The sequence below is a fragment of the Eriocheir sinensis genome, chromosome 51 (assembly GCF_024679095.1).
Source record: "Eriocheir sinensis breed Jianghai 21 chromosome 51, ASM2467909v1, whole genome shotgun sequence".
In the NCBI taxonomy this organism is placed as follows: domain Eukaryota; kingdom Metazoa; phylum Arthropoda; class Malacostraca; order Decapoda; family Varunidae; genus Eriocheir; species Eriocheir sinensis.
This window is the reverse complement of record NC_066559.1, coordinates 5,414,756-5,485,666: the sequence shown is the minus strand read 5'-3', so window position 1 is coordinate 5,485,666 and position 70,911 is coordinate 5,414,756. Positions and strand designations below refer to the sequence as shown.

At 41.3% G+C, this 70,911-nt stretch overlaps 1 protein-coding gene across 1 annotated transcript; it reads left to right on the top strand.

The window, feature by feature from the left end:
- Positions 1-23,402: 23,402 nt before the first annotated feature.
- On the top strand, positions 23,403-61,948 carry LOC126982416 (uncharacterized). Its single transcript, XM_050834463.1, has 3 exons — positions 23,403-23,415; positions 23,775-23,992; positions 61,087-61,948. Exons 1-3 carry the CDS (start codon positions 23,403-23,405, stop codon positions 61,333-61,335), a joined length of 480 nt encoding a protein of 159 aa, XP_050690420.1. The 3' UTR covers positions 61,336-61,948.
- The last annotated feature ends 8,963 nt before the right edge of the window (positions 61,949-70,911 follow it).

Here is a 70,911-nt window from a genome sequence, read left to right as displayed (position 1 = left end):
ATATATATATATATATATATATATATATATATATATATATATATATATATATATATATATATATATATATATATTTATATATATATATATATATATATATATATATATATATATATATATATATATATATATATATATATATATATAATTGGTCCAGTGGGTAAGAAAATATTTGAGAGGTAGAGAATTTACGTAACAGCTTCAAAATATAAAGAGAGGTTAAAAGAAGAGAATAGCGTTTTAGATAATTATAATAAATAAAAGGAGGTTGTATATAGTTAATCAGTTGCTAAGAAAATATTGCAGCGCCAGGAGAAAGTTTACAAGAAGAAAAAGCCTAATAAAATAAAATGAGGTTGAAAGAACAGGATAGCGTTAAGAATGGTTGTTCAGTTTGCTAAGAAGAATATACAGGGTTAGAAAAGTACAGAAGAAGAAGAGCCTACAGCGTTGATAGTTGTTCAGTTGCTAAGAGCTATTACAGCGTTAGAGAAATTTCAGTATAAAGAAAAGCCTATAAATAAAAAGTAGGTTATATATATATATATATATATATATATATATATATATATATAAGGTTAAAGAGGATATATATATATATATATATATGTATATATATATATATATATATATATATATATATATATATATATATATATATATATATATATATATATTAAAATGATGAATATATAGGTGTAAAATATATATATATATATATATATATATATATATATATATATATATATATATATATATATATATATACATATATATATATATATATATATATATATATATATATATATATATATATATATATATATATATATATATATATATCACTTTAATTACCGTGCGTAATGTACTGTAATGGGTATAACGAAGATCTATTTTGTTTTTCTCTTTAGTCCGGCCAAGAATTATTAACGTCGCCAACACTAAAAACCGTCAGATATGTTTTTTCTTAACTGTCTTTTAAAGAGGAAAACACGGAAATTAAAACAAGACGAAATATTGCAGCAGTGAGAAATTAGATGAAACAGCCAATAAATAAAAAGTAGGTTGAAGGAAGAGGATAGTAAATATATAAATAAATAAATAAATAAATAAATATATATATATATATATATATATATGTATATATATATATATATATATATATATATATATATATATATATTTCACACTTTATATATATATATATATATATATATATAGATATAGTATGTACTCCTTTATTTATATAGGGTTCTATCTGTAAATTTCTCAACTGCTGAAATATTTCTTAACTTATTTATATATATATATATATATATATATATATATATATTTATATATATATATATATATATATATATATATATATATATATATATATATATATATATATATATATATATATATATATATATATATATATAATTGGTCCAGTGGGTAAGAAAAATATTTGAGAGGTAGAGAAATTTACGGAAGAAGCCTAAAATATAAAGAGAGGTTGAGAGAAGAGAATAGCGTTTTAGATACTATAATAAATAAAAGGAGGTTGTAGATAGTTAATCAGTTTCTAAGAAAAATATTGCAGCGCTAGAGAAATTTATACGAGAAGAAAAAGCCTAATAAATAAAATGAGGTTGAAAGAAGAGGATAGTTAGTTAAGATAGTTGTTTCAGGTTGCTAAGAAGGCACTATTACAGCGTTAGAAATTTACAAAAGAAAAGCCTAATAAATAAAAGTAGGTTAAAAGAAGAGAGATTATATATATATATATATATATATATATATATATATATATATATATATATATATATATATATATATATATATATATATATATATATATATATATATATATATATATATATATATATATATATATATATATATATATATATATATATATATATATATATATATATATATATATATATATATATATATATATATATATATCACTTATATATTCATACGTATGTAATATAGCGAAGGATTTATTGTTTTCTTTAGTCTAAGACCAATTTACATATGTCGCCAACACCAAACCGTCAGATATATTTTTCTTAACTGTCCAATCTTTTAAGAGGGAAACGCAGGTAGTAAAATGAAAATATTGCAGCAGTGGAGAAATTTACAGATGAAACAGCCTTGGCAATAAATAAAAGTAGGCTGAAGGAAGAGGATAACGTAAATATATAAATAAAATACAAATAAATAAATAAATATATATATATGTATATATATATATATATATATATATATATATATATATATATATATATATATATATATATATATATATATATATATATATATATATATATATATATATATATATATATATATATATATATATATATATATATATATATATATATATATATATATATATATATATATATATATATATATATATATATATATATATATATATATATATATATATATATATATATATATATATATATATATATATATATATATATATATATAGTCAGTCATTAAGAAAAATATTTGAGAGGTAGAGAAATTTACGGAAGGCCTAAAAATATAAAGAGGTTGAAGAAGAAGATAGCGTTTTAGATACTATAATAAATAAAGGAGGTTGTATATAGTTAATCAGTTCTAAGAAAATATTGCAGCACTTCAGAGAAATTTACAGAAGAAAAGCCTAATAAATAAAATGAGGTTGAAAGAAGAGGATAGCGTTAAGATAGTTGTTCGGTGCTAAGAGCTATTACAGCGTTGAAATTTACAAAAGAAAAAGCCTAAATAAAAGTAGGTTAAGAGAGGATATATATATATATATATATATATATATATATATATATATATATATATATATATATATATATATATATATATATATATATATATATATATATATATATATATATATATATATATATATATATATATATATATATATATATATATATATATATATATATATATATATATATACTTTAATCTGTAATGTATAGCGAAGATTTATTCTGGCCAAGAATAATTTACGTCGCCAACAATTAAACCGTCAGATATATTTTTCTTAACTGTCTTTTAAGAGGAAAACGAGTAAAATAAAGAAAATATTGCAGCAGTGGAGAATTTACAGATGAAACAGCCTAATAAATAAAAGAGGCTGTAAAGATAGATATAAATATAAATAAATAATAAATAAATAAATAAATATATATATATATATATATATATATATATATATATATATATATATATATATATATATATATATATATATATATATATATATATATATATATATATATATATATATATATATATATATATATATATATATATATATATATATATATATATATATATATAGTCCAGTGGGTAAGAAAAATGTTGAGAGGTAAGAAATTTACGGAAGAAGCCTAGCTAAAAGGGGTTGAAAAAAGAGAAATAGCGTTTTAGATACTATAATAAATAAAAGTAGGTTGTATATAGTTAATCAGTTCTAAAAAATATTGCAGCGCTGAAATTTACAGAAGAAAAAGCCTAATAAATAAAATGAGGTTGAAGAAGTTAAGATAGTTGTTCAGGTGCTAAGAGAGCTATTACAGCGTTGAAATTTACCTAATAAATAAAGTAGGTTATATATATATATATATATATATATATATATATATATATATATATATATATATATATATATATATATATATATATATATATATATATATATATATATATATATATATATATATATATATATATATATATATATATATATATATATATATATATATATATATATATATATATATATATATATATATATATATATATATAATTGTAATGTAAATGCATTAAGAGGAAAATGTAAAATAAAATAAAGAAAATATTGCAGCAGTGGAGATTATAGATGTAAAATATATAAATAAAAAGAAGGAAGAAGCAAAATATATTAATAAATATATAAATATATATATATATATATATATATATATATATATATATATATATATATATATATATATATATATATATATATATATATATATATATATATATATATATATATATATATATATATATATATATATATATATATATATATATATATATATATATATATATATATATATATATATATATATATATATATATATATATATATATATATATATATATATAAAAGAGAAAACAGAGTAAAATAAAAGAAAATAAAGCAGCAGTGGAGAAATTTACAGATCAAACAGCCTAAAAAATAAAAAAATAAATATATATATATATATATATATATATATATATAAATATATATATATATATATATATATATATATATATATATATATATATATAGATATATATATATATATATATATATATATATATATATATATATATATATATATATATATATATATATATATATATATATATATATATATATATATATATATATATATATATATATATATATATATATAATGTAATCCAGTATAACGATGATTTATTTTTGTTTTTTTCTTTAGTGATCAAGAATTATTAACGTTCTCAACACCAAAACCGTCCGATATATATTGTTAATCCTGTTGCTAAGAAAATACTGCAGCAGTAGAGAAATTTACAGAAGAAGCCTAATAAATAAAAGTAGGTTGAAAAGAAAGAGGATAGCGTGTGTGTGTGTGTGTGTGTGTGTGTATATATATATATATATATATATATATATATATATATATATATATATATATATATATATATATATATATATATATATATATATATATATATATATATATATATATATATATATATATATAAATTGCTAAGAAAAATATTATAGCGTTAGAGGAATTTACAGAAAAAAGACTATCAAATAAAGGAGGTTGAAGGAGGGGATAGTGTGTGTGTGTGTGTGTGTGTGTGTGTGTGTGTGTGTGTGTGTGTATATATATATATATATATATATATATATATATATATATATATATATATATATATATATATATATATATATATATATATATATATTATTTTTCAGAAAATATGTTCGTCATGTGCATAAGGTATAAAGTAAATTGTATTCATATGCCTTACTATAGGCATTGTACTACAAAATATAATACAGTCTCATGTACAGGACTTTACAGAATATAAATATGTGGATGAAAAGAGTGTGCGGTGATGACGGGAAGGTCGGGAAAGGTTGTGGCGTGTGAAATGCGCGCACGAACGGCAGCTTGGCAGTGTAAGGGTTAAGTATCAATTTTACTGGAATTTTGTTTTGAACTTATATCGAGGCTTTGCAAGAAGAAACAAAGAAATAGTGGGGGAGAGAGAGCTCCTTACGTGTATGCGAGTTAAAAAGAAATATTCATAGTTATATTGATCGTCGGTGCCCCTCCTCTGTTACTTTGTGTCAGGGAAGGGGAGGGGACTAATGTTTGTTACCTTAGTCACTGACTCCGATGGGGAAGTCCAGGGTGTGTCCAATCGTTATAAATTTACACTGCCTGCAAACAGTTCCCCACAAAGCAACATTCCTGGACGTTTTCATGAATCATAGAGGTGATGCTTTAAATCAACCATCAGGAGTGGGATAACCCTCTTTAGTTTTGTCACCTGGCCTGATGGGCTGCTGGGGAGATCACGGGTGTGTCCAAACGTTGTAAGTGGACGCAGCCACTAGTCAAATCCATACAAAGCACCGAAAAGTTGAAAGAAAAAATCCTGTCGTCCATTATCCACTTACCGAACAAAAACGCGGAGGGTGTCAACACGGGCTCCGGGGCTCCAAAAAACTAGACTAATGCCGTGAACATGATGTCCGCCCCACCGATGACGGGCAGCGCTAAAGGCGATCTCCCGGGCCTCCTTGTTTCGGGGGCCGGCGTGACTCAGGGAGAAAAACAGCACGGCATCGAGTCCACTTGGGTCGATAAAGGGTTTTCCGCCACGAAAGAATGAAAGAAGACAGTTTGTAGACCGAGTAAACGTCACTCTCCCCCGGCATATCGACCTCCAGGCACGAGATCGCCAGACAAACACCCGCCTGTCACACCACCGCCGCCACCACCACCACCACCACCCCCGCCTCCACCACCACCACCACCACCACCGCCATCATCACCACCACCACCACCACCATAACCGCCGCCGCCGCCGCCATCACCACCACCACCACCACCACCACCATCTCCCTCACCACTACTACCAAGAATTACAAATATAGCAATAACAAGAACAACAAGAAATATCAACAACAACACATCAATAACATAGGAACTACCACCAGCATCACCATCCCAACCACCACCACCACCACCACCACCACCACCACCACCATTACCATTGCCACCGCCGCTACTGCTAAAATCACCAACATAAATTATAACTACAGCAACAACAACAACAATGACATCCTCACTATCCTCACCACCACCATCACCACCACAATCACCACCACCATATCCACCACCACCACCACCGCCACCGTGACTCACCAAAGTAAAGGGATTGTCTCTGTCTGTCTGTCTGTCTGTCTGTCTGTCTCTGTCTGTCTGCTTAATTTCCCTCTGTTTTTGGTTCAAAGGGAAGGAGTCCGGGATAGCACAATAAATACGACAGGAAACGTCCGCTAAATGCCGCTCTAAAAGACAAGAACGAGACTCCGGCAAAAGACAGAGACAGTCACGTTCATTGGCTGACTTGATAATCCACAACGAATGGACGAAGTCAGAAGTAAATGGAGGGACGGAAGACCATTTCGTAGCCAACACCTGAAGACAAGGGAAAATCACATCACTCCACCACCCACGACACAACACGCACAAACGTAAAGCAATGAAAGTGAAAGCTAGAGCGACAGTAAGGGGAGGGGTGGCCCAGTGGTCAGCGTGCGGGTGTAGTGAGCACGGGGACGTAGGTTCAAGCCCCACCGATGGACGCCGAAAATTTTCAACCATGGCCGAGTGGCGGAAGATTACCCACATGCTGCCCAGACCTTCAGTCAACCCTAACTTATGCGCTTCAATCAAGAGGAGCACCGTCGGACAGCATAGGCCACGTAAGAGTCACACATCACGGCAGCCACTATAAATAAAATTCGTCTGCACCACTAACGGGCTGGGGTCGTCCAAGAGACCCCTCAGGAAAGCCTACTGGTGCAATAGGCAGTACCTGAAAAAAAAAATAAAAGCACACAGCATGAAAGAAGGATGGTAAGCCAGAGGATCGTCTCATGGTCAACACAGGAAGCAAAGGATGATACACACACTTCCATCCCTTTACCCGACTCACACCAACTAGCACACTGAAAATAAAAGAAGAGAAAGCTAGAGATGCCCAGTACAAACATGAAACTAAAATAAACCGTTTCATAGCCAACACCTGAAGACGAAGGAAAATGCACATACCCCCATACCTTTGCGCATCTCACAGGAACACCCACAAACGTAAAGCATTGGAAGAGAGAGCTAGAGAAAGACCGGGCGGGCATGAAACTGAGAGCACAACATAAACTATAGGATGGGAAGACAGAAGACCATTTCATATCCAACACCACAAGACCACAAGACCACAAGACCGTCCATCCCTTTACGCAACACATACAAACGCAAAGTAATAGAAGAGAAAACCAGAAACAGACAGTATATAGATGTGAAGCTAAAAAGAGGGACAGAAGACTTTTTCATAACCAAGATGAACCCAAGGAGAAAACACATACTCCATCCCTTTACGCAACTCACAGTAACACAGCAACACACACAAACTTTAATTAATAGAAGAGATAGCAAGATACAGCCAGTACGGGGATGAAACTAAGAAGAGGAACAGAAGTTTTTTTCATAGCCAACACATGAACCCAAGGAGGAAACACATAATCCATCCCTTTACGTAACTCACAGTAACACAGCAACACGCACAAACTTAAATTAGTAGAAGAGATAGCAAGATACAGACAGTACGGGCAGGAAACTAAGAGCACAGGGAGAGATAAAGAAGCAAAAAACAACAACTCTACTCCTAATGGAACGGCGAACCAAGCAAGCGAGTCTGGTGTGCGATCTTGGGGAGGAAATATATATAAACAAGAGATATTTCCACGCTGACATACATCTTGGGGCTCGACGCTTACATTTAGAGGAGGAGCGGCGAGGAGGCGGGGGAGATAAACGGAAACGCGGGACGGAGCAAAAATGAGAAGTCCAGGAACGGAGAACAATGAACGTAGGAGGAAAATGTGTGTGTGTGTGTGTGTGTGTGTGTGTGTGTGTGTGTGTGTGTGTGTGTGACCAAAACAGAGGAGCCAAACGGACCCTAACTCGAGTCTTCTTCTGTAGGGTGAAAAAGGGACAAAAAAACAAGAGAACGAAAACATAACGCCCGATAAACATCAAACGAATCTATTTTAGGATGTTTGTGTGTTTGTGGGTTTCTTCTCCGTATATATTTTGTGTGTTTTGTGCGTACTCAGACATTACTCTTTCTCTTCATCTCTCTCTCTCTCTCTCTCTCTCTCTCTCTCTCTCTCCTTTATCATATTTTGCTGTCCAATCCGCTATTTCTCTTTATTTCTACTCTGTGCCATCCATTTTCTCCTCTCTCCTCTTCTCTCCTTCTTCCTTTCCTCCTCTCTTCTCCCTCTCTCTTTTCTTTCTCTCTTCTGGTTTACTCTCCTAACTCCTCCTTCTCCATTTCCTCCTCACTTACTGTCTTCTCTCTCTCTCTCTCTCTCTCTCTCTCTCTCTCTCTCTCTCTCTCTACCTATCTATTTATCTCTCATTCATGTTTTTTAATGGGATTAGTTTACTTCGGCGAGGTATCTTTTTTCATATACTTTTTTCCTGCTATATATTTGGCTTTACTTTCATGAATCCTCCTTCACCTGCTTACCCGTCATTTTACCTTCCCGTGTGAGTGTTGCCTTTCGTTAGCATAATCGATCACCTGAATAATCTACTTTGCTAGTCAGTGTTTATGTTGCCATATTTTTTGTCCGGCAGTTTTTGTTTGTCTTTGCATTAGAGAGACAGAGAGAGAGAGAGAGAGAGAGAGAGAGAGAGAGAGAGAGAGAGAGAGAGAGAGAGAGAGAGAGAGAGAGAGAGAGAGAGAGAGAGAGAGAGAGAGAGAGAGAGAGAGAGAGAGAGAGAGAGAGAGAGAGAGAGAGAGAGAGAGAGAGAGACAACACACACACACACACACACACACACACACACACACACACACACACACACACACACACACACACACACACACACACACACACACACACACGTACGTGCAAATACACATACATAAAGTTGATGTGAGAGAGAGAGAGAGAGAGAGAGAGAGAGAGAGAGAGAGAGAGAGAGAGAGAGAGAGAGAGAGAGAGAGAGAGAGAGAGAGAGAGAGAGAGAGAGAGAAACAAACCAGGAGAGAGAGGGGGCGAAAGGACAGAGATCATAGACACGCCTGGAATTCGGAGGAAGGGAAGAGAGGGAGGGAGAGGGAGGGGAAAGATGGTACGAGGGAAGGAGGGGAGCGGGTCCTGCCATTCTGTTATTGGTCCCACAGGCAGCGAAAGGGGAAGGGGTGTGTGGATTTCAGCGGGATAAGGGAGACGGGATGTAAGAGAGAGAGGGAGAGCGTGGGAGAGAGCGTGGGAGAAGGAGGGAAAGAGACGGAAGGGTAAGGGTGAAAGCGAGAAGGTAGGTTAGGAAAGGTAGATACAGAGATAAAAGGGAGAAAAGACAGAGATGAAAGGTAGATACAGGGAGAGAAGGGAGGAAAGAGAGAGACGGAATGGTAAGGGTGAGAGTGAGAAGGAAGATTAAAGAAGGTAGATAATAGGAATGAAAGAGAGAGAAGAGAGTGGAACATAAAATAGAATAAGATTATTTTTATATGAATCAGAGAGGGAGAACAAAACACAAAACAGAAATCATGGTAGAAAGAAGCGAGAGAAAGAAAGGGAATGGAAGAAGAGATGTGAAAAAAGAATAACTCGGGCAATACTCAATAAAGAAACCGACATAAAACGAGTACATTTAAAGAGGCACTTCAGAATAAAGGAAAGAACTGAAAATAATGAGCGGAAATTAGATAAAGGAAACGTACATTAGAAGGGGAAAAACGTCGAAACTAGGAAGGGGAAATAAAAGAGAAAGAGAGAATGAAAGAGAATATCAGCAACCAGAGAATAGGGGAATAAGAAATAAAGAGAAAACAGGTTAAAAGGGAATGGAACGAAAGGCATGAAGGATAAAGGAAGGAAAGAAGAGAGAGGGAGAGAATCATGGAAACAAATCGTAGAGGAAATAAAAAAAAATGAATATAGATATGAAAGGAAAAAATCAAAAGATGGAGCGGAAGAATGAATATAAGAAAAGAATCATAGATCGCTAGAGAGAGAGAGAGAGAGAGAGAGAGAGAGAGAGAGAGAGAGAGAGAGAGAGAGAGAGAGAGAGAGAGAGAGAGAGAGAGAGAGAGAGAGAGAGAGAGAGAGAGAGAGAGAGAGAGAGAGAGAGAGAGAGAGACGCTGGTAGAATTATTGAGGGAGAATGGAGTGGAGCAAGAGGTGGATATGATGAATAAGAAGAAATGAAAAAAAAAGAGAAGCAGGAAAACTCGGTGAATGTGCAAATCAGAGGGTGGAAGGAAGGGCGTGATAAATGGGGAGGGGAAGCATAACACGAGAAGAAGAGTCAGCTGATAGATAGACTGAACGAAATATAAAAGAAAGAGAAACATGGAATAGAACAAGATTATTTTTTTTTTTTATAGGAAGGATGAAGGTCAGAGAGGGAAAGAGTATACGCGATCGTCAAGAGGAGGAGAGAGATTTTTAACCCGTCAAAAATAAACAAGGAAAATAAGGTCACTAAACGAACGAGAGAAGAGGAAGAAATCAGAAAGAGAGGGACAGAAAAAGGAGGAAGGAATCAGAACAAGAGAGGGAGATAAAAAAAAAAGAGGAAGGAATCAACAAGAGACGAAGAACAAAACTAATTATGGTAAAAAGAAGAAGTATGAAGGATACCAAGGAAAATAAAGGAAGAGAAAGAGAGATAATGGAGCTAAAGAGACAGAGATGAGTGTCCCTAGTGATTTAAAAAGGGAGAGAAAATGTGTGTAAGGAGGAGGAGGTTAGTGAGTAAACAGAAGGGGAGCAAGAGGAAAGAAAAGTTGTAAGGAAAGAGGAGATGGTTAATAGACGTTGTGGTTTGAGAAATGACAGAAAGCAAACAACCGGACAATGAGCGAAAAGGTAATGATGTAGAAAGATGAAAAACAAACGAGAAGGGAGGAAAAAGGGTGAAGAGAAGAGAAAGAGGATAACGATTGTGGAGGCAAAATATAAAACATGTTCAGACGGTTTGGAATAACGAAATAAACGGAGAGGGCAGCAAAGGTAAAGTAGATGATATATGGAAACTAATGGAAGACAAAGACGAAAATATGAGGAGAATGGAAACGAAGCAAAGAAAGCCATAGGAGAAAAAGAAGAAACGGAGAAGCAAATATGAGAGAAAAGATGACTTAGGAAACGAATGGAACGAGAGAGGAAAGCAAGGGTAAAACTGAGTAGAAAATGGAAACGAAGTAAAATGAGACAAAACGAATGAGCTCTATAAAGGCAATACGAAACGAAGCGAGAAAAAAAAAAAACATAGAGAAGTAAGAAATGAAGAAGCAAACATGAAACAAAATACGTGAGAGGAAAGCAAGTGTAAAATTGATGCATAGGGAAGAAAATAGAGACGAAGTAAAATGCGACAAAGGGAATAAGTTCTTTAAAGGCGACATGAAAAATGAAACGAACGGATGGGGGGGGGGGGGGAACCGAATATAGAGAGAATGAAAAAGCAACTAGATGAAATAAAACACCAATAAAAGAGAGAAAGAAAGAAAGAGGAAAGAGAATTAGGACCGTAGAGGCAATATAGAATCAGATAGGGCAATGAATATAAACATTAATCATAACTAAGAGAATAAAATGAAAATGAGTAGGGAAGAGAAGGAAAGGAAGGGAAGGGAGGGGAAGAGAATAAATGAAGGGAAACAGGATGAGGGAGAATAGAGGGTGGTATACATATTATAGAAAGGATGATAATAGTTGTTAAGAAATCTTATAACAAAGTGGCAGAAGGGGAGAATGGGACGTAAAGTGGATGGGAAGGATTAAGAAGGGGAAAGAAACGATAAGGGAATCCAAGAAAAGAAGAGAAGCATAAAAGAATAAGTGCTTTTGTGTCAGATAAGAGAGAGAGAGAGAGAGAGAGAGAGAGAGAGAGAGAGAGATTTATGGAAGGAGACACAAAGGAACACAGAAAACAGAGAATGGCCACGAAAGTAAGGAAATAAGGAATAGGGCACCGAAATGAACAGGGAGGAGGAAAGGAAATGGGAAAGAGACATTAAAGGAAGAGGGAAGAAGGAAAGCGAGTGAAGTGGGAAAGAGGATTTTTGGAAGAGAATGAGATCAGAGGGAACAGAGGACAAAATAAAAAAAAATAAAAAAAACAAAAGGGAAATGAATGAGAAGAGGCCGAGATGGTGTTAGTTGTGGAGTTGTTGTTGTTGCTCGTGGTGGTGGTGGTGGTGGTGGTGGTGATAGTGGTGGAGGTGAAGATAGGAAATTACAAAGTTACTGAGAAAGATGAAGATGAAAGGAAATGGATGAAAATGGAAGGAGATGGAGGAAGTTAAAAAAAAAATATGGTGGTGGTGGTGGTGGTGGTAGTGGTGGTGGTTGTAATGGTAGTGGTGGCGGTGGTGGCTGTAATGGTAGTGGTGGAGGTGGTGGTAGTGGTGGTGGTTGTAATGGTAGTGATTGTGGTGGTGGTAGTGGTGGTGGTTGTAGTGGTTGTAGTGGTGGTAGTGGTGGTGGTGGCGGTGGTGGTTAAGAGCGGGAATCTTTTGGCCTTTGTTATGTCTTATCTCGCCCACACAGTCCGCCGCCTTTGTTCCACCTCATGAATGAAGTTCCGAGGTTTTTATGTGTGTGTGTGTTTTTTATATATCATTTGTTGCGTCATGTGTGTGTGTGTGTGTGTGTGTGTGTGTGTGTGTGTGTAGTGGTTATAGGTTTTTGTCTGTATTTGTGAGAGCGGGTTTGGATGTAGATTGATGGGTTGGTAGATAGACAAGTAATAGATAGATAGATAAATAAATTGAGTCGGTAAAGTATAAGGTGAGATAAAGGCTTGAATTGTTCGAGTATTCCAGTTTATTTATATGTGTGTGTGTGTGGGGGGGGGGGATGGATGTGGGTGTAGAGGAGCTTGTTTCTTTTGATGTTTATATATTTCTTTTCATCAAGGTATAACATTTGTTTTACGTTTTATGTATTTGTCGCCCACCATGTTCAGCACTGGATAATTCTTGTTCGTGTGTGTGTGTGTGTGTGTGTGTGTGTGTGTGTGTGTGTGTGTGTGTGTGTGTGTGTTTCATTAAGTATATAAGTGTTCATTTATTTAACTATTTCTTAATGCATTTCTTTCTCCAATGGTGATTAATCGTTTAATTACTTTCCTGCAATATCAATTATCTTACTGGAATCTTATTGGAATTCCTCGAGGCAGACGCCAGCTAACCAAACAAACAGGTAATACATTATTACCTACGGCGCTTCTTCTATACAAGACTACAGTCAGAATGAACAGATCCGCCTCTCATTGCACAGTTCCATTATTTCAAAAGGATCGACGCTAGACTACATATATTTGTAATCTCGGAGGCCGACCTCGCAGATGAAGTGTAAGTTGTTATATGTAAGCGGCTGTTTGTTTTATTGAAGGAAGGGGAAGGGAAGGGAGGCTGCAGTAATTTGGGCGGAAGGGCTGCGCATCCCTCCTCCCCTCCCGCCCGTGCGTGCTTTAAGCCTTAGGTGCTGCAAGTTACTCGGGAAATAGTCTTATGTATTAGCCTGTTTATCTGTCCATTGCTATAACCTCTCAACTTGTTTTTCCCTCTGTGTCTAACTGTATTAATCTGTTTGTTTTTTGTCCATCTATTTATATATTTATGAACGTATTTGTGTCTAATTTCATTTATAATTTTGTTGGTCTGTTTATCTCAATTTTCTTTGCCATTTTAATTCTACTATATTTATCTACTTATATATATGTCGAGCTATATTAACCTATTGTTTTTTTTATCCATCTGTTTATTTATTTATAAACGTATTTGCCTCTATTTCATTTATCTATAGTTCTGTTTGTATTCATATCGTTTAAATTGCCTGTTCATTTTCTCATTTATTCATTTAGCTTACCAAGAAACTATTAGCCACGAGGGAGAGAAAGCGACAGAGTGGAAAGTGCTCTATATTCATTCACCAACAGCGAAACGACATCAATAAAACACAAAATAATCAAATAAACAATGATCAGGCAGCAACTCATTCCCTCCTCGCACGCCAGACTTGTTTACAGAAGCTTCACACGTCGGCTAATGATTCTAATTGGTTGGGGCGAGGGCAAGGGAGCTCTCCTTCTATCTGTTGACTCACACTTTGACGGCGGCTGCTGCGAGGCGCCTCTAATGACTTCCGGGCGATGGGTGACCAGGTACAGTCGATCATAAAAGTATCGAACAACTTGGAGATCGATGGGAAGGAGAATGAGGGAATACTAAGCAAGAAAGACGCTTGCTAACTGTTAATGTCATGCGTTTTAGTTAGTTTTCAGGAGGTGGGGTGGAGTTTATTTTCTTGATTTATTGAAGCTAGAATACACACAACCCACGTACAACATTGAGATCGATGGAAAAGAGAATGAGGGAATATACTAGAGCATATGAACGCCGCTAACTGTTAATGTCATATGTTTTAGTGTGAACGAAGTGGGGCAGAGTTTACTTTCTTGATTGACTGAAGCTAGACTAGAGGAAGAGGGCGAAGGCGAGGCAAGGCAGGAGAGGTGACAACAGCATCGGCAAAAACGGTCCTGGTGGCGAGGGGACCAGGCTGGGGTGAAGGGCAGGTATGGCAAGGTGAAGATGTTTTAATCAACCAGGTGTCGTCATGCTGTAGGTAGTGTATATTCAAGGGGAAACTTTGCCTTTTTTCTCCTTTGTTGCTTAGTCAGATGTGATGTTTATGTGTGTTGCTACTTGTCGGGAAACAGAATAAGAAAGACTGCCAATATGCGAGACTTGAAAACAATAAGAGTACGTAAATTTTCTATAAGAGGAAAAAAGTACAGGAGAGTTATGTTTAGAGAAGGCAGAGAGGGGAAATGGGTCAGTCATCGTGTGTGTGTGTGTGTGTGTGTGTGTGTGTTTGATATGCTCGCCTCCCTGTCCATCTATCTCAGTTACGATTACTTTTTTTTACCCTGCCAGTTATCGGTGTAAAATATCCTCCCTGGACACATTTTTCGCCGAAGTTTGCAGGAACTGTGAGCATGTGAGTCAGCCTTGAACCAGCGTGCTTCCCGAGGCCGAGAGAGAGAGAAAGAGAGAGAGAGAGAGAATCAACAAAGAGAGTTTAGGGAGTAAAGAAAGTAAATAATTCTTGATCTTATTCACCTGTCACACGCAATACACACACACACACACACACACACACACACACACACACACACACACACACACACACACACACACTACTACTACATTCTGACACAGTTTTCACATCACAAATCCAAGACATACAGACAAAAAACGAACCAACATTCTTTTTATCTTTTCTCCCTCCTCCTATTCCTCGTCCAGGGTTGAGAAAGAAAATGGGCAACGTCAGGAAGGACTCAACTATGCTCGTATTACCCCCTGATATGAGTGTGTGTCGCTTTCTTTAGCCTTCTTTGCTTTCTGCCGCGTGATGATATAGGTCAAGGTAAGAGAGAGAGAGAGAGAGAGAGAGAGAGAGAGAGAGAGAGAGAGAGAGAGAGAGAGAGAGAGAGAGATGAACTGACAGGCTGAACAGACACACAGACAGACAGACATTAGCAGGCAGTCAGACAGAGCCATGAGAATAAAAGGAAAAGAAAAGAATATGAAAAGTCAACGTCCATTTTCATTCACTTACATTATTGTTATTACTCTCTCTCTCTCTCTCAGCCTTCTTATATTCCTGTTTTTTTTCTTGTTCTTTGTTTTCTTTTTCTTAACTTTTTCTTCTTTCATGTATATATATTTTCAAACTCGTCTATTATTCGGTTTCTCATCCTCTTTCTTATATGCTTTGTGGGAACTTTTTTTTTATCCTGGTGAAGTTTCTTATTTTTTTTCTGTACGAAGGGATTTACATTTCTGACTCTCGCTTTATTTTTTTTTCTTTTATGGAATATCGCGGGGCAGTTTCTTTTCATAGGCCGCAAAACATTTTCCTTTCACCCATTTATGACGGAGGGAGACTGACGGTTCTTACATTTTATTTTTCCTTGTTTTTTGTATATTTTTTAATGCAAGGGAGTGAATGGCTGTGATGGAGGAGGAACGAGCTAAGCGAGGCACTGAAGGGCGACCTCTAGCGGCGTGCGAAGTGAAGGAGTTATGTGTGGAGGCTGGACGGTCCGAGTAGGGGAGAGGAAATGTTCCGGGATAATTAAAGAAGGGGGAGAGGATTTAGTGGAAAGGGAAAGATGTGTGGTTGTAATATAGGAGGTATCAAGTCAATATTAGGAAGGAAAATAATTTGGGTGGAATAGAAGGGAAAGAACTCAGATTTTATTAGAGAAGGTTGTGTAAAAAAATATATATAAATAAGAGGGACAGGGCTTACAAAGAAAAGGACATGCTGCCTGATAGTAATGAAAGAGAAATAATGTCAATATTAGAAAGGAAAGCAATTGTGGTTGAACTGGTAAGGAAAGAACTAGAATTTAATTCAAGAAGGTTCCGTAAAAAAATATGAAAGAGGGAAAGGACTTGCAGAACAAAGACGACACCGTCTTATAGTAATAAAGGATAAAGTAAAGTCAGTGTTAAGCAAGAAAACAATTGTGATGGAACAGAAAGGAAAGAAGGACTAGAATTCTAAAAAGAAAGGCTCTGTGATTAATATAGTTAAGAGGGGAAATACTTATAGAGAAAGAAGAGATTCTGTGATAGTACTGAGTCAGTAGATTCTGTACTGGGGACGGAAACAAGTTTAATGGAAGTATACAGAGAAAAAAAGACAGTTGTTAAAAGAGAAGATTGTGTATTTGAAATAAAGATTTTGTGTGATTCGAGGAATTTAAGGGTTTGTAAGAGCGTCTATAAGTTTGTAAGAACTGCATGATGAGTAAAGAGTTTTGCATAATGAGAAAGAAGATTGTTTCGAAAGGGTTAAGACGCGTCGCGGGTGGTGGCGTCATCGAGTTTTCTTCAGCTTTTTCGTGAAAATTGTTTTTTGGTTTGTTAAGTATAATAATATGATTGGGATTAAATTTGAAGAGAGAGAGAGAGAGAGAGAGAGAGAGAGAGAGAGAGAGAGAGAGAGAGAGAGAGAGAGAGAGAGAGAGAGAGAGAGAGAGAGAGAGAGAGAGAGAGAGAGAGAGAGAGATTGACAGTTTTATTTTTTAACACACACACACACACACACACACACACACACACACACACACACACACACACACACACACACACAGATACATATAAACATTTTTATTTATAACAGTGCCGTTCCCTCCCCTAGCACCCCCCCATCCCCTCCCCTTGCTCCTGTTCCTTCCCGAGAGAGAGAGATGACTGACCTAGCTCCTTCAGAGAACCAATAAAGACATTTTCTGAAAGCGAGGAGAGAAAATTTTATTGCAAGACTTTTAGCATTACGAGTTGTGTTTGTGAGAGAGAGAGAGAGAGAGAGAGAGAGAGAGAGAGAGAGAGAGAGAGAGAGAGAGAGAGAGAGAGAGAGAGAGAGAGAAATGTATGGAAAAACAGATAAGGCGTGAAAGCTTTCAAAGGGAGATAGAAAAAGAGAAGGCAAAGGAATGAAAAGAAAATACAGGGAAGGGAAACACGGGAGGTGGTAAAAAGAGGCGTTAGGAAGATGAAGGAGAGGAAGAGAAATGATGCGCGGAGGTAAAAGAGAGGATTAAGCGGGCGTGTGGGAGGAAGGGAGGAGGAAGAGATGAATATAATGAACGAGGAATTAGAGATAAAAAGAGTAGAAGAGAGAGAGAGAGAGAGAGAGAGAGAGAGAGAGAGAGAGAGAGAGAGAGAGAGAGAGAGAGAGAGAGAGAGTAAGAGAGAGAGTAAGAGAGAGAGAGAGAGAGAATTTGATTACATTGTTTTGACTTTCTTTTACTCTCTCTCTCTCTCTCTCTATTTATCTATCTATTTAACTATCTACCTCTATATCTCACTCTTTTTTTTCTCTCTCTCTCACCTACCCCTTTCCCACACCTCACCTCACGTCACCTGTCCGGTCCTCGCCTCACCTGTGTCCACCTCTTGCATCACGCCGCGGATCAGGTCAGGCGAGGCAGGGAGCAAAGTTTTCTGACATAGTGGAGTTGGTAGAGACTTTTATTCCGTCTGACTCTCCGTATGTGTTTGTCTCTCCGGCTGTTTTTTTTTTTTTTTTTTTTTTTTTTGGTCTGCCTGTTTGTCTGTCTGTGTCTGTTTGTTTATCTTCTTTCTCCTCTCCTCTTCTGTTTTCATTCTTGTTCCCATTTCTCTTCATTTCTTTGTTTCGCTCTCTTGCCTTTCTCTCCGTGTCCTTCTCTCTCTTTGTTTCTCCCTCCACATCCTCCTTTTGTTTTATCTCCTTTTCTTCTTTTTGTCCTCCTTCTCCTCCTTTTCCTCCTCATCATCATCATCCTCATTCGTCTTCATCTTCCCTATCATGTTTTTTTATTTGTTATTATTGTTATTATTATTATTATTATTATTATTATTATTATTATTATTATTATTATTATTATTATTATTATTATTATTATTATTATTATTATTATTATTATTATTATTATTTTCCTCTTATACCTCCTCTTTCTCATCCTCGCCTTTTCTTCCTCCTCCTCCATTTTATCTGTTACGCCTGCACCTTTCGCTGGTTGACTGGTTCTTTAGAATGCTCCTCCTCCTCCTCCTCCTCCTCCTCCTCCTCCTCCTCCTCCTCCTCCTTCTCCCCCTTCCATTGTTGTTGCTTTCTTGTTTCCTTCTCCAGTGTTTTCATTTGTATGTCTCCTATTTATTACTGCTAAGATGATAATGATGACGAAGAACTACTACTACTACTACTACTACTACTACTACTACGACTATTACACTACTACGACTGATTTTGCTGTTGCTTTTATCGTATTTTTTTATTTGTCATTTTTTATTTATAATTTATTTTGTTGGTTATTTTTTTCCTTTATATCTTTTGCCATTTCATTTTTTCAGCACTTTTTCATTTTTTTCTTCTAAACAAAAACAGAGATATTTTGTAACTTAAAAAACACGGAATAAGTTAGTAATTATTCAGTTTATTAGATAGTTAATTTAGAAAAAAAGATATTAAAGTTCGAAATGATATTGGATGAGAGACGTATAGGAAAAAAAAAGAAGATGGGATTGTAAAGACTTATTATGTAGCGCCGAGGGTGGAAAACAAATACAAGGTGGAGAGCTAAAGATATTCGGGATAGGAAATCGATAAGACCAATGGATAGGCGGCTCCACTTTTCATCACGGATACAACTCGCCTCGCTGCCTCTTCTCCCTCCTCCTCCTCCTCCTCCTCCTCGTCTTTTCTCCTCCTACTCCATTCTCTCCTCTCTGAACTCCTTCCCTCTTTTCTTCCTCCTCTTCCTCTTCCTCCTCCTTTAGTCTGATGTATATTTGTGATCATTCTCTCTACCCCTTCCCCCATTTCTTGTTCCGGCCTGATACGCACCCTTGTTTTCCCTCCTCTTCCTTCTTCCCCTTCCCTCGCCTCCTCCTCTTCCTCTTCATCATCATCAGCATCATTTTCGTCCTCCTTCTCGTCCTTCCCCTAGTCCTCCTCCTCTTCCTCCTTCTCCTCTTCCTCCTCCTCCTCTCTGTGTGACACTCATCTAATCTATGCAGGAGGAGGAGGAGCATCATGGCATTACCTCCTCCTCCTCCACCTTCTCCTCCTCCTCCTCCTCCTCCTCCTCCTCCTCCTCTTATTAGTGGCGGGAGGAGAGAATCACAACACGGGATACCAACAACAGCTTATGTACGGCTTGATTTGATCCCCGTCTACCTTGTCCTCCCGCCCTCCCTCCTCCCCTGGTCTTCCCGCCGCCTCCTGCTTACTCCTCTCGTCTTCTGCCTCCCTCCTGCTCCTCCTGCTTCTCCCCCCGTCTTCTGCCTCCCGCCTTCTGCTTCTGCTTCTCTCCCCCGTCTTCTTCCTCCCGCCCTGCTTTTCTCGCCTTCACCCTGCTTCTCCTTTTTCCTCCCGTCTCCTTCCTCCCGCCCCTCTTCTTATTCTTTTCCCCCTCCTCTTGCCCTGGTCTTCCTTCCTCTTCCTGTCTACTTCTTCCCTCTCCTGCCCCTCTCCCTGCTCTTCCCGCCTCCTCTTTTCTACTCGTCCCTTCTCCCGCCTCTCTCCCTGCTCTTACCGCCTTCTTCCTGCTTCTCCTCTCGCCTCCCGCCCTTGACTCGTATTCTCAAACGCTTCTATTCAGGCTCTTGTTGCTTCTATTTTTTAAGGCCACTGAGAAGATAATTTAGGTTCTCATGAGTCTTTTTGTCGTTCGTGGCGTAAAAATCTTGCATATCTACTGTCAGGGTCATGAAACTACCCATGGAAATCCCTAAAATGTCTACGTGAGCCTCATTAACCTTTTTATTAAATATTTTCTCTATATTCGTATAACCTCACCTAAATCTGTATGTTTGGGTTGTATGGATTCACTTATATCTTCCCTTGTTTTCCTCATTTTCTCATTTCAGCATTTTCTTCTATATAACTTTCATTTTTATCTTCATTTCATTATTTTTCATCATCTCCATCCCGTGTTTCTGCTGGCCTCATCCCATTCTGCTTCCTTGCCTTATAATCACGTTGATGGGTGGGAGACGGCGCGGCCCTGTGACAGCCCGGCCAGGAGAGGGAGATAAGAGGGAGACACGCGTACGGGAGGTGATAAGGCAGAGAGGGAGGGAAGGACGCAGGGAAAGGGAGATACAGGGTGGGTGAATTCAATGAAGAAGAGGGAAAGATAGCGGAAGGGGAAAGCGGTGGATGAAACGAAGGGAGATATGGAGGAAAGAGAAGAACGTGGTGAACATTAGGGTTGTGTGGTGTTAGTAGCGTGGAGTGAGACATTGGGCATAAAGGGAAATATGAAAAGACAAGAATATATATAGGTTTTCGAGCAAGCTTCCTTCTTTGAGCCTAATCCTTTCTGTGACAAATTCGAACCTAAGGGAAACATGAGACGTATTTTCAGGGACTTGTTATTATTGGAGCATCATTTTGCGGGATTGTTTTTGTTGTCTAGATCCTCGCTTGCTCTCCTTTCATCATAAATAGTGAAGAAAGTCAGAGTTTTACGAGAGACGAGGGAAAAGGAGAACATGGGAGGTGGCGTAGGGATTGTGTGATAAAAGTAGCGTGTGATGCATAAAGGGAAATATGAGGAAAGGAGAATATACTTTTAAATTTTCGAATTGGCTTCCTTCTTAGACTCAAATACCTCTTCCCGTGACAAGCTCGAACACAGAGGAAGAATCAGACATATTTATACATTTTCGAACAGGCTTCCTTCTTTGACTAAATTCCTTCTTCCTACTGCGAACTCGAACATAAAGAAAGCATCCGTCATATTTTTAGGAGTTTGTCTTTGTTGACGTATGGTTTTGCGGGAAATCTTTGTCTTCTCACCGTAAATAACGATGAAAGTGAAAGTTTTACCAAAGATACGGGAAAGGAGAACATAAACTTTAGATTCCTTTTTCACGTTATAATTGAAAGCGAAAATGGCGAACAGAAAGGATGACGAAAAAAGGAAGGGAGGTATGAAGGAATGTTGAGTAAATGTGTATGCAATGTAAAGTAAATGAAGGAGGTAATAACTTAAGGGATAAAAAACAAAAGGAGAGGTATGGAAAGTGCTTGAATAGTATAAAGGAAAGGAAGATAAATATGATAAATGAAACGAAAGACACTTAGCATGGATGATGTTTCTGCTGGAGATTGACTGAATTTTTATGTAATTTGCAGAAAAAAACTCGAGGATTTGGCGTGAGCGTTCTACCTGTTCTCTGCCATCACCAGTCTGCCGTGTTATTTGTGTGATTGACGAGCAAAAACATCGGACAGTAGATATATTGTTTCTAACAGGTAAAAAAAAAAGTAATGATGGACCTTATTGCTGAAAGAACCAAAACACTTTATACATTGTTCGAACAGGGAAGGAAAAGCACATTCACTGAACAATTTGTATTCCGGAAAAGGCTTAAAATCAGTTCGTTGTTTTGTCTTGATTGCACTGTTATGTCATATGTTACTAGTGTTATGAAGGTGGTGGCTGGAGGAGATGATGACTATGAGGGGATGGGGTGATGTGTGATAGTGTTTGTTAAGAGCTAGCATGGCGGAGAGGAAGAGCCAGTGGTGGTGGTGGTGGTGGTTGGCGTGGTTATGGTGGTGGTGGTGGTGGTGGTTAAGAGCCAGTATGATAGTGGTCAGCCCGTGTAGTGTCCTGTCTTATTTGTGGTTGCTCGGGGTATGTCATATTAATTTGGGCCTCTGCGAGTGACGGTGATACGAGTATTACTATTATTATCATTATTATTATTATTATTATTATTATTAGTTGTAGTAGTAGTAGTAGTAGTAGTAGTTGTAGTTTCTGTTTTTCGTTTTTGTTGTTTTACTTGTTTTTCATGGGACAGTAAAGTGTGCAAATAATAAAGGTGAAAATAATACTGTTTCGCTAAAATACGGCGCGGTTCTAACAGTCTAATCACCGCCGTGCTCTCCGTCATCAGGAAGCGTTATCAGCTCTTTTATGAAATTATTGATCAAAGATTTATCATTAACATCCAACCCCCTCCCTCACGCCTCCCCTTTGCCTGGTCCCACCCCCTACCCCTTCTTGTCTGCTGCCCCCCTGCCCCCCCCTCCCCTCCTTCTCCTACTTTTCCTCCATATAGCCTTCCCCCCGGGCATGGTGGACGGCCGGCCTGACGGGTAATTACCAGGATTTAATTACTCCCTCATTGTCGTGGCTCAAAGGCCTCGTCGGGGCCACGCTGCCCTTCCCGCCGCTGCCGCTGGGCCCACCACCACCCCAAGGCCCCGGCGCCGCCGCCGCCGCCAGTAATTTGTTGCAAAGTCCGCCTCGCCGCGGGGTCGCACCTTTCATCTTCACGTGCTATAATTGTTTGCCTTGGGTGGGATTAATTTGTTGCCGTGAGCGTGTGTTTCCATTTCATCACCTCCGCGATCAATCATTTCCCGCACGCTGAATATTATTTATGCTCGTGACGCGGCAGGCAGTCCATTATGCCAATTGGTGCCTGAGTGCTCGCCGGCCGAGGCACGGCGCAGCGGCATGATAGGCTCGCGTTAGCTGTCGGGTCACCTGTCTGTCAGCACCTGTCTACCGCCCTGTTATCTGACCCTCATTAAAAAGGTATTCGTTGATGGGTTGTGTTGTCAGTGACCCACGTGGAAGAAAGAAGGAAAACGGGGGACTGACAGGCGGAAACCCAGATGATATTACAGATGAAAAAAATGTATAGATTGTTAAAAAGAAGCAAAAGAGCATTCCAAACACTATTTCTATTCCGCAAAATGCTTCAAATTTGTGTGTGTATATTAGTGTGTGTGTGTGTGTGTGTGTGTGTGTGTGTGTGTGTGTGTTTTGGCCGCTGTGTTGCCCTTTGACCCTGCACCCCTGACCCTTGACTTCCTTGTCCTGCAGGCGCTACGGGGGCGGCGCGGGACCTGCTGCGGGGCGTGGACGTGCCGCGCTACGCCTTCGCGGGGGGCAAGGCGACGCTGAGCTGCTCGTACGACCTGAGCGCCACCCGCCTCTACTCCCTCAAGTGGTACCACAATGGCACCGAGTTCTACCGCTACGTGCCCACCGAGCGCGAGCAGCCCATCAACATCCAGCCCTCGCACATCTTCTCCGTCAATGTGAGTGTTCGCCGCTTGCTCCTCTATTCTGTTCCTTTGTTCGCATGATAAACAAACCCATGTATTCAGGTTCTCTTTAAGCCACATTTGCAGGATCGACTAACGTAACTTTTTTTTTTACAACAAAGGATGCAGCTCAAGGGCACAAAAAAAGGAAACAATAATAAATAAAAGCCCGCTACTCGCTGCTCCTAAAAAAAAAAAAGAATCAAAAGAGGTGGCCGAAAGAGAGGTCAATTTCGGGAGGAGAAGCGTCCTGATACTGGAGTGTAAGGAAGTGGATAAAGTATCGCATATTTTCTCCGTCAACATGAGTGAGCTTCTTTCTGCTTTTTTCTGTTTTCTTTGCATGATAAACGAAGCCAAAGTTGCAGTATAAACTAAGCTATCTGAAATAATGAGATCCTATTGCTAGTGTAAGAGAGTCGTGGTACATCTTCGTCAACGTGAGTGTTCGCCTCTTATTGTTATCTTCTGTTACTAAGCTATCTAAGGTGTTGAGGTAAAATTCTTAGTGTAAGTGAGTAGGTTAGTCGGCGCACATCTTCGGTAACGTGAATGTTCGCTTCCTTCTGCTGTCTTCTTGGCTCTTGGTGGCAGGTTAAACCGAAATGAATGCTGAGTAATAAGAACAGGCTGGTTTTCTGACTGTTGGTAGATTTACAAGAATTTCTGCCCCTTGCACGGAAGAGAAACATCCATGATAATCTGACTAAACTGTCCTGTGACCTTCAGAGAGTCGCACTGATTCCCTAAACCCTTGATAATATGAGAAGTATTTTAGTCCGCACACAAAGTCTCTGATGACTTCGGCGTTTCACTCCATCATCCTTTCCTCCTCCTACAAATAAGTATAGTCAGACGAAACTCGAGGTATTGCGTAAGCCGTAAAGTGTTGTAGCCGTCTCTTAAGGAACTCTTCGCCGTAAATGTCTGGCACGGTCTGCTTTGATGGGTAACTTCGGTGCGTGTGTCTGAAAAGTTATGTTAAGTCGACGAGCACCGTAGACCCCGATGGAGAGTTGTTGTGGCCGAGGATGTTTGGTCTTAGTGCAAGTTCAACCCGTTTTCTTTCTACGGCCAAAGGAAAGAGTCGAAGGGCTGAGTAAGAAGAGAAATCACCCACAACATATTAATGCTATGAACCTATAAGGACGGTGAGGGAATTAAAAAGTGTGTTAGATAAGAACGAATTTGAAGCAAGACAGTATTGGACGTTAGATAATCAGAGGAAAAAGGAAGAGGAAGAAGAAAGAACTACAACATGCATTTAAGTTATACCAGAGAGAGAGAGAGAGAGAGAGAGAGAGAGAGAGAGATTTCACCTTTTTGATTTTGGGTTTCGTTATTCGTTTGTTTTCCTTGTATTGTTGTTGTTGTTGTTATTGATTGCAGTGGCATTGATGGTCGCGGTGATAGTGGTGGTAGTGATGGTTGCAGTGATGGTGGTGGTGACAGTGGTGGTGGTGATGGTTGTCGTTGAGTTAATGATATTGGTTCGTTCTCCTTCTAGTTATTACTTTCATGTTTATTGTTATTATTGTTGTTGGTAGTGGTGGTGGTGGTGGTGGTTATGATGGTTGTAGTGGTTGTAGTGGTGGTGGTGGTGGTACTGATGGTTGTAGTGGTTGTAGTGGTGGTGGTGATGATGGCAGGAGTGGTGGTGGTGGTGGTGACTGGTGAGTTCGCGTTTCAAATAGTACTTTTTTTGTCGACTAATAATAAAGTTGTGATCATTTTTTTCCTTTTTTTTTCTTTCTTACTTTCTTTTTTTCCTATTCTTTTTTCTCATTTTCCAGCTTTTTCTTTTTCTACATTTTCTTCTTCCTCATCTTTTTTTTCTTCTTCTTTTCCTTCCTCCTTTTCCTCTAATTTTTCTTCTTCCTCATCTTTTTTTTTCTTCTTTTCCTTCCTCCTTTTCCTCTAATTTTTCTTCTTCCTCATCTTTTTTTTTCTTCTTTTCCTTCCTCCTTTTCCTCTAATTTTTCTTCTTCATCATCTTTTTTTTCTTCTTTTCCTTCCTCCTTTTCCTCTAATTTTTCTTCTTCCTCATCTTTTTTTTTTCTTCTTTTCCTTCCTCCTTTTCCTCTAATTTTTCTTCTTCATCATCTTTTTTTTCTTCTTTTCCTTCCTCCTTTTCCTCTAATTTTTTTTCTTCCTCATCTTTTTTTTCTTCTTTTCCTTCCTCCTTTTCCTCTAATTTTTCTTCTTCATCATCTTCATTATCATCTTCCACAACATTTGAGGAACGAACGAGTTATAATAGCTGAGTTGAGTAAGCAATATTTGTCCTCGTTCTCAGTGTTGTTTTTCATGTGTGTTGCAACCGCTTTCAAAAGTTTCCGGCGCTGCATCATGATTTATTTCCCTGGAATCACTCGCTGCGCTTCACGCCCCTTTTCCATTAGTGAATTCTTTGATGCCTTTTCCAGGTAGCGCTAATCTCCTGTGACTTCGAATTATTTATTGCCTCACGCCTTTGTTCGGTTGCGTTTCTTTTTTTCTTTTTATTACTGCAAACTCCCAAGTGCTAATAGTAATAATGATAATAAAAGTAGTGATTCGCGATTTTATTAATTCATCCAGCCAGTAGTTTATATCTTTTCTCTTTTTTTTGCGTGTATAGATTCTTTTGATGGCTGGCAGTGTATTGTCGAGCATCTAATAATAATGATAATGATAATAATTCGTGATCTGTTTCTCTCGTTACTTTTATTTATGTGTGTTAGTAATTCATCCAACCACTGCTTTCTACTTTTTTTGCTTTGTTTTTTATTTTTGGGGCGTGTGTGTATAAATTTTTTCGTTGGCTGACAGCGAATTGTTTTTATTTCCATTATTTTCGGTCCGCCCATTTTTCAGTTTTCTCTTTCGTCATAAAACATTTTGCGCCGCATCCCAAATTTAGTTGCATATTCCGTTAGTCTCTGAAAATTTGGGTGCTGTTGTTGTTTTCGGGGGTTGGAGAGAGAGAGAGAGAGAGAGAGAGAGAGAGCCGTATGGGAACGAAGGTGAAATAGGGTTGAAAGGGTCCCATTCATAATTTGAGCGAAAGATACAAAAGAAAGATAAAAGACGAAAATAAAGCGATGCGTGTGAGAGAGAGAGAGAGAGAGAGAGAGAGAGAGAGAGAGAGAGAGAGAGAGAGAGAGAGAGAGAGAGAGAGAGAATCCATTTTCGTCCCAGAATCTAATTGCGAGTGAAGACAACGCCTCGATTCCGCCGTCAACCCCAATTACTCCTCCGCGGGACACAATTGACTCCCTCCCGCCCTCATAAACCACGACAAACACACCCCACACACCCCTCACCCCACTCCACCCCTCCACCCTACCTACCCCTGTTCGCCTCACCCACCCCACATCCAGCTCCACTTACCCTTCTTTCACCTTGCCCTCCCCTCCCTTACCCCAACTACTTCTCTGTATCCCACTTACCTTATCTTACCCCCCAGCACTCCCCTCTTATCACTCCTCCTACCGCTCTCTCTCCCGGCACACCCCTAACCTCAACCCACTCAACCTTCTCTCTCTCGCTCAACCCACCCTTTAAACCTCTGTCTTCCCTTCCTTCGTCCCCCATCACTTTCTCTCTCCGCCTCCTCCCCCATAGTCCTCACCACCTATTCTCCGTCACCTTGTCTCCCTAGCTTGGTTCTCAGCGTCACTGTTTTGTTCTCTGGTCGCATTTCTTGGCAGTTTTTACATCTTTTTTTTTTGTTCTTCCTCTCACTTTTTTTTCCTCAAAGTCCTTTCTTCCTCGTGTTCCTCTTTTGTTCAATCTCACTCTTCCTCTCACCCATAGTCTTTCTCACCCTTTTCTTCTCTCTCTCTCTCTCTCTCTCTCTCTCTCTCTCTCTCTCTCTCTCTCTCTCTCTCTCATTCCTTTTTTTTCCGCATCACTTCGCTTCTCTTTCTTTCCTCACTTTCGTAATCTCTTCTCTTCCTCTTCCTCTTCTTCTTTTCCTTCTGTCCACTCCCACGGCTTTTGTCTCTCTCTTTTCTATCTTCGTCAGTATATATATTTTTTTGTCAGACCATCTTTTACTCCACTTTCTTCCATTTTCTTCCTTTTTTTATTATCTTTCTTTTTTTGTCGCTATTTTATGTTGTTATTGTTTTTGCTGTTGTTTCTTCTTCTTTCTTATTTTTTCATTCATCACTATCGCCGTCATTTTCATCATTGCCGCTCCTTTTTTTATTTTCTTCCCCCTCCTCCTCCTCCTCCTCTCCTAAGCATCCACTCACCTCCCATCTATTATCTCACAATTTATATATCTCCATCATCTCCATATTCCCACTTCACTCACCCACCATCATCATCACAGCTTCCTCCTCCTCCTCCTCCTCCTCCTCTCATTACCTAATCATCTCATTCTCTTTTTTCTTCCCTCCTCATTCCTTCTTATACCTACACTACCGCACATATCAACACCTACCTATCCCTCCCTCTCCCTACCTCCCTCCTTCCTCTCTCCCTCTCCCTCTCTCCCTCCCTCCACAATCAGGTCTGGTATAACTTGTTCCCTCCTTCATCCTGAGCCGACGGAGAACACGTAATTAGCAGGGTAGAGAGATGGAGGAAAGAGGAAGAAGGAGGAGGAAAGGAAGGGGAGGAGTAAGGGAAGGATGGAGGGGAAACCGGAAGATAAAGAGGAGGGAGGGTATGAGGCCTGCAGTGAAGAGGTGGAGGAAAGACGTAGGAAGAGGAGATTAGGTGGGTAGTGGGGTGGAGGAAGGAAGGAAGATACAGAGAGGTAGAGAGGTGAAAGGGGGAAGGGTAAGGAAGAATACGTGGGTTAGAAGGAACGATGGAGAGAGAAAGAGAGAGGGGAAGGAAAATAATTATATAGGAGAGGGAGGAAGGACGAACAGAAAAGAGAGGGAGAAAGGAGGTAAGAGTTGAGAAAGAGAAGGAACGTAGAAGAGGAGGAGGAAAGGGGGGAGAGTACAAGGGTATGGAGGAATGGAGAGGAAGGGGGAGGGAGGGGGGAACGAATGGAGGGGGCAAAGGAAGGATAATAGGGGGGGGGCGTGCCTTTCATGTAACGCCAACCATGAAATGAGGTGACGTAAGGCGGAATCTCGACCATTTAGGCAACGTATGAGAGAGAGAGAGAGAGAGAGAGAGAGAGAGAGAGAGAGAGAGAGAGAGAGAGAGAGAGAGAGAGAGAGAGAGAGAGAGAGAGAGAGAGAGAGAGAGAGAGAGAGAATACAATAACAAATGAAAATACAGCAATACAAAAGATACCATTTAATCACAGATAGCTAGAAATTTGTACGTATTATTATAAGTGAAATAAACAAAGACTTACACCATTTATACTGCTTTATGTTACGCCACTATAAATGTAGAAAGAAGGAATTCATTACGATGGCTGTAAAAACAATTATTATGACAGCAAACTGGAGTCGTACAACATAATAAACAGGAATTACAGACAAGGAATGAATGCGTTGTGGACAGATATTGTAACAGTTCTATCGAGAAATTTGTCTGTGGTATTATAAATTTCCTTGATAATCTACTCGTGGTATCAATAGTCTACACATATGCATAGCGAGTGACGATAAAGACAATATGAGTTTGTTTTGACATTGAGAAACTTTTTTTTTATGTATGGAATGGAAAATGAGAGAGAGGAAAAAAGGAGAGAAAGAGAGAGAAGCAGAGACAAACAGATAGATAGAGACAGACAGACAGATGATATGAGTTTGTTTTGACATTGAGAAACTTTTTTTTATGTATGGAACGGAAAATGAGACCGGAAAAAAGGAGAGAAAGAGAGAGAAGCAGAGACAAACAGATAGATAGAGACAGACAGACAGATGATATGAGTTTGTTTTGACATTGAGAAACTTTTTTTTATGTATGGAACGGAAAATGAGAGAGGAAAAAAGGAGAGAAAGAGAGAGAAGCAGGAAAAAAACAGACAGATAGACACAGACAGACAGACATTTACCTCTTATACACCCCCACAAACACACCTTTTGATCAATTAAATAAATACTCCGGGCAGGTGACCTCTACTTTTCTTGTTTGTTTCCTTTCTTTCTGTGGACGTTGCACTTTTACTTAGTCACTCCATCACGGCAGAACAGATGCCATTTTAAGTTCCCGGCCCGGCTCGCAGTGTGTCTCCGTGCTTGTCAGGGAAAGATTGGTCTCTTCCTCCAAACTTGTGTGGTTTTTTTTTCTTTATCGGCAAGTTTGAGTGAGACGCGGCGACTCCCTGCTGGAAACACGGAAACTCGCTTCACCCTGCCTGTGTGTGTGTGTGTGTGTGTGTGTGTGTGTGTATGTCAGCGTCGAATATGGAAAGGCTTTCAGTGTGGTTTTGATTTTCCTTTTTTTTTTTATTTGCCATAGTTCAAAAAAGCGTTTTCGTCTTTTTTTTTTTCCATTTGTTTTTCTCCTATGTTTTCTGTTTTGTTTCCTTTCATTATTTTTCTTTGTCGTCGTCGTTAGGCTGTTGTCATTATGGGTGTTTTGTCGGATATCATTGTTGCTTTTATTGTTGTTTTAGTTAACGCCGACAAACAAACAGACAGTAACGGCTTTAATGTGTTGGAATGCTAACATCACACAGATTCTGCTGCTCAAAAAGGGCGTGGCATACAGTAAGGAAAGGCAAGAGAGGAAAAAAAGTAAAAAGGATGTTCAACTAAAGGATATCATCGCAAAAATGTCTGTTACGAATCACTATCTTTTGTTCAACTCTTCTCCATTCTGATGTAGATGAAAAATGATACTTGGAATGGTGTCTAGTGAATGGGAATGAAAATAAAGGAAGGAAGAGGAGGAGGAGGAGGAGGAGGAGGAGGTATATCAAATTACAAAACTCAATATTCCGCTAAAAAGCTGTTGTAATGTTTGTGTTTCATCGTGCGTTTCTGTAAGGGGAAAATTTCTCCTCGTTTCGGTTATTTTTGTTGAGTTCGATCATTATCTCGAAAATCCCCAACTTACTGTTTCATTCTTCATTTTATTATTCCTGTACCCTCATCTCCGGGTATCACCATATAAATTAATAATCATTGAAAGTGTATCATATCTTTGCCCATGAAAAAAGCTTCCATTTTTTTCCTATTTTCGAGTCAGCCAAGGAAAAAAAAAACTGAAAACAGGTGTCCGAAGTAACGCCGGAAAGTTTCTCAAGTTAATCTACTTAATGATGTTTTGTTTTGTTGAAGAAAGAAAAGCTCACTTCCTCCTCCTTAACTTGTCTTTCTGCTCAGCAAAGTAGAAAAAAAAGCGGAAGGAAAAACGAAACAGTGAACGATCTCAGTATCACTAAAATAAAAGGGAAAAAAGAACAGGAGTGAAATGAAAAAAATTATGGAATTTCAAGTGGCTAAGTGGAGAGCTCGGAAGGAGGAAGAAGAGAGCGTAAAGAGGAGGAGGAGGAGGAGGAGGAGAAGAAGGAGGGGGAGGAGGAGGAGGAGGAGGACGAGGAGAAGGAGGAGGAGGTGGAGATGGAAGAAGAAGAACAAGAAGAAGAAGAAGAAGAAGACGAAGAAGAAGAAGAAGAAGAGAAGGAATAGGAGGAGGAACAGGAAGAGACTGAGGAGGAGGAGGAGGAGGAGCCCGGTAATGGATAGGCCACACCGGTACGCCAGGCGCCCGAGGGAAGAGCCAAGTGATTCATATATCATTGAAATCTTTTAACGCCAACTTGCGAATTTTTACTTTCTCCCACGGCAGAGAGAGAGAGAGAGAGAGAGAGAGAGAGAGAGAGAGAGAGAGAGAGAGAGAGAGAGAGAGAGAGAGAGAGAGAGAGAGAGAGAGAGAGAGAGAGAGAGAGAGAGAGAGAGAGAGAGAGAGAGAGAGAGAGAGAAAAGAGAGAGAAAAGAGAGAGAGAAAAGAGAGAGGGAAAAGAGAGAGGGAAAAGAGAGAGGGAAAAGACTAGAAGAGAGAGAGAGAGAGAGAGAGAGAGAGAGAGAGAGAGAGAGAGAGAGAGAGAGAGAGAGAGAGAGAGAGAGAGAGAGAGAGAGAGAGAGAGAGATACATCGCACCTAAGGGAAGGATAAAGGGCTGGTTGAGGTGCCTAATAAATTAATTAAAACAGACTGATATAAATTTATCAAGATGAAAGAATGATTTTATCGGTATGGATTAACGCCTCCGTCCATCAAGGTAAAACACACGTAACTTTGTCTTTGTGCAGCGAGATGTGGTGAGGGGGGGGAGAGAGAGAGAGAGAGAGAGAGAGAGAGAGAGAGAGAGAGAGAGAGAGAGAGAGAGAGAGAGAGAGAGAGAGAGAGAGAGAGAGAGAGAGAGAGAGAGAGAGAGAGAGAGAGAGAGAGAGAGAGATTAATGGTGTGTGGTTATGTACGTATATGAGTATAAGTAATGAAATATGTATGTGTTTGTAGATAGTGATTTTTTTTAATATACTGTACTGCAAAAAGGCTTCAAATAGTTGGCAAACCGGTGAACTTCGCAGGTTATATACACAAGAGTGACATGGAGGAACGTTTGTAACATTTTTTTTTTATATGTGGCTCTTGAAAAAAAGGCGTCAGTCACTTGGCATATACTAGTAAGAGATATTAAGCGCACACTTCAGGTTACATACAAAACAGTGGTTGCGGTACATACCTAAATATTAATAACATACAAGAACACGTAAGAAAAAATGTACCGTTGAAGCGGGGAAATAATTTGTAGAACTCGTCGAATGTGCGTTGAGTTGATTTAATGTACAGCGTGTGGGGGACTCCTACGCCTCAGCCCTACAGCACACTGCACCATGCTGCGCCACCCGTGGGAGCCTGAATCAACACCTGAGTTACTTAGCGTAGGTGTGTTTGCCGTAGTGGCCCTGTGTTGCCGTTATGGGGGCTCTCGTTTACTAAAGATGAAACGCAGCGTTTTTTTATTCATTTCTTTTTTGATTCATTGATTTATTTGTTTTAGCCGTGTGAAAAAGATATCAACACACCATGGATTATCTTCACTCCTTTCCTTTTTTTTTCTGTAAGTCACTTTTTTTATCCCCAGGGCGATATAAAATGACTACTACTACTACTACTACTACTACTACTACTATTTTCCTTATTATTATTATTATTATTATTATTATTATTATTATTATTATTATTATTATTATTATTATTATTATTATTAATATTTTTATTACTGTTATTATCATTATTGACGACACATGTCCAGTAATTATTGCGAAGGGTATCAAAACCATGGGTTCTGAATACCTTCTTTTATAGTCTTTGTATAAGAGATCATGGTTTGTTTTCGGCGGTGCAGGTGTGTTACTACAGGGATGATCGTGCAGGTGTGTTTTGCAGGTGTGCAGATCAGGTCTCTCTTCCAGCAGCTGCTCTCATAGAAAATCCTCCCTCCTGGACCGGCGTGTGTAGTAAAGCTTCTTGGTGAGACCGTTCTCTTTATCCATTATGCAGATATGATGTCCATGATTTCCACCCTTTCCCTCATATTCAGTCGTACACATTTATCTTCTTTTTTTTTTAACTGCAACAAAATACAAATATCCGCCGTTATATTTAGATGGCGAGTGAATTATTCCCTTCACTATTATATATATTTATGTTGTAGTCATAATCGCTTTCCCTTACCATTGCTCCCCTCCACAAGTGTTCTTTTAAGCGTGTAGAAAATGCAGATGGCAATCAAATGTATATGGGAATGGGTAGGGGATGGGGAAGGGGGAAGGAGGGGAGTACTTGTTGGTAATGTTAGGGTGAAAGGTATAGACTGTAGAGAGAGATAGAAAAAAAAGAGACGGGGATGTAATAGAGAGTCACTGTGATAAAGCGAAGAGAAGCAGTAGTAGTAGTATAGTAGTAGTAGTAGTATAGTAGTAGTAGTAGTAGTAGTAGTAGTAGTAGTAATAGTAATAGTAACAGTAGCAATGCTCAGTAGGAATTGGATTGGATTGTTATTTTGGCTCATTACAGCATTTATTTTACGACCTTATATCTTCTCTGTTCATTATTATCATCATCAAGATACGTTCTTTCATCATTATTATAGCAAGTAGTAGAATGGATGGTTGTAGGGAAGAGGGTAGTGGCAGTAATAGTGGTGGAGGTGGTAAGCTGAAGTAAGGCATTAATAAAAAAAAAAGCGCTTCCTTCACCGTTGTTTATTGCGGCAGTTTTTCCCTCTTCGCGGCGTGTTAATATCCTTGTGTTCCAGGGCGGCGGGGTGAGGGAGGCGGGATCATGCAGTGAGCCATCGTGGACGTGCCTCGCGCAACGGCTGAGCCACCGAGAGCCAGGGGCGGGGATGCGGCGGGGCAGCTTTCCGGCATAAGCTTCCTCGCTCGCCTTTGCTCTCTGGATGGCGAGTAAATAAAGAAAGAGTAGTGTTAGAGCAGGAAGAACACGCTGGCCACGCTCAGAATAGGGACCGTGAAGGGGGAAGGATGAGGGAGGGGAGCAGGAGGGAAGGTGAGGGAAAGATACAGGAGAGCGGTCAAAGATAGAAGGAGCGAGGGAAGTAGCAAGCGATAAAACAGTGAACGCGGATGAGGAAAAAGACGAGGAACATGAAGGAAAAAGAAGGGAGATGCGAGGAGAGGAAGAGACAGTAAAGAGGATGACAAGAGGAAGTGAAGGGAAGAAAGAAGCAGAGACAGAGTAAATAAAGAAAGAATTGTGGTAAAGCAGAAAGAACACGCTTGTCACGCTTGGGATAGAAAGTGAGAGGAGTAAGGATGAAGGAGGAGGAGAAGGAGGGAAGAGGGAGAGGTAGAGATAGCAAGGTGGTCAGAGATAGGAGAAGGAAGGAGTAAGATATAAAACAGAAAGAGTAAGCTGGGAAAGAATGCGAAAAGAGAGGAAGAAAGCAAAAAAAGAATAAAGAAGAAATACGAAAGAAAGGAAAGAGACTGTAAAATTTGAAAGAGGACGTAAAGGGAAGGAAGAAAGGAGACATAGAGGAGGGGAAAGAGGGTAAAAAAAAAAAAACGAAAAATGTATGAAGGGAAAGGGACAGGATGCAGAAAAGATGTCAAGAAAGTGTAAAAGGAATTATGGAAGAATGTGGAAAGAGCAGAGAAAGGAGAATAAAGAAAAAGAAGAAAATGTGCGAGAAGTGAAAGAGACGTAAAAGGAAGGAAGAAAGAAGCAGAGAAAGAGGAGAGGAAGGAAAGTAAAGAAGAAGAAGGACGATGCAAAGAGGAGGAGAGTGACAGGGCAGAAAAGATGGTAAGAATGTGCAAAAGGAAGGAAAGCAAAAAGGAGAGAAAAAAGGAAGAAGGAAGAGGGGAAGCAACACAGGGCCGAATCACGTACTTTGAAGGCGTGAGCGACCAACCACCTGCTGCCTCCCGCCCCACAAGACGCTTTATTGACGCCCCGCACCGAAGGGAGGATTGGCGGGGCTTTGGGGCGCGGCGAGGGGCAGGCCAGAGCCACGCTTGACACCCCACCAGCTACCAGCACCCACCCACCAACCCACCGTGACCACCACCACCAACAACAACAACAACAACAAAAACCCACCCACCACTACCACCCATCCACCATCAGCCACTAGTACCAGGATGGGGGGCGGGGGCGCTTTGACCCAGCTATTCTCCTTCCTATCTCTTCCTTAGTGCCTTTCTGTCCCTTGCCTTCTCCCTTATTCCCTCTCTCCCTCTTACTACTGTGCTCTCTCCTTGTCCTCTCGATTTTCCTCACCTTCCTCCTTTCCATCTTTTCACCCATTTACTTTTGGTTCTGTGTTGCTCTCATTTGTCTTTCCTCCTTCTCCTGCTTCCTTTCTGTCATTCTTCTTACCCCTTCTTAATCCTTTTCTCCCTCTGTTCTTGTACTCTTATGGTAGTGGTGCAGCATCGAAGCGTAATGGTTTGGGGTTGGTGTGATATACTTAAGTTAAGGAAGGGAATTTGTGGAGGGGTCTAAGGAGGGTTTAAGAATGGGTTAGTGCTGCTTAAGTTGTTGTTATTACGTGTGAAGGTGCAGTGAAGAGGTGATGTAGGGAGAGACGGCGGGAGGGAGGAGGAGAGAGATGGTGGAGAGGAGGAGGATGGAAGGATGAGTGGATGCTATGGGAAGGAGTGAAGGATGAGAGAGCGAAGGAATGGTGGAGGAAAAAGGTTGGGGATGTATGGATGATCGAGGTGTGGAATGAATGAATGAAAGGAAGAAGAAATGTAGAGAGAAGAAGGGCGGGAAAAAAGGAAAGAGAAGAAAGAAGAGGGTGGGTTAGTTCGAACATGACTGGTAGTTTATAGAGAGGGAGAGAATGATATGCGTACTACATAACATATAATTACAGTGGTGGTTACATATGCTATAACAAACGTAACGACAAAGCGAAAAAGAAGAAAGAAGGGAATGCGCGAGTGAAGTAGAACACAACGTAATTAGTGGTGATTGCTGATGATTGTCCGCGTTTCACTATCTGGAACCCGTGCTCGCTCGAATGATTCAGCTCCTGCATCTACCGCCTACTGTCAACCACCAACCCATTACTTCCCAACATTCAGCTCCTAATGCACTAAAAAAGGAAAACGCAAGAGAGCATTAAGTATTTCATCATTCGAAAAGCGACGATGTAGTACTTAGGGATGAATATTGCCACTCATTACGCTGAAAACTTACACATAAGGAAAAAAAAAACTATCTGATCTATGAGATAATTTTGGCATCTGACACTATCTGATCTGCGTAGTGCCCTCAGCCAGTCACGATCCGCCGTCTACTCTTCCCAGGACACACAGGTTGTCAATTAGGGTTTTACCTCACCGATTACGTTCCATTACCCGTTGTGCTTGTTTTGTGTGTGGGTCGTTTATCGTTTTCTCCGTGATCAGCCGTCCCGCCCTTGCACTTCCTAACACGTGATAGAGGAGAGGAAAGAGGTGGATGAAGGAGTGTGGTGTGCCCAGCGTCTTCTCGCTACCATCACCATTACCATCACCTTCAGGTTAGATTGTCACTTGCGGTAATTCTAGTTGAAGAGCTTCGTCCTTATGACACTCCTAATATATTTTCAAACTCTTAACTTCTTCTGTCTCTCCCATTATTATTTTTTATTGGTGCGTTTTAGGTTACTCTCGTAGTGGCGTTAGGTTGCTAGTTTGGTGGGGCTAGGTTGCTACTTTCGTGACTATTTTGACTATTCATGCTATTTTGATGAGTTACGCTGCTATTTTGGTTGGACGGGATGATTGGAAATTTAGAAGAAGAGTTTGAAAATGGTGACAAAGGGAGGAGTGACATAGGCGAAGGAGAATGGAAGGAGAAGGAGGAGGAGAAAAGAAGAAGGAGAAGGATAGAGTTGGTCAGCCTTGGAGAGAAAGGAGGATCAGGGTGGAGAGAAGAGGGGAGGGAAGTTTTCAGACGTGGAGAGTGATGAAGGGAAGGAGGAGGAAGGGAGTTGTGTGTAAGGGAAGAAAAGTCGTGGAGGATCGAGAGGGATGGAGGGAGGGGAAGGGGGGAGGGGATAGAGACGAAGAAAAGTGGAGGACTGGAAGACGTAGAGTGAAGGAAGGAAAGAAAGTTGGTCCGACAGAAAGAGAGAGAAATGGGAGGGAAGGGGAATAGAAAGCCAGAGAGAGGGGGGGGGGGGCAGGAGGAAAGATGGAAAGCCAGGAGAGAAGAGAATAAGTTGATCAAGCAGAGATGTGAAAAAAAGAATCATAAAAAAGGAAGGAAGGAAGGAGGGCAGGAAGGAAACCCAGATTGTAGGAGTGAGCCGGAGGACTGGAAAGCAGAGGGGAAGTAGAGTTGGTCAGGCAAAGGGAGACGTGCAGGACTGGGTGGAGGGTGGAGGGGAAGGAGGAAGGATGGGTGGAGAAAGTGGAAGGCGGAAGGATTGAGGGTGGAGTGGAGGGGAGGAGAGTGGAAGGAGAATGGGCGGAGGGAGGGGAGGGTGGGGAGTCATGTACGTGCTCACAGGCCAGTCATTCCACAGCTGGAGGTCGTCCTTCACTCCTGGTTCAGCCCCGCACCTGGCCGGATCCACGCACCCATTTCTCCTCTCGTTAGCCTTGTTTACCTTGCCATCAGCGTCCCTGTGATATATATATATATATATATATATATATATATATATATATATATATATATATATATATATATATATATATATATATATATATATATATATAGTGGTGGTAGGCAAGGCCGGGTGTTATGCAATCAACTCAAGTCGACAAGTAAAAGGCGGGCTGGCAGGAATTATGACGCCGAACACTTGTTTCCTCTCAGCATGTGTTATCACTGAATGAAGCGTGTGATGTTCAAGTTCCCGTCCGTACGTGTGCGGTGTCAGTATGAATTCTTGAATAACTTTTTGATAGATATATAATGGTTTCATGTTTATTATTTTCATATATCAAAGAAAATATAGAAATATGTATTTAGAAATGTTAGTTACACACAGACACACACACACACACACACCGTTGGACAGATTTCTTGTTGCTTTCGGTCTTTTCTTTCTTATTCCATCATAGTTTTATTTCTCCATTTTCATCATCCATCGAGTTTCAGGATTTTGCTTCTATTCCTTTGTGTTAACGTTTTCTATCTTATTGGTTATTTTACTTTGTTCATGTTTCATAATTCTCTCTCTCTCTCTCTCTCTCTCTCTCTCTCTCTCGTGTGTTCTCCAGGTGATCCCTTCCCTGACCTTGCTTTGCACACTCTCAGGTAATTGGTACACCTGTGAGGCAAGACTGTGTGTGAGTGTTGATAGGGAACCAAAAACCCTCACACACTCTGTCTCTCTTTCTCTTTCCCCTCCTTCCTCCCATCTTTCTCTTTCCTCTTCCATCTCTCTTGTATTTCCTCTTATTTCATCCCTCCCCCTCGCTGAACTCTACTTTCTCTTTCCTCTATTTCCTCCCTCTCTCAATCCTCATCTCTCTCTCTTCCACGCATCCTCCTGAGCTTCTCTCTTTTCCCCATGTTTCTCTTCCGTCTAACTTTGCTTTTATGTCCTGGTTACTGTTCACTTTAGTTCCTTTTGCTTTCCGCGTTTTTTCCCCTTTTTTTCTTGCTCTATACTTTGTTGATATTTTTTTTATAACGTTTTGTATTTATTATTGTTTTGTTTTGTAATCTGTATTTCTGGCTGCTCTGTTTGCCTTATTTTCTTTCTTTCTCTTTACTTTCATGATACCTTTTTATATTTTTTTTATTGTTTTGTTGTACTTTTTTATTATTTTTTTATCTGTATTTCATCGTGTATTGCAATCTGTAACTATTTTTTAGTGTTTTCGTGTGTGTGTGTGTGTGTGTGTGTGTGTGTGTGTAGGTGTGGTTTGTATTAGGAGTGGACATACGGCTGGCCAGGCTCGGTTATCCTGGCCATATGGCTTAACACAGCAGCTTCAGTGAAATTACGAAAATGAAAGCATAATTATTTCGACTTTAAGCTCAGAACACATTGGCCTGAAGGAACACGCCATTGAGTGAGAGGACGACAGACTTCCCTGAGCCACACAACACGGCAATTAGTACCCGGGGTCCGTTAGAATTTACTACCGATTAAAGCGGATTATGATTATTAATATTGTCCCTTCATCAGGTGTACAAGGCTTGAGGCGGTATTGTCTGATTGATTCTTTGCTCTGATGATTTTTCTTATAAGTGATGTCTTCTGTGTATTAAATTTAGTTGTTGTGGTATTATTATTATTATTATTATTATTATTATTATTATTATTATTATTATTATTATTATTATTATTATTATTATTATTATCAGTAGTAAAAGTAGTAGTAGCAGTAGTAGTAGAAGTAGTGGATTATGGTGGTGGAGGTGGGGATGGTTAGGGGGTGACAGTGGTGTGTGTGTGGGGGGGGGGGGGGGCGGTGTCCAGTTCTCTATATCAATTTGTCTCCGTCTTCACTGTCTATGTCTGTTTGCCTGTATTCCCTTTTCTGTTCACTAGTAGCGTCCGTTTTCACAGACACAAACAAGAGACGGTAGCTTAGCATGATGATCCCATTTATCCATCACACTAACCAAAGTAGTACTGTCCTCTCTCGACCCCCGCGCCCCTCCTCCTCTCATCTTTTCTGTCTGTGATGCAAAGTCCCCGCGGGAGGCACTCGCTATTAATCCTGTTGATGTGAATGTAACAAGCTCAGCCTTATCCTCCCTTTTTCTATCCCGGGGCTCCCTTTGTGTCGCTCCCGGCATTGTTATCTCGACCCGGAATGTGTTTAGAGTATATAATTAATTTGCCGGCCATCAAAAAGGCCCGTTTGATTTGCTGATTTGCATGTGAATGACAGATCCATCACGCATCCCGATTTTGCTTTTTTTTTTAAGTGTGTGTGTGTGTGTGTGTGTGTGTGTGTGTGTGTCATCGTTAGCGTAACAAGAATACAGAATCCTCGTTACAGTCCAGGTGTAAACACATGGTGCTATGTTTGGGTGTCAGATGATCAAACACACACACACACACACACACACACACACACACACACACACCAAAACACTGAAGAATAAGTAAATAAACGTATTCGCTGTCCTGTTATGTATATATTTACTGGTGAAAGAAAACTTGTATATATACGATAAAGTAATTATAATAATGACTTGTCTTGACTTCCATAACTTTCGACGGCAAGAAGATTGTTAATTTATTTACTTTTCTATGTATACATGTTTATTTTTTGTTGCAATGCTATTTATATTGTTTGTGTCCCTTATATAATAATAATAAAAAATATAGTTATCCCACGCCGTCGCCATCGACCACCGCTCCATCGCATCGTGTGAATCAGCTTACACGTCAATAGATCCATTCCCTCATTCACTCACTCGGCCGTGCAAAACATCGCGGTCCCGGACAAAACTGTTTACCCGCAGAATAGCGCGACAATAAAAATAACCGCTTGCATCACATACTTTGGGGGCCAATACTTCAGTGGTCCGTGTGGGTGGCTGTGTGTGTGTGTGTGTGTGTGTGTGGGTGGGTGGGTGTTTTGATTATACGCGAAAGAAAGGAGAGTTGAATTGCCTTTGATGGACGTACAAACACATTTGAATCCCCGTCTTTACAGAAGGACGCTTATTCATGGAGGAGATGGGGATGAGAGAGAGAGAGAGAGAGAGAGAGAGAGAGAGAGAGAGAGAGAGAGAGAGAGAGAGAGAGAGAGAGAGAGAGAGAGAGAGAGAGAGAGAGAGAGAGAGAGAGAGAGAGAGAGAGAGAGAGGAAATTAGACGAGAATGAGATGGTCTAGAGTGACGAATGAGGTGCCGGAGAGAGAAAAGGAACGAAAGGAAACCGAGGGAACGTAAGGAAGGAGAGAAAGGAAAACAGGAGGGAAGGAGAGAGGGAAAACGAAAAGAAGGGACGAGAGAAGAGAATTAAGGGAAGGAAGGAAAGACGAAAATCAGGAAGAAAAAACAAGTAAACAAGTGGAAGTGAGCGAGGATTGGATGGAAATGTAAGGGAAGGGAAAAGGAGAAAAGTGAAGGAAAGAAGTATAATGGAAGCCGGGAGGGAAAAACAAGATGAAACGAGGGAGGGAGGGAAATGGATGGAGGGGAATGAGAAGTGAAGGGAAGAGAGGGAGAGGAAAAAATCTAATCACAGTTCCTTTGTCTTTCGTTCTGTTTGCGTCCCCTTGGCTGCCGTGTTGTCGTTGTGTGTTGGTAAGAAGGGAAACTTTTTTATTTTATTTTATAGATTGATGGATATTTCTGATTGCTGTTTGACTAATGTGTGCTGTTGATTGTTAGTGTTTGTTTGTCTGTGTTTGTCGTTACCTGTTTTTTTTCCCGTCTGTTTGTGTCTTGGCGGCACACCTCATTTAAATTGTTGGATATGTCTTTCCTTCGTCATCGCCGCCGCCGCCGCCATCGCCGCCACCCAGGCCATCGCGGCGGCGTTGTCGGCCATCGCGCCCCAAAAAAGGTTCGAGTGGCCGGCTCATTATCTGTGTAACACTTCATCGTGCAGCTTAAAATGAAAGTCTCCTCTTTTAGCTCCTCCAGCCCCTTCTTCACCCGAAAAGGACCATGTTAAATGCAGCGGCGCGGCCATTATGTTAATGAGCATAATGGACGCCGGGCACATGCCGGCCACTGCCCCGCGCCTCTGTTTTGGGACACGCGGAGTTGTGTTGGGAGGTTTGTCTGCGAGTAAGGTCAAATTCAGTCTCTCGTCTGATATTTTACTTTTTTTTTTTTTGGTCACAGAGTAACCAAGCAACCTCTTCCTCTGCTGTATTGTTTATTCCAACGGGGGCGCAAGGTGAAGGCCGCCTCAGCCAGTTTTGTCCTCCTGAGGCTTCAATCCGTGCCGAGGAAACCGAGCAACCTTACCCTCGGCGAGGCTGTGTCTCGGGGACGGTAATTACCCCTGAACGGCTGCCTCATAACCCTCAAGTGATGCTGATTCGCTGCAGCATCTGTAAGTGCCGGTGCCTTCCTTCTCCGTCCTCCTTCCTCCCTCCCGTCCCACCTCCTCCCCTCCTCCCCAGGGCCATGATGGAGGAGCCTCAAGAGGAAGGTAAATGAGGCCAGTCACTTGGTTTCCCCGCGGGGTCGATTTTGTCTCGTGCCGGAGAAGCTAATAGAAACCCTCCCGCGGCAGGCAAGGCAGGGCGGGAGGGAGGGAGCGGGCGGCACGAGGCGTTACTCCTCCCGCAGGAAATTAATTGATCCATCAGGCGCGGCGTGACGGGTGACGGCCGTCGCCTGTCCCACGCAGACCTTTCTTCATCCGTCAATGTCGCGGCGGGAGGCCAGGCGTGACACCTCATTACCGTCGCCCATGACACGCCCGGCGCCGCACTCCGCCCCGCCTCGCCGCGCATCGCCTTTCCCTGCCCCTTCCTGGCCTCACCCCTTCCTCACTGCAGCTCCTCCTGGGTTATGTATCCACGTGAGAGGGTTTCCTGGACTCACGCCGTCAAAAGAAGGCTCCCTCACCCCGTCGCCCCCCTGCCCGTAAGAAGAAAACAAGTGAAGCCTTTGCGACGCGATCTCCGAGTCCAAAACACCTACTGCGAATTATTTGTGGCGCGTTTTGATATCTTCGTTGTTGCGTCCGCGGCACAGCCCACGACATATTACCAATGGGTGGAGGAGGAGGAGGAGGAGAGAAAAATACCTAAAACAGCAAAAAAACATTATTATAAGAAGAAAGAGAAAACCAAGACGCGAAATATAAGTAAATTATAGAGGAAACAAGTGTTAATAGCACAAAAGAGGAGGTGGAGGAGCATTTTGGGGTGTATAGGCCGCCATAACACACACACACACACACACACACACACACACACAAAAACACACACGCATAACATACATCCTGCAGGCGGGATGCGCAAGCCAAAGTTTCCCCGGGTTCGATCCCCTTTACGGAGGCACTCTTCCTGCGCGCTAACAAGAGTCTGACTCCGACGCCAAACTTGCGAGTTCAAGGAAAAGGAAGAAAAAAAAAGTTCCCTTGACGAGCCGCGCCAGTCGTTAAGGGGGAGGGAGGAGGAGAAGGGGGAGGAGGCAAGAAAGCTAAAAATAGTATAGGGAATGAAAGGAGGAAGATGTGTTGAACGTAAACTAGAGGAAAAAGAGGAAAAAAGATGAGGCAAGAATGCTAAAAATAGTATAAGGGAAGGACGGAGGAAGATGTGTTGGAATTAAAGTAGAGGAAAGAGAGGAAAAGGAAAAGGAGGAGGAGGAGGAGGAAGTGAATGCAAGTAAGATGAAAATATTATAGGAAAGAAGAGTAAGATGTGAGAAAGATAAAGTAGGGAAAAAGGAGGAAAATGGAGGAAGAGGAGGAGAAGAAAAATATGACAACAACAACAATAATTGGAAAAAAGTAGAAGAATCGAGGCGTTGGGGAAAAAAAGAAAAAAATAAGGCGTAGTTGATGAAGAAAGGCAAATAAAAAAGTAACAGCATCAGGAAGTAAAGGAGAAAGTGGCAACGAGGATAAGAGTTAGCATAAAAAAGGAAGGATCAGAAGGCGGATGCGGAAGAGAAAAAAAAAAAGAAAACAACAGAAACAACAGAAAAGCCAAGAGAAGCGGAAATAAGAGGATAAAAAAGGAGGAAAAGAGAAACAAGAGGAAGAGGAGGGGAAGGCACAAACACGAAAAAAGTGGAATCATAATAAAAAATAAAGAGGAAATAAAAAAAGAGGTTTTAGTAAGGGAAGAAAGAATAGGAGGAAATTGTCCAAGGAAGCAAAAGGTGGATTAAAGAAAAAAGGGAAAAGAAGAAAGGAAAAATTGTGGTTTGAGGAAGGGAAGAAAATGAGGGAAAATAATTATAATATGTAAGTGCGTGAAAATTATCTTTATAGACGTTAAATAATTATAGAGAAGAGAGGGAAAGAGAAATAGGGAGTAATTTTTCTGATTGGTGAGGGGAAGAAGGTGGTTATGTGGAGAATAAAGAAGGACTAGACTCGATATCATGGTGGAGATGGTGGTAATGGAAGAGGGAGTGGATGAGGGTGAATTAGAAGCTGGTTGTGGTGGATGAGGGAGATGGTGATGGAAGGAAAAGAAAAAGCAAGAGGAATCAGGGGAAAAGAGGGGAAGAAGGGGAAAAAGACTGACAATTGACGGTGGTTTGGAGGTGGTGGTATAGGAGGGAAGGGTTGGCGCATTGTTGGAGGCAGGGAAGCGGGTTTTGTGGAGGGAAGAAGGGAGACGAAGGGATGAGGGGGGAAGGAGAGCGAAAAGGGGATGAGGAGGGGAGGGGGCATCCATCATGTCGGGTAATTGAAGGTGTGTGTCTGAGGAGGCGCCGAGAGGGTGAAGGAGGGCGAGGGAAAAAAATGAGATAGAAGAGAAGGAGAAGAGGAATGGAACGACAAGGTTTTTTTTAATGAAGAAAAGGAAAATGAAAAAAAGAATATGAGTAATAGATAATTGAAGGTGTGTGTCTGAGGAGGCGCCGAGAGGGTGAAGGAGGGCGAGGGAAAAAAAAATGAGATAGAAGAGAAGGAGAAGAGGAATGGAACGACAAGGTTTTTTTTAATGAAGAAAAGGAAAATGAATAAGAGAAGGAAAATGAAAAAAAATAATATGAGTAATAGATAATTGAAGGTGTGTCTGAGGAGGCGCCGAGAGGGTGAAGGAGGGCGAGGGAAAAAAATGAGAGCTAGAAGAGAAGGAGAAGAGGAATGGAACGACAAGTTTTTTTTTAATGAAGAAAATTAAAATGAATAGGAGAAGGAAAATGAAAAAGAATATGAGTAAGAGAAGGATAAAGCACAGGAAGAGGAGGGAAATGGAAGGAATAAAATAGATTAGGATAGAAATAATGGATGTCCTAGAAAAGTTTAAAATAGATAACTCATTCCAGAAATAAAGGATAAAAAGCGTGAAAATGTCTGACAAAATTATTATTAAAAAGGTTGACTGCGTGAGTAAACAAGGGTGAAGGGACACACACACACACACACACACACACACACACACACACACACACACACACACACACACACACACGAGTAGACAAACAATCTGACGGTCTTTTAATTCCTTTGTTTTCGTGTTTTCGAGTATTATCATGAACTCATAAGTGAGAGAGAGAGAGAGAGAGAGAGAGAGAGAGAGAGAGAGAGAGAGAGAGAGAGAGAGAGAGAGAGAGAGAGAGAGAGAGAGAGAGAGAGAGAGAGAGAGAGAGAGAGAGAGAGAGCTGGCCACTGCCTACTGTCAGCTGGAGATGGCGGGAGGGATGAAGCAAAGAGGTAGGGAGGGAAGAAGGCAGGAAAAGGGAAAAGGTATAGAGGGAGGAAAGAGGTTCGGAAACGATGAGGAAAAGGAAGCAAAAGAGAGGATAAGAAAAAAGGGGATGAAAAAGGGAAAGAAGACAATGAGGAAAGAAAGGAAGGAAACAGGAAAGAAAGTATACTGGGAGAAATGGAAAGAGGAAGAAAACAACGAGGAAGGGAAGAAGACGATGATGGAGGAAAGGAAAGAAGGAAGAAGACGATGAGTAAGAGGAGGAAAGAAGGAAGGTATATAGGTAGGGAAGGAAAAAGGGAAAAAGACATTGAGGGAGGGAAGGATAAAGAGGGAACAAGACAACGATTGAGGAAAAGAAAAAGGGAAAGTGAAAAAAAGAAAATGATTGAGGGAGAGAACGGAAGAAAACAATGAAGGAGGGAGAGGGAGAAAGGAAAGAAGGTATACAGTGAATGAAGGAGAGGCGAGATAGGGGAGAAAGAGAGAAAGGGAGGAAGGACAAAAAGAAAGGAAATGAAAGAGAATGAGAGAAAATAATGTAGTTCGCAAGAGTTGAAAGAGAAAGGAAAAAGGTGACAAAAGAAGGGTATAGGATATATAAGGAGAGCAGAAAGGAAACATGTGTGGAGTAAGGAATGGGGGATAGAGGAGTGAGGGAAGGATAAAGAGAGCAGGAGGAGGAGAGGGAGGCAAGAAAGGACGATAAAGAAAATTGGTGAATTGAAATGATAATAAAAATCGGAGCAGGTAAATGTGTTTGGATTTTTTTTTTAAGATTCTCTTCCTTTGACTCCTTTCCTTCCTTGGCTCTTCTCCCCTTCCATCCTCTCTTCTCATCCCCTCCCCTCCTCTCGCTTTCTTTCCCCTCTATTCCCTTCCCTTCCTTTCCCTTTCCACCACACAGCTGTCAATCCCTACCCTTTTCTTCCTTGCCTCCTCTCTCTTTCTTTCTTCCCTTAGGCCTCCCTTTCCCTCCACATCCTCTTCCTCCTCTCCCCTCCCACGCGGAAGACATCAGGTGAGGGGCGGGTCATTTCTTAATTAGCTCGTTACCTGAAGGACAAAAAAAATAATTCACCCTTCCTCACCTTTCATCCCTTCGATCGGCTTTTGTCGCTTCTTCCTTTCAGTTCCTCCCTCCCTCCTTTCCCTCTCCCTCCTCCTCCTCCTCCCTCTTACCGGTTCTTGCCTCCATTCCCTTTCCCGTCCTTTCTTCCGCTCCTCTTCCCTTTGACGTTTATTCATTATTATTTTTCCCTTTGTTTATTTTTTTCTCATGTATGAATACCCGCACTGCTACACCTACTGCTACTGTTGTTATTATCACTACTACTACTACTACTACTACTACTACTACTACTACTACTACTACTACTACTACTACTACTATTACTACTACTATTAATACATGTTATGAGTTACGTTTTTCCATTAGTTTTTTGCTTTCCTTACATTTGAGAGAGAGAGAGAGAGAGAGAGAGAGAGAGAGAGAGAGAGAGAGAGAGAGAGAGAGAGAGAGAGAGAGAGAGAGAGAGAGAGAGAGAGAGAGAGAGAGAGAGAGAGAGAGAGAGAGAGAGAGAGAGAGAGAGAGAGAGAGAGAGAGAGAGAGAGAGAGAGAGAGAAAGTGACAGAGGATGGGCGGTGCATCACTCTTACTGAAATTTAGTCCCTCTCACTTTCGAGGGAGTCTCCTCTCACTCCTGACGTCTGGGAGTGCATAAATCTTCCTCCTCCTCCTCCTTCTCTGCCTCCTCCTCCTCCTCCTCCTCCTCCTTCTAGTTCTGCACCGTCCCTTTCTCTTCTTCCTGCTCCTTTTCTTCTCACAAATCTTCGCAGTCAGTTCCTGTCCTCACCCACCCCCCTCTCTCTCTCTCTCTCTCTCTCATATGTTACTCTGTCTTTATTTCTCTCCCTTCTTTTTTTCCTCTCCTTTCCTTCCTTTATTAATATTTTTGCTCCTCTATGTTCTTTTTTCTTTATTTTGTCTTTCTCTTAAAATCTTGTAGACATTTTCACCTTCAACTTATCCTTTTCCCTTTTTTTTATTTTGGCATTTTCCCTTCAGAATCTATTCGACGTTCACACCTCTATTTCTTTTTCCTTTTGTGTTTTATGTTTTCCCCCCACAGTCTAGTCCACCTTCCAACCCAGAATTATTTTTTTTTATCTTTATTTACAGTTTCCTTCGCACACAAGCTTTATTCCACATATTTTGCACACAGATTTTCTCATTTCCTTCAGTCAAAACATTTCCCCTTCTATTTGTCCTAATCCACCCACAGCCCTTTATTTCCCTCATTAAGAAAGCAGTCAACCAATCAGACGGCTCCTTGCACCCACATCTACCTCACACACTCTCATACACGCACTTACAACCCATCTATTTCTCTCGTCAAAGCCTCATCCTACTGGAACCCTTTTATTCCTTCACCAAATACACACAGACACACACACTCAACACCCCCCCCTAACACACACACACACACACACACTCAAAACATGCCCAAACAAAACCCTTGAACTTGGGACACCTTTCCAAAATAAACTCAGCAAAACTAAAAACACTCGAGCCTTTTAAGTCGACGATTGACAGGGATTCTTCGGGCTTCAGGAGCAGATGGAGGGAGAGGAGGAGGAGGAGGAGGAGGAGGAGAGGGACACGCAGCACTCCTAGTCACCTTCCATCGACATAGCCTTGCTGTCTGAAGGAAGAGTTAAGAGGAAAAAAAGTGGAGGATGTGTGTTAGGCGTGAAGTGGGCGGTTGTGTTTTCAAAGGGAGATAATTAAGATGCATTTATGGGCACACGTGTGAGGAGTGACCTCCGTGTTTGTTATTTGGAGTGTAGTGTTGGAGAAGGAACGACTGAAGGAAGTTACTAGGAAAAGGAGTCTAGTGGTGCAGGGCTTGTCTTAGGTGTGAAAAGAAGGATTTGATTGTTTATTTAGATGATGAGAACGGGAAGGGGTGAGGAAGAAGGGGGTGTTAGCAAAAAGGAAAAATGTAGGTGGAAAAAAGTACAAAGACAGACTCACACCACTATAAAAAACATCACCATAAAAACAACAACAAAAACAACGCCTCTTCCCTACCTCTTTTCTTTCCTTCCTCTTCTTTCCTCCTCCTCTCCAATCCCTCTTCTTTTCTCTTCCTCTTCCCTCCCTCTTCTTTCCTCCTCCTCTCCAATCCCTCTTCTTTTCTCTTCCTCTTCCCTCCCTCCTCCTCTTCCCTCCCCCTTCGTTCCTCCTCCTCTTACCTCCCTCTTCTTTCCTCCTCTTTTTTCCTCCCTCATATCTTCTTTCCTCCCTCTCGTCTTGTTCTTTCTCCCCCCCTCTCCTCCTTCTCCCCTCCCCCCCAAAAAAAATATAGCATGACATAATCAGAGAAATATTGAAGTCCCCCCAACACAGAAGCCCCTGACGAGTATAATATTGGCTGCGTAAAAGGTTTGTTGGCACCCCACCACTTCTGTACCTTCCCCTTCCATCACGCCCCTTCCTCTTTCCATCATTCTTTTTATCTAGTCTTCTTCTCCCTCCTCTTCCCATCATTCCCCCTTATTTCCTCTTTCTTTTCACTTCTTTTCCTTACTACCTTCTCAGCTAATCTTTTTCCCTTATCGTCCATCTTCCCTTTTTATTTATTTTCTTCCTACTTCTTTTCTTTATTGTCTCGTCAGTCCTTTTTTCTTTTTCCCGCCATTTTCTCTCTTTCTCCTGTTCCTCTTTCCTCCTTTCCTTTTCCTCCCATCATTCCTTTTACTTCCCGTTCTTCCTTTCTCCTTTCCTACCTTCTTGACCCTGTTTCCTCTTTCCTTTCCTTTATTCTTCCATCTTTCCTTCTTTTCCTTCTTTTTCCATAATTTTCCTCCCTTCCTCCCATCAGTCTGTTGAATTTTCTCATTTTTATTTATTTTTTCGTCCCTTTATTTTCTTTCGTTTTCCTTTCTTCATCCCCCCTTCCTCCTCCTCCTCCTCCTCCTCCTCCTCCTCCTCTTCCTCTTATCACCCCTCCTCCTCTCCCTCTCTCCTCTCTGACCCCTTTAACCAATCCTATAATTCTCTCTCTCTCTCTCTCTCTCTCTCTCTCTCTCTCTCTCTCTCGTCGGTTTAATTAATTGCTCGTTATTGGTCAGCGATTAATTGTTTGTTTGTTTGTTTGTTTGTAATTGGTCAGGGATGTGTTTCGCATTTCAATTTCATGCTAACAACTTGAGCTCATTTGCACTCCCATTGTTTATTTATTTTTATTTATTTTACTTCTCTATGTATGTATAATTGGGTGGAATCATAATTATTTTTAGGGGTTTTCATGGTTTCTCTTTTATATTTACAAATCATGGTTTCTCTTGTTCTCTTGTTTAATTATGTTCTTTATCATTTATGTTTATTGCCTCTTCCTTCTTTATTCACTTATTGCAGGTGTTATTTTCTTCCTCCCTTTCCATCACCCCATTTCTCTCTTTCCTCCATCATTCTCCTTTATGTTCCTTTCCTCACTTATTTTCCTTCTTATCCGTCTTTTGTTACTTATTTCTCCCATTCATCAATATTCCCTTTTTCTTATTTGCCTTTTCTTCTTAATGCTTCTTTTCCTGGTTATTTCTTTTCTTCCTACTTCTTTTCTTTCTTACCTCGTCAGTCCATTTCTCTTTTTCCCCGCCATTTTTTCTCTTTCTCCTGTTCATCTTTCTTCCTTTCCTTTTCCTCCCATCATTCCTTTTACTTCTCGATCTTCCTTTTTCCTTTCCTACCTTCTTGACCCTGTTTCCTCTTTCCTTTCCTCTATTCTTCCATCTTTCCTTCTTTTCCTTCTTCTTCCATAATTTTCTTCCCTTCCTTCCCCATCAGTCTGTTGAATTTTCTCCTTTTTATCTATTTTTTCGTCCCCTAATTTTCTTTCCTTTTCCTTTCTTCATCCCCCCTTCCTCCTCCTCCTCCTCTTCTCTTCTCTCATCACTCTGTAGGAATTTGTGTCATGTTGCTGTTTTTGATTTTGGTGTGTGATTCATTTTGGTATATATGTTTCTTTTGCCTATTGTCGTCGTTGTTATATTTATTGTTTACCTTAATTATCTTTGTTTGATGTTATTGTCTTGGTTGGGTTATGCTTTTGTTCTTTATCTTATGTTTTTGGTTATCTTTGTTGATGTTGTTGTGTTTGTTATTGTTGTTTTGGGCGCACTGTCGTTATGTCACGTGGTTGTATCGGTGCAAGAGAGAGAGAGAGAGAGAGAGAGAGAGAGAGAGAGAGAGAGAGAGAGAGAGAGAGGACGTCGTTAGTCTCCAAACAACAGTGTATTAACGGTGTTTTGTGCGGGGCCGATGACACGTCCATATTTGTGTGTGTGTGTGTGGGTGTGGGGGGGGGGGGAGGAGGAGGAGGAGGAAGGAAGGGGGAGGAGGAAAATTAAGAAACAAAATAATAGCGAGAAAAAGAGGGGGAGGATGTATGTGAACGTGTCAAAAAAAAGTGAAGAAGAACGCAGGAAAAGAATCAGAGGAAGAAAATGAAGCAATTGTACGAAATATGTAAAGGTTAAAAGTGTAAATTATGTGAAGGTTAGAGAAAGGAAGAGAGGAAATGAGAAAAGATATGAAAGTTAGAGAGAATAAGAAAGAAAGAAAATGAAGACTTGAAAGAACAGTTCATTGCAGTCTTTCATCTCACGACAGTTATCCGTTCACTCACTCTCACTTTCACTCACTCACTCACTCACTCACTCATTCACCCACCCACTCACTCACTCACTCACTCACTCATTCACCCACCCATTCACTCACCCACTCACTCACTCACTCATTCACTCTCATTCACTAACTCACTCCCTCACTCATTTTCTCTCCCCGTTTTCTTTCATTTTTTTTCTTACAAGTCTTCCCTATCTGTCCCTCTCTCCCTCCCTGCCTTCAGAACCAGCTGCCGCACCCTCCTCCTCCTCCTCCTCCTCCTCCTCCTCCTCTTATCGCCTTATCACCCTAACACGAGAAGTCTTTTCGTGCTCAATTGGATCAAAAGGAAAATATCGTAGTCCTTCCTCCTCCTCCTCCTCCTCCTCCTCCTCCTCCTCCTCCTCTTCGAGTCCTTCCGCTTCTCTTTTTTTCGCTCCTTCATTGGTCCTTTTCTTCTTTTATTCCTTCGTTTCCTTCCCGTTCTTCTTCCTCTCTCCTACTTCCGTTCCTTTTCTCTGTCTCTCTCTTTCTCTCTTCCCCCGGTTCCTTTTTGCACTTTTCCTTTGCTAAGCTTCCCGTCCTCCTCCTCCTCCTCCTCCTCCTCCTCCTCCTCCGTTTTCGCCTCTTTCGTAATGGCTTCTTTTACTTCCCTCTTCTCTTGCTGTCATTCTTCTCTCTCCCTTCCACTCGTTCTTTCCTCCTTGTCTCTCTCTCTCTTCCCTTCTTTCTCCTTGTTTCACTTTCGTATTCTTTTTAATTTTTACTTTATTACGTTATTTCTCTCTCTCTCTCTCTCTCTCTCTCTACAGAGAGAGAGAGAGAGAGAGAGAGAGAGAGAGAGAGAGAGAGAGAGAGAGAGAGAGAGAGAGAGAGAGAGAGAGAGAGAGAGAGAGAGAGAGAGAGAGAGATTGCTTTGAAAGATCCCCTGTGTGTTGATCCACTTTCTGTATCCCTGAGAGAGAGAGAGAGAGAGAGAGAGAGAGAGAGAGAGAGAGAGAGAGAGAGAGAGAGAGAGAGAGAGAGAGAGAGAGAGAGAAACCGGAACCTTCTCCTCTCCCCCTCTACTCCCCCCTTCCCTCCCCCTACCTCCTCACCCCCCTCATCCCCCTCACCCCCTCGAAACAGTGATTGTGAGAGGCTGACGCAGAGCAGGTCCCTCGGGAGAGTTTGGTAGCGGGGGGCGAGGGGGGCTAGGGGGGAAGGGGGAGGACTGGAGGGGGGCAAGTGATCCAGGGGCTTTCTGCATCTCAAAGGCCAAGTTTAGTCGCCCTCTCGTGGCCGCGGGACGCACGCCTTAGTAGCCCAACCCGCCCAATCACATTTACCTGGCCTGTGTGGAGTGTGTGTGTGTGAGGGGCGGGAGGAAGGGAGGAAGGACGGGAAGGAGATTGATGGAAAGGTGAGACGGTGATAGAAAGGGAGAGAGAAAGGAAGGAAGGATGGACGAAAGAAAAGTAAGAAAGTAGGAATAAAAGAAAGGATGTAAGAGAGGAAAGAAGGAAGAAGGAAAGGACAGGAAGACGGAAAGGAGGGAAGAAGGGAAGGAATGAAGGAATGAAGGATGATAAAGAAAGAAAAGGAAAGGAAAGAAGGAAGGAAGAAAGGAACAAAGAAGGAGGAAAAGGACAGAAGGAAAGGTAGGGTTGCAGAGAGAGAGAGAGAGAGAGAGAGAGAGAGAGAGAGAGAGAGAGAGAGAGAGAGAGAGAGAGAGAGAGAGAGAGAGAGAGAGACCTATCAATCTGAGAGGACCTGTGTAAGGAAGAACAGTGAAAAATGGAGGCATTACTTCTCCAACCGCGCCGCGCTTTGGAGAGAAAAGTAGCGAAGAGGGAGGGAGAGAGGAGGGGAGAGAGGAGAGAGGGGGAATAAGATTAACAGGTAGAAGGTAAAGATGGCGTAGGAGATATGGAGGGAGAGGAGGAGAGGAAGAAAGGTAAGGAGAAAGAGGGAGGAATCGGAAGAAAGGAAAACAAGTTAAAAGAGAGAATGAAGGTGAAGGAGAGAGATAGTGGGAGGGAAGGAGGGAGGGAAGGAGGGGGAAAGGAGGAAGGGATTATAACTGGAAGGAATGTAAGAACGAGAGAGAGGAATGAATCGGAAAAGGAAAAAGATTGAGAAAGGGAAGGAAAGTGAAGGAGAGAGAGAGTTGGAGGGAGGGAGAGAAGGAGGGGGAAAGGAGTTAGGGAGTGTAAGTGGAAGGAAGGTAAGAAGGAGAGAGAGGAAAGAATCGGAAAAGAAAAAAAGTTGAGAAAGGGAAGGAGAGTGAAGGAGAGAGAGTGGGAGGGAGGGAGGGAAGGAGGGAGGAAGAGGAGAAGTAAAACATTGGATCAAGAGAGGCACGGATTGAGTATGCTTGTCGTTGTGGGCGGGGAAGGAAGAGGAATGGAGGGAGGGAGGAGGAGGAGGAGAAGAGGGAATAAAAGGAGAGGAGGAAGGAATGGCGGCATAAAAGGAGGTAAACCGTTGAGAGAGGAAAGAGAGAGGTAAAGTTTCATGTGGCGGAGAGAGAGGAAAGGAAAACAGATGGAAGTGGAGAGAGAGAGAGAGAGAGAGAGAGAGAGAGAGAGAGAGAGAGAGAGAGAGAGAGAGAGAGAGAGAGAGAGAGAGAGAGAGAGAGAGATACATACATACATACATACACATATACATACATACAGACAGACAGACAGACAGACAGACAGACAGACAGACAGACGGACAGAGGAAAATCTTAGTGTGTAAATGACAAAATTAATAGAGAAAAGCATCACATTTTTCGATAAAGAACATAAGAAAGAAAAGGAGTAAAAATAAAAACCTAAAAGAAGATGAGAAAAGAGGAAAAAAAGAGCAATTAAAGGAAAGATAGTAAAGGAAAAAGAGAGGAACTTAAAGTGATTTCGGGATGGAAGGAAAAAAGGAAGGGGAGAAGAAGTAAAGGAAGAAGGGTAAATGGCTAAAACAGAGGAGGAGAGGGAACGCAAGGGGCGGAGGGAAAAGAGTGGAGATAAAGTGGAAGAGGGAAGGAGAGGATGGAGACATTAATACGAGGGAGGAGAGGGGAGGAACAGGAAGGCGAGGAAGGAAGGAGACGAGAGGAGAAGAGGAAAGAAAGAATGGAGTAAAGGGAGTGATTGGAAAGGAACAAGAGAGAGAGAGAGAGAGAGAGAGAGAGAGAGAGAGAGAGAGAGAGAGAGAGAGAGAGAGAGAGAGAGAGAGAGAGAGAGAGAGAGAGAGAGAGAGAGAGAGAATAATGGAAGGAGTAAAAGAACCGCAGAGAACCATGAGTGTTAGAAGAGGAAAAGTTAGTGGAGAGAAGTAGAGAATGGAGAAGAGGAGGAGGAGGAGGAAATTGGAGAGAAGGAAGAGGAGGAAGAGGAAGAGGAAGAGGAGAAGTAGGTCACGAGGTCATTAGGGAGAGGGTTTTGGACACCAGTCTCGAGATTGTCCTTAGAGAAGACTTGGATGGAGGTCATTTCTCTCTCTCTCTCTCTCTCTCTCTCTCTCTCTCTCTCTCTCTCTCTCTCTCTCTCTCTCTCTCTCTCTCTCTCTCTCTCTCTCTCTCTCTCTCTCTCTCTCTCTCTCTTATGCAATTCTACCTTTCCTTTTGTCCTCTCTTCCTTCTTTCCTTCTTCCTCCCTTCATTTCTTTTCTTATTTTCTTTCCCTCCTTCCTTCCTGTCTTGTAATTCCTTCTTTCTTTTTTCCTTCGTTCCTTTGTTCATTCGTTCATTTCTTCATTCGTTCTTTTGTTCTCTCCTTCCTTCCTTCCTTCCTTCCTTTCTCCTTTCATTCTTTCCTTCCTTCCTTCCGTCCTCTCTTTAATTCCTTCTTTCTTCATTCGTTCCTTCCTTCAATCTTTCCCTCCTTTTCATTCCCCGTTCCTCTCTGCCTTCATCCTTTCCTTCCTCCTTACCTCTTTTTTCCCTCCCCTTCCCCCGCCCCAGCCCACCTTTCCCCACCTCCCTACCTACCTGTTGGAGGTCGACGTCTGGGAGCCGTAAAGAGGCGTCCCACCTGTAATCAGTGACTGCACCTGGCCCCATCAAGACCCTTTTTCCCGCGGCATGTTTACCTGGAAAATAACACACCTTTAGTCTGTCTGTCCCGCCTCGTCCTTGTTTTTATTGCTGCTGGTGGTGATGGTGGTAGTGGTGGTGGTGGTGATAGTGGTGATGGTGGTTTGGCAGTGGTGTAAATGGTGGTGGTGGGGTGGTTGTGGTGATGGTGATGGGTATTTTGTTGTTGTTGGTGATGGCGGTGATGGAAAAGGAGTAGGATGGGGGTTGTGATGGTGACTGTGGTGGTGGTGATGTTTGATTTGTAGTCGTATTAATAGAGTTGGTGGTGATGGTGGTGGTAGTGGTAACAGTTGTGGTTGTGGTTGGGTTATGGTGGTGATAGTGGTAATGATGAGGACGTTGTTAATTATTCTTTGTCGTATATTTATTCTGTTTACCTTTCCCTTTTTTTACTATAGTTAATGTAAATGCTGTTTGTACACATTTTTTTTCAATCCTGCTTTTAATAGTGGAGCACGCCACTTTCATATATAAAATGCATATTACGTGTTCATCAAAAAGACAGCATATAATGGGCCTCATTCTGCTCTTGCTAAATTCAGTATGATGTGTAAATGTTTTGTCATCATTGTGGATATTTTTTTATTTTTTATATAAACTTCTTCTTTTTCTTTTTATTCTTGGTCCACTTCAAATACCTAAACGTTTTTTTTCTTTTTTTATACTTCGATGCAGTCTCATACAAATTGTCCATTACAACACATTCTTTCATTTATCCTTTTTTTTCTCGCTACCTTGAGGAGTTAAACGAATATCTAACAGAATTTCTACTCAATTTTTCCACTTAACGAATGTATTTTATGACGTGGCTGAAGATTTAAGTTTTCTATTGTATATTCGCTTTAACTCACAACACTCTTATGAGACGCACTTGAATAAACCTTGACTTAAATCCCTCAAACCGAAGTGGCATAACGAACTCTGATTCTCGCAACACGGAATCAGTGAGTGCTTATTGCCTTTTCGTTTGAACGCAGTGAACACAGGCTGGTGGATCGTCGTGTAGCGAACCATTGTACTCTGAACGGTCCCAGTGAACAAGACAAATTAAACGTACCAGCGAAACGTACTAACCTAATACCGGTCCAGCACGCGTAAGGAACCGTCCAGTGAAGCGTATCCTGTCTAATCTCTCTTCCTGGTACCGCTTCCATTCCCTATTTCCGTGCATGTTTCGTCAGCCCTTACCTTCTCTTCCCTCGCTCTCTTCCCCTTCCCCTTCCCAGCACACAGCTATCCATAACCTTCCCTCTCTTTTCCTCCTCTACTCATCCCATTCCCTTCCATTCCCATCTTTCCATCCCTTCTCCCTAACCATCATTTTTTTAACTTTTACCGTATCATCTCATCCCAGCACACATTTTGTCACCCTTCCCTTCATTCCCCTTTTCCATCCCAACCCCATCCCATTAAACAATCAGTCCTTTCATTCCTTTCCTTTCTTCCCCATCAAAGCACACAATTACAATCACTTCCTTCCTTTCCTCACCTTTCCCATCGACTTTCTACCTTTCCCATCCCTTTCATCCTAGCACATTTTTGGCAGCCCTCACTCCCCTTTCCCTATCCCTCCCCATCTCATTACACAGTTAGTTTGCCCTTCTCTTACCCATCCCAGTATACAATCAGTTCCTTCCATACCTTCCTCCTTTCTCATCAAACTTTTACTTTTCCCTCATCCCCTTCCTTCCTAGTACACATTTCGGCAATTCTTCCCTTCACCCCACTCTCCCATTCCTCCCCATCCCATTACACAGTTAGTTAGCCCTTCCATTCCCTTCCTCCCCCGCGGCATCGCATCGTTGGCTTTCCTAATCCCGGTGCGCAGTTTGCCAGCCATCCCATCCCTTCCTCCTCTCCCTCATCGCACAGTGAAGGGCGGAAGGTGCACAGCCACACACAGCTGCCTGCCTGCGTGCCCATTGTGCCGCCTTACGTTGGCTCTGCGCCCTCTCTTCCGCTCCATTACCTCATCGCCTCTGTACCTGCCTCACTGATTGCATGTCCGCGCTCGCCAGGCCGTAGCCGCGGATTTCCCTCCCACTCCCTCTACCTCCTCCGTCGTCTCCGCCTCCCACGCACCCTCCGGCAGCGCGACTATTCCCGGAGTGTAGTGTTGATTATGTTTGTGTCGCCTTGCCTGCCTACCTGGTACTGCCTCCCCCGCTGATTACTCTATTTTTGATGTTTTGTGCCACCTTGCTTGCTAACTTACCTGCGATTGCTCTTTGATGTTATGTTTGTGTGACTTCCTTTGTGTTTTTGTTATTTTAAAGATGTTTGACGCTGTTACTCACACGGAAGATTTAGTTTATCCATCATTTATTTTATTATTATTAACTCAGTAGTGTTTGCAGCTTGTTTAAGATGCCTTGGTGTATACATTTTTGGGGTTAGGTTTTTGTCATCTGATTTTAGTTACATTGAAATTCGTCGACTCTCTCTTAGCCAACATGAGAACAAAATGTGCCAGCTTATATTATAGTATGTTTAAAACTTACGTACGTATTACAGTTTTCACTATCCACGCTCAAATTAAAAAATAACGTTAAACGCCGAATGCATATTACCATTACCATTTGTTGTTTTTTTGTTTATTACCGCCGGCGTCGTGTTGAGCAAACAGCAGCAGAATAATGTCTTGTCTCGGGGGCGGGATGACGGATGCGCTGCGAGACGGACGTGAAGAGCAGACGGGAAAAAAAAAGCGAGAGTGAGTGTGAAGGAGAGAGAGAGGAGATTTTACTTGCCAGGCCATTAGGTACTGGTGTGGGGGGGGGGTGTGTGGTATGTGTGTGTGTGTGTGGTGAGGGGGGGAGGGGGGAGGGGTGCGTATGCATGTTCGTGTCGGTGGATGGATATGGCTGTCTGGGTGGATGGGTGCCGGTGTGTGAGTGGATGTGTGGATGAGGCGGTCGATATTTAGCTTTTCTTTACAACAATGGAAGCAACTCAAGGACAACAAAAACATGAATAAAAAAAGCCTGCTGTGTGGGTGGATGTAGGTGGGTGTTTCACTGACAACAAAGGAGGCAGCTGAAGGGTGAAACAGAAAGATAAAAAAAAAAAAAAAAAAAAAAGCCTGCGATAATCCCGCCCCTGCAAATAGACGACGGGAGAAGATTCGAAAAATCAGAGGGTCAATGAGTGCGGGGGTGTTTCATTGACAGCAAAGGAGGCAACTGAATGGTGGAACAGAAAGACACAAAAAAAGCACTCTTTAACGCTGCTTCTGCAAATAGAGGACAGAAGGAGATTCGGAATAAGAGAAAGGTCAGATTCAGTTGGAGAGGATGCGTGTGGGAGCATGTGTGAGGGGGTGGAGGAAGGGAGTGTGATGGAGTGTGGAGGGGGGAGGGGTGCGTTTGGGAGTCTTTGGGGGAAAGGGAGCGTGTTGGAGTGTGTGTGTAAGGGGGAAGGGGAGAGGGGAGGAAAGTAGTGATATATTGCACGGAAGGGCTTACTGACGCTTCTGCATTCCGCTTTTCGAGTCAGCACGCGTTGACGAAGCAAATGTCGATGTGGGGTGAAATAAAAAGGAAAATAAAGAAACATGAACTGTTCACTATCGCTAACCACTCCTCCCCGTCAAAGGTAGGCGTAGAAAAAGTGAAGTTGTCAATTGTTAGGAAATGAAGAGAAACTACCGGTGTTGACCTCTGAAATTTCTTTATAAAGCCACGTTAGAAGGAGTAAATAAAAACTAGTCTTTCAGTAAATAAAGAAATGTAGAATTTATGATCATAGGTCAGAGCCGTGAAGCGAGAGATTTTTATAAGGGAGTACTATTGATATGACATGGTGAAGTGAGCAGCGACAACCATGAGAGAGAGAGAGAGAGAGAGAGAGAGAGAGAGAGAATTGTAAAGAGATGTTGATGGGAGGTTACGCGTGCTCTAAAGACAAGGATGCTGGGACAATGCTCTCTCTCTCTCTCTCTCTCTCTCTCTCTCTCTCAGAAGCAATTAAAGGGAGGCCTAAGTAATACAAAGCCCGCGTAAGCTTGAGGATGACAGACAGAATGAGTTAACTGGAACCCTTAAGAACGTCAGCTATCACGGGAAACAAAAGAAAATGGCACGTAGCTCGTCACCCAACCAGAAATAATAAGTTCAGTAGGAGAAAAGTATTACATTAATCTGGCTAAGAGTTATTAAAAGTCAGGTAAAAGTGAGTCAGATGTGCTTCGTTGACGAGAATTGGTAAAACAAAACGGAACACCAAAGCTCGAAGAAGCTGATTTCGCGTGTGAGATCTGAAATGACGAGTTAATGTTTTGAGTTAAAAACAGATCGATGATCAATCATAATAATGCAGAATAGGATTGCTGTGTGTTAGCGAACAATAGAAGGTAGTTGTTCAGAAGATTACGTCGCGAAAGAAAACTGAAATTGATTGTACAAAAAGAACACTAGAATCTTTATAATAAAGGTGGTTTCCCAAACAACGATTTGTGATAGATAGACTGTTGTGATCTCTAGATGTCTAAGGTAACTGGAAAAGGTTCACCGAAGCTCCTAAGAGGGACAACGAAAAATCAGATAAGAACCTTCCATGCAGAAGCCATACTGATGACCATAGATCAATTTGAAAATCTGTACATGGTTATGAAGCTTCCTGTAATGAATTCAAACGCTAACTAAACAAACAGTCTAAGCGGCAGGCCACGGCCTCTGGGAATGTGCGTGCCGTGCAGAGTTTTTGGAAGCAGGAGTTATTGCTAAATTACAGCACCAACGTAAGAGTCAGCAAGGTGGATAAATTAATTGTACCTAATCAAGCCGGGTAAGAACCAATTTCGCCCGAGGGAAAAAAAAAAGGAGGTTGATGAAAATTCTATCCGAGTTAATGAGTTATTTGATTAACCATTCAGGATTCTGGGAAGGATATAATAGTAAGTGTATTTATAAGCCTGCCTCATGCTGTTGTTGTTATTATTATTATTATTATTATTATTATTATTATTATTATTATTATTATTATTATTATTATTATTATTATTATTATTATTATTATTATTATTATTATTATTATTATTATTATTATTATTATTATTATTATTATTATTATTATTATTATTATTATTATTATTATTATTATTATTATTATTATTATTATAACACCTGCTGCTGTTGCTAATTCAACTACTACTACTACTACTACTACTACTACCACAACCTCTATCACCACCACATCCACTACTACTACTACTACTATTACCATTACCACTACTACAACTACTACCATTACCGCTACTACTACTACTACTACTACTACTACTACTACTACTACTACTATTACTACTACCACTACTACTACCACTACCACTACTACTACTACTACTACTACTCCCACCACCACCACCACCACCCCACCATTACTACTACTACTACTACTACTATTACTCCCATCACCACCACCACCACCACCACCACCACCGCTACAACTAGGCTACTACTTGTATTCCCAGTGCTTTTGTTATAGTTAATGCTGCTAACGATCTCTCTCTCTCTCTCTCTCTCTCTCTCTCTCTCTCTCTCTCTCTCTCTCTCTCTCCTTTTCTTTACTTTGTTTTCCTTTCCTTTCGTTTCCTTATCTTACTTACCTTCCATTTTCCCAGCAACACCTTTCTTTCTAAGCTTCCCCTCCGAGCATTCCTGTAACTGAGTCGCGTCTCTTTTCCTTTCCCCACACAGGAGCTCTTTCGCAATGACCAGCGGGTGACGCTCTCCCTCACGCACCTCACCGTCTCCGCCTCCGGCCTCTACCGCTGCGAGGTGATAGCGGAACACCCGAGCTTCAGGACCGAGGCAGCCAGAGCTACCATGGTCGTCTTGAGTGAGTACCGGAGGCGAGGCTGTTGGTGTTGTTTTCTTTTAGTTGTGCCTCTATGGGTGTGGATGGGGGTGGGTTCTTTACGTTTCTGTTCTCTTTTTTCAGTTTAGAGAGGGAAAGATAAAGGGAAGATAAAAGGAAGGTAGTAAACTGTTTTGTGAGAAATGGAAGGAGAAAGGGGAACGTGTGAAGTCGCCAGTAAAGGAAAGGAGAAAGGTGAAAATAAAAGGTAGATAGTTAGATTTTTGAAAAAGGGGAAGATGAAAGGTAGATAGTAAGTTTTGTGAGAAAGGTAAGGAAATATGCAATGATAAAATGTAGAAAATACGTATGACAAAAGGGAAGGGAAGGCAGCAAGGTGTATTATAGGCACTCATGCACTAACTACTCTTTTTGTGAATTAAAGTCTTCGGTGTTTACTTCCTGTGTTGAAATCTGTCTACTTTGTGTTCGTTGTTCAGTCTTTTAACGTTTGTTCCTCACATCGATTTTACTCTGTCAACCTATTCACACGTATCTCCTTTTTATATCCAACGCCTATATTGTCAAACTTTTTCGGGCGCAAACAACCACATTTGATAAGTCTTTCGTAGAGGTTCTGGGTATTTATTTCCATGGGTTGTAATATTAGCCTATTGATAGTTTGACGAGGCTTTTTTCTGCACCGTGAATGTAAAATACACTCACGACGAATCGATTGATCTTTTTGTGACATTGGGGAATATTTGTTTAAGCAGAGTATGTCTTAGAATACCGGCTGAAGTGTTGTTTTCTTGTAATTTTTGTTCAGTTTTCCTGTTTTGTGTGTGAAACGGAAAAAAAAGGTAGGTGAAAGGGAGAAAATGTGTATGAGAAATGGGAAATCTGCACGACGGACCATTTGGGAGATAGATGGATTGGGAGTGTAGGATGAAGAAGAAAAGAGGAGAGAGAAAAGCGTTATGGGGGAAAGGGGTAAAGATATGAGTGCCACTGGAGGGAAAATATGAAATTGAAACATGGAAGAGTGGGAAGAATCATGTCAAGTGAAAGAAGAAGTATCTGGAAGGGATGGAATAACAGAAAAAGAAATTAAAAGAGAGGGAGACAGAGAGGGAGAATTGGGAGAAAGGAGTAAAGCCAAAATGGAGGAAGGAGGGTAAAAACGAGGAAGTAGAGGAGGGAAAAAGAAAAAAATGGAACACCTTGTAACAAAGAAAAAGAATCACCCGCCATATTAAACAGTTTGTTATTGGATTTTATCGGAGCGGGACCAAACCTCCACACGGAAAACAATAAACTTTTTTTCTCTCTAAATTCGATCTTTTTATCGCGGAGAAAATGCACTTGTCTTTAGAGATCCAATGTATTTCCTATAACGTTTGTAAGTGTTTTGAAGATAAATGAAAGGAGAAAAAATTAAAAATGACGAAATAGACCCAAACGCTTTTCTGTTAATAATATAGACGCTGCTGAATGAAAAAATCCCCCAAAAATATGAATTATCAAAGTTATATGTTGCGTTACCTGTTATATTTAAAGGTCAAATAAAAGCCAATGTCAATATTCAGTATATAAGATGGGGCTAACAATGATCATACACGAATCATCACGAATCTTAAAGAGTATGCCACACGCCTGAGTTTTAATAATACATAATTTGTCTAATAGGTCCAATAAATTTACGTCAGTGTGAACATTAACAAGTTTTCCATGAGTAACACATTGAAGATCTTTACTTTCTAATAATAACTTACGCAGATCATTTTTCAAGGAACGATTTTGGAACACGATACAACTTGCTTTGACAACATGAGTAAGTTCGTTTGTGTTTATCCTCTGATTTACTGAATTTATTGATAACAAATATAAATGAAAACCATGTATATATCCTTATCTGCTAACAGTATATTCGTATCATCATCTCACGTAATTGACTTCTCTTTCGGCCACCTCTTAGGATTCTTTACAGGAGCAGCGAGTAGCGGGCTTTTTTTATTATTGTTTCATTTTTTGTGCCCTTGTGCCTCTCCTTTGCTGCAAAAAATAAATGTGTGTGTGTGTGTGTGTGTGTGTGTGTGTGTGTGTGTGTGTGTGTGTGTGTGTGTGTGTGTGTGTGTATGTTAGTTTTGTTTTCCTTTTTTTCTTCTGCTTTGGTGTGTATGTACGTATTTGTGATTGTGGTTCTGTCAGTTTCGATCTTGCTTATTATTTTTTGTACTTTTGTTTCCCCTTCGTGTGCCCTTCAACTGTTTCCGCGATGCTCTGTCTTTTACCATAACGTTTTCTGTGCTCTTAGATTTCTTAGCTTTCATGTATTTTTAGGTTGACGCTTCTCACCTTCCCCCCCTTCTTGACCTTCTCGTCTTCACTCCTCTCCCGGCTCTCTTTATCTATCTATCTCTGTCTCTTACCTTTCCTTACTCTTCCTCTCCGCGCTCTCCTTCTCCTCCTCCTCACTCCTCCTTTCCTTCCTCTGTTCTTCATTTTTCTTGCTCAACACTCTGACTTATTGGACGTCTCTTCCGTATCTTTATATTCTCTCTCTCTCTCTCTCTCTCTCTCTCTCTCTCTCTCTCTCTCTCTCTCTCTCTCTCTCTCTCTCTCTCTCTCTCTCTCTCTCTCTCTCTCTCTCTCTCTCTCTCTCTCTCTCTCTCTCTCTCTCTCTCTCTCTCTCTCTCTCTCTCTCTCTCTCTCTCTCTCTCTCTCTCTCTCTCTCTCTCTCTCTCTCTCTCTCTCTCTCTCTCGAATTAAATGAAGTGGATTATATTAATGTCATTTTCTGTCGACTTACCACTATTAATCTTTGCTCTTTCCCTTTGTCTGTCATATTAGCAGAAGAATCAGTTTAATTTTCCTTCTGTGTATCATTAACGGTGAACTCCCTCGCCTGAATATTTACTCTTAATCATCAAGCACTTCACCTTTACCTGTTGAAATGAAGATACGTATACGGGTGACGACGACTGGCTATATAGTTCGCGGTGCACCTGAGACTCCTGGGGAAAGGTAGACCCACTTCGCTTTTCTCAGAACGTCTTGAATTTTGGGACGCGGCCGTGAGATTTTCCTCCTTTATGTAAAGTCTCATATTTCCCCAGACGGCGCCTTTTGAATCTTGCCCTCGGGATTTTCAGGTTGTCACGCTCATCTCTTTCGCACGCGTCTGGAAGGGAGTTTAGGTTGCCAGCGCTGCGTGATAGAGGATTAGCAAGATCCAATTTAGTTGTTCTTAGCATAATTAGCGAACCATTATCGTGATCCCTTTGAAGGTTCGTCTCTAATTCCCCGAAGCAGTTAATCTCTCAGGAGTACATTCTAGCATATATAATGTTGATAATCACGGAGCCAGGGATTATGTATTACTCTTATTGCCTTCATTCATGACTGTAAGGTAACTATTGACTGATATTTTTTGGAGTCCCGGGCAAACAACTTCATCCAGTGCGTGTATATACTCTCTTCGTAAGCGCAGAAAAATCAGCACGAACGATAACATTCTTCCCGACTGTTTGCACGCTCATATGTTTCCATTATGCGTCCGCTCTCCGGTCCGGGTTACGTGAAGCTGATTAATAATATATATACTTTATTTCGGCTTTTCAGAGCAAGGTATTAATCGAGTATTTTTTCTTCCGGCTGTGAATGAGTTCGTAAGCTGAGCGTCACGATCTCTTGGCGAGTCTTTGGGCGATGCTAGAGTGTTGTTATTGCTTCTTGGTCTCACTTTATTTGACGGATTTCTTAATATAGATGAAGAAGAAAACGAAGGCGGCGGCGGAGGAGGCGGAGGAGTTGGAGAGGAGGAAGACGAAGATGAAGAGGGAGAGGAAGACGAGGAGGAGGAAAAGAAAGAGGAGGATGAAGAGGAAAAGAAGCAAAATAAGAACTGCTAATACTCCTTCTCACTCGCTTCACGCAACACTTCTCACTTTTCATCGCAGTCTTTATTACACATGATAGCCAAGATTTGCAACGCTTGTACGATACGTTTATGAAAGTGCTCAGGTGTGTAACTTGAGAGTGGTTACCTGTTTCTACCTTAGGACGTTTCTCTTGTTTTTCGGGTGGGTAGGGGGTGGGGGACGGTACATAAGAGTTACATTCATTGTGGGTTGAATTATGTATTTTTTCAGCAAGGGGAAAAAAAAAAAATCGAAAACTCCGTCGATACCTATTTTTACTCACATCTACCCCGTTACTCCGTCAATACCAACCTAATGTTCTGATTTGTTCGTCTTCTGACTCAATACCAGGCAACACTATAGTAACACAACGAAACACCTCATTGATAGAGAGCAGCATCAAGAAACCTTGTAAACCGTTTCTGAATAATCTTTTGCAGCACTATAAATTTTCCTTTTTCGGAGCAGTAGTTTCGTGGGCTCTCTTCCATTTTCTGTTTGCCCTTGATTGCTTCCCCTGATGTAAAAAAAAAAAGTTACCATGCAGAACAGAGATCTCACGATGCGTCCAAAAAATATTACACCTGCCAAACCTCTCATGCCGTTACAGATTTTTTTTTTCTTGTTGCCGCCTATAGCGCCGGTAGGCTTTCTTGAAGGGTCTCTTGGACGACCCCAACCCGTCAGTGACGAAGACGAATTTTATTTATAGTGGCTGCCGTGATGTATGACTCTTGAAGTTAGGGTTGACTGGAGATCTGGGCAGCATGTGGGTAATCTTCCGCCTCCCAAACACTATCGATATTTTCCTTCCGTGGGGCAGTAATTTTCCGGGACCGTTCTCCATTTTCTGTTTGCCCTTGACGGCTTTCCTCCCCGACGTAAAAAATAAAGCTACTTGGAACAGAGATTTCATGAGGCGTTAGGGGAAAGGTTACACCATCCCTGCAACCCTAGTGCTCTCCACCACTGCCAGAGGGACAAATGAGAGGGGAAGGGGAGGAGGAGAACAGACAAGGGAATGAGAGAGGGACAGAGGCTCGCAGGGAAGACAAATGGCCGCCTATTTCACCGGCGGAAGGATTCGAACACCTGACACATGGACTGCCTCGTACCACCTGCCTTGACCACTGTTTGTGTGTGTGTGTGTGTGTGTGTGTGTGTGAGAGAGAGAGAGAGAGAGAGAGAGAGAGAGAGAGAGAGAGAGAATCCTGAATAGAGTAACACAAACACGCCCTTTCGTAGTACGCTGTAAAAAAAAGAACGAATTTACATCTTAGTGAATGTGTGAATAGTTTCCTTAAAAAAATACAAACACACACACACACACACACACACACACACACACACACACACACACACACACACACACACACACACACACACACACACACACACACACACACACACACACACACACATACACACACACACTCAAGGGAGGGAGAAAGGTAAGGAGGCAGAGGAAGAAAGGCAAAAAGGAAGACAAAAAGAGAGGAAGGGGAAGGGTGGATGCAGAGAGGAGAGTGAAAGGATTAATAAGGATCAAGGAGAGAAAAAAAAAGGAGTGTGGTAACGGTCAAAAGAAACAGGAGGAGGATCAAAGAAAGACTCAAGATTGCAAAAGGTTAAAAAAAATGGGAAAAAAAGAGGAAGGTGAAAAATAGTGATACAGACAGAGAGGAAAGCGCTTGAGGGACAACTTCTAGAGAAAATAAAAGAAAGAAATCATTGTTATGGTAGAAACAGCTCGGGAAAAACAATAAAAAGAGAGACACGAGAGACTAGAGAAGAAAGGATAGACAAAGAGAGGTCCGTGCGAAAAAGAAAATAAGTTTGAGGAATATTATAAATTTGATACAGAAGAAAGAAAGAAAACACAGCGTCCATGTGAAGATCAGCAGTAATTCGTGTTCATTGTTGCCTTTACTTTGCAATTTTATATATTTTTAATTTTTAGCGCCACCACCATTACCAATATCACCACCACCACCACCACTATTACCACCACCACCTGCATCACCACTACCACCACCACCACCACCACCACTCCCCCTCATCCACCATTATCATCACCATTATACTGATTAACGCCATCATGTTGCCTCAGGTTCAACAGGATGCGAGCGCGCGTGGACACACCCACACACCCACACACAACACACTTACACACACACACACACACACACACACACACACACACACACACACACACACACACACACACACACACACACACACACACACACACACACACACACACACACACACACACACAGGTGTGTGTGGGTGTGAGGTTCCAAGCGATCCCATAAATCTGTTAATAGCGCTCAATAAGGAAGGGTACTGGCTGGGAATAGCGAGTTCAGAGTGCGATCAGAATATAGTGAAAACAAACCACCATTACTACTACTACTACTGCTATTACTACTACTACTACTACTACTACTACTACTACTACTACTACTACTACTACTACTACTACTACTATTACTACTACTACTACTACTACTACCACCATCACTTAAGACAACTACAACAATTAATGCAAACATGAAATAAATGACAACCTAAATTAATCGGAATTAAACCCATACACATTTAATCGCTATATAAATTGATAAACAAAAAAAATAATAAATAACAACAATACAAAGGCTTATGCTGCAGGCTCAGAAATAGCACCTCGGCCGCACCGAGCAGCAGCAGCATCATATTTAATAAGGCTAACATTTCTGGGTGACTCAGGTGAGCAGGCGCGCCGCAGCACGTACAGGTGACAGGTGCTTAATTGGCAAGGTGATGATGAGTGACGCGTGGCTCTCATATTACCGCACAAGTAGCAGAGGTTGTAGTGGTGGTGGTAGTAGTAGTAGTTATTGTTGTAGTGGTGGTAGCAGTAGTAGTAATAGTAGTAGTAGCAGTAGTAGTAGTAGTAGTAGTAGTAGTAGTAGTGAGAGAGAGAGAGTAATAGAGAGAGTAGAAGAGAGAGAGAGAGAGAGAGAGAGAGAGAGAGAGAGAGAGAGAATGTGGGTGAGGGTAGAGAAATTAGTGTTCTGACAACTGCATGCATATATGTTGAGTATTAATCTCCTGGGGTGTATATATGTATATCTGCACACACACACACACACACACACACACAAAGACTTGACTGTGTGTGTGTGTGGGGGGGGGGGGGGGGACTTTGTGAGTACATTAGTATGCCGACCCTTGCGCCACACACACACTTGCCGCGGCCACGAGTCCCCGCAGGTGTGTATAGAGTAGGTGAGGGCCTTTGCATACACATTGGCCGACGCATCATTATACCCGAAGATTGAAGTGGTGAAGGTGGCGGTGGTGCTGGGGGTTTCAGAAGTAGTAGTAGAAGTAGAAGTAGAAGTAGGAGGAGTAAAAATAAAATGTTTAGTAAAGTTTGTAATATTAAATAAAGATGGTTGTCGGCCACAGTCATTGGCGGGGTGGGGCCAATGAATTGCTTTGTGAAAGGATATGAGAGAATATACCGCTCACAACGCAACCCTAATAGATGGAGTAGTAGTAGTAGTAGTAGTAGTAGTAGTAGTAGTAGTAGTAGCAGTAGTAGTTGTTGTAGCAGTAGTAGTAGTAGTAGTAGTAGTAGTAGTACTGTATTATTAAAGACTTAGTATTCATGTCCTCTCATATTTCTGGCTCTCCACGTAATTACACCTTTAATATACACTCTAATACCTGTCTGAGCTGTGCCTGTTAGACTTACCTTACCAGTCCCCAACTTCCCTTTCAACCATGCCCCATCTTTCCTTGCATCCATAACTACCTTACCTGTCCTTACCTTTCCCTCTCAGCCACTTCCTTGCCTTTTCATAACTACTCTTCCTTGTCCTTTCCTTACATTCCCTCCCTACCATACCATGCCCTACCGCACCTTGCCTCTACAACCCCCTTACCTGTCCCTCCTTCCCCCTCCCAACAATGCCCTTCCTTACCTCGCCTCTCCATAACCACCCTTGCCTGACTATATAGCTATGCCCCAATCTACCCCAGCCCAACCACCTCACCTTACATCACCACCTGCCCCGTTCCCCCGTGCCCCCCGTGCCCCCCGTCCCCTCGTGCCCCCCACCCACCACCTGCGACATTACCTCCTAATTGTCTCAGTTTACGGAGCTGCCTCGAGAATTGTGGAGCGTCCCCGCGCGATTTAGTGGCGGTGTGTGTATTGTGATGTGTGTCTGAGGGGGGAGAGTGAGGGCAAAGGACGGACGAGGGGAGGGAGTGAAGGAGAGAGAGAGAGGGGGAGAGGACCAAGAGTGGGAAACATAGGAGGGTGTTAATGCAAGTCGTAATTGGGGAAGTGAATGTCTGTAGATTGTCTGCTTGTTATTAAGTGCCCGCCGCTATATTACCAGCCACAGGTAATGCTACGCTGCCTCCGCCACCACCACCACTGCCTCTGTCATTCCTACTGCAATGATACAACTGAAATATCCTACTGATACTGAATAACGGCAACAGCATCATGAAGCTCAGAATTAAGAGTACCAGCAATGATGAAAAGAATAAGATTTTTTACGTTTTTCTTTGTGGAATCTCGAATTTATGACTTGCACCGTTCATTCTTTTGAGGTAAAAAAAAAAGAAAAAGAAAATTGGAGGGACAAAAATAGTACATAGATAGAAAATGGTAGTAATAAATGTCCAATCCTTTCACTTTACTTATTTTTCTATTTTTGTTCGTGAGCGTTTTATTTTTCAGTTAAATTTTCACCTGTTTTTTTTTGCGGTTTGCGATCACATAATGGTTCTTTTTTGGTAGCCGTGTGCGATGTCCCTCTGATAGGCTTTTATGATACTTGTTTTTACTCCAGTTCTTTTGCAGCATTTTTTTGTCTGCCTTTTGTCTTGTCTGTGATTGCTTCCGTCCCTCCACGCCGCCACTCTCTTTGTACACGCACGCACGCACGTATCCATACCGTCGTCTGTATCAATATTTCTTTTTCCACCCTCTTTTGAATCTCTCTCTCTCTCTCTCTCTCTCTCTCTCTCTCTCTCTCTCTCTCTCTCAAAATAGCACCAGCCGACCTTGCAAAGACGGGATACAAGAGAGAAAAAGAGCGAGAAAAGCTGCGACTGCCATCCATGAATTAGTAACGTGACACACACAACGGCGGCGGCGGAGAAGGTTTAGTGCGTGTAGCTGACATTCCCTGAGGCAGCGAACGATTAGAATGGGAGGTACAGGGAAAGATGCGTAGACTAGGGGACGGCTGGCTGAAGGGATATGAGGGTACTGGATGCTTACTTGGGTTGGGTGGCTTGGTGGAGGATTCTAGACGGGTTTGAGGAGGCCTTTGTGAGTTTGATCTGTTTCTTCTGTGGTTAGTGAGGTCAGGCTTACTTCAGCGAGTCTGGGTAGATTTTAGCAGTTACGTGAGTGAGTGTGTGCATATTTCAGCGTTTTTGGTTGAGTTACTAAGTGGATTTGGATGTTTCAATATGTTAAGGAGAATACCAGGCGGATTTAGACTTGTTTCAGTAGGCATGAAGGGTTAGCGAGTAGGTTTGCATATGATTAGAAAGGTTTAGCAAGAGAGGATGTCCTAGTTTCAGCAATTTTGCGTGGGTTAGCATTAAGGTTTGGGCAAATTTCAGCAGGTTGGTTGGGTAGCTAGCGGTTTGGAGCGGTTTTATGCTTGTTTTGGTGGATTAGAAGAATTTTGATGTTGGTTTATCAGCTATCAAGTATTATTATGACAAGAAGGGGAGTTCTCTCTCTCTCTCTCTCTCTCTCTCTCTCTCTCTCTCTCTCTCTCTCTC

Bases quoted from the DNA above. Each gene is read 5' to 3' on its own strand.
- LOC126982416 (XM_050834463.1), top strand. The intron at 23,993-61,086 runs GTGAGTGTTCGC...TTCCCCACACAG, and splicing joins CGCACATCTTCTCCGTCAAT to GAGCTCTTTCGCAATGACCA.